The sequence below is a fragment of the Mugil cephalus genome, chromosome 19 (assembly GCF_022458985.1).
Source record: "Mugil cephalus isolate CIBA_MC_2020 chromosome 19, CIBA_Mcephalus_1.1, whole genome shotgun sequence".
Taxonomy (NCBI): domain Eukaryota; kingdom Metazoa; phylum Chordata; class Actinopteri; order Mugiliformes; family Mugilidae; genus Mugil; species Mugil cephalus.
Window position 1 is genome coordinate 1,753,350 of NC_061788.1, and position 60,948 is coordinate 1,814,297.

The 60,948-nt window shown below is 41.9% G+C and overlaps 8 protein-coding genes and 2 non-coding genes across 13 annotated transcripts in view; 2 read left to right on the top strand and 8 right to left on the bottom strand.

Annotated features, from left to right (window-relative positions):
* Positions 1-5,379, bottom strand: part of grk3 (G protein-coupled receptor kinase 3) — a 63,212-nt gene extending 57,833 nt beyond the window's left edge. Inside the window, exons 1-2 of the mRNA XM_047569960.1 lie at positions 3,255-5,379; positions 3,065-3,186 (exon numbers count right to left, since the gene is read on the bottom strand). Of these exons, the coding sequence (XP_047425916.1) occupies positions 3,065-3,177 (113 nt within the window). The 5' untranslated portion in view covers positions 3,178-3,186; positions 3,255-5,379. The remainder of the gene's footprint in view (positions 1-3,064; positions 3,187-3,254) is intronic.
* Positions 5,380-6,909: 1,530 nt separating this feature from the next.
* trnam-cau lies at positions 6,910-6,981 on the bottom strand. The gene has a single exon. It is a non-coding gene; the product is annotated as a tRNA-Met (tRNA).
* A 6-nt stretch (positions 6,982-6,987) lies between these two features.
* On the bottom strand, positions 6,988-7,060 carry trnar-ccu. The gene has a single exon. It is a non-coding gene; the product is annotated as a tRNA-Arg (tRNA).
* A 1,408-nt stretch (positions 7,061-8,468) lies between these two features.
* Positions 8,469-10,372, bottom strand: cryba4 (crystallin, beta A4). The gene is made up of 6 exons (XM_047568933.1): positions 10,259-10,372; positions 9,600-9,643; positions 9,331-9,449; positions 9,089-9,230; positions 8,848-8,990; positions 8,469-8,708 (listed from the first exon to the last, which is right to left on the bottom strand). Exons 2-6 carry the CDS (start codon positions 9,636-9,638, stop codon positions 8,561-8,563), a joined length of 591 nt encoding a protein of 196 aa, XP_047424889.1. The 5' UTR covers positions 9,639-9,643; positions 10,259-10,372; the 3' UTR covers positions 8,469-8,560.
* A 5,816-nt stretch (positions 10,373-16,188) lies between these two features.
* crybb1 (crystallin, beta B1) lies at positions 16,189-19,953 on the top strand. The gene is made up of 6 exons (XM_047568930.1): positions 16,189-16,335; positions 16,533-16,676; positions 17,162-17,280; positions 17,558-17,690; positions 18,402-18,544; positions 19,558-19,953. Exons 2-6 carry the CDS (start codon positions 16,554-16,556, stop codon positions 19,733-19,735), a joined length of 696 nt encoding a protein of 231 aa, XP_047424886.1. The 5' UTR covers positions 16,189-16,335; positions 16,533-16,553; the 3' UTR covers positions 19,736-19,953.
* A 676-nt stretch (positions 19,954-20,629) lies between these two features.
* On the top strand, positions 20,630-28,046 carry acads (acyl-CoA dehydrogenase short chain). 2 transcript variants are annotated; one of them, XM_047568929.1, is made up of 11 exons: positions 20,630-20,788; positions 22,440-22,600; positions 22,728-22,877; positions 22,976-23,087; positions 23,751-23,902; positions 23,987-24,157; positions 24,473-24,610; positions 25,890-25,985; positions 26,062-26,118; positions 26,215-26,397; positions 27,717-28,046. In XM_047568929.1, exons 1-10 carry the CDS (start codon positions 20,761-20,763, stop codon positions 26,365-26,367), a joined length of 1,218 nt encoding a protein of 405 aa, XP_047424885.1. In that variant the 5' UTR covers positions 20,630-20,760; the 3' UTR covers positions 26,368-26,397; positions 27,717-28,046. The 2 variants fall into 2 exon arrangements, with proteins under 2 accessions (XP_047424885.1, XP_047424884.1); XM_047568928.1 differs by lacking the exon at positions 27,717-28,046 and having other exon boundaries at positions 26,215-26,610.
* Positions 28,047-29,749: 1,703 nt separating this feature from the next.
* On the bottom strand, positions 29,750-31,003 carry cldn5b (claudin 5b). Its single transcript, XM_047568932.1, has one exon. It carries the CDS (start codon positions 30,900-30,902, stop codon positions 30,255-30,257), a length of 648 nt encoding a protein of 215 aa, XP_047424888.1. The 5' UTR covers positions 30,903-31,003; the 3' UTR covers positions 29,750-30,254.
* Positions 31,004-33,907: 2,904 nt separating this feature from the next.
* LOC124996993 lies at positions 33,908-36,988 on the bottom strand. Its single transcript, XM_047570450.1, has one exon. The coding sequence runs from the start codon at positions 36,986-36,988 to the stop codon at positions 35,345-35,347; it is 1,644 nt and encodes a 547-aa protein (XP_047426406.1). The 3' UTR covers positions 33,908-35,344.
* A 7,566-nt stretch (positions 36,989-44,554) lies between these two features.
* On the bottom strand, positions 44,555-50,242 carry LOC124996160. Its single transcript, XM_047568926.1, has 4 exons — positions 48,463-50,242; positions 48,153-48,235; positions 47,906-47,962; positions 44,555-46,644 (listed from the first exon to the last, which is right to left on the bottom strand). Exons 3-4 carry the CDS (start codon positions 47,911-47,913, stop codon positions 45,015-45,017), a joined length of 1,638 nt encoding a protein of 545 aa, XP_047424882.1. The 5' UTR covers positions 47,914-47,962; positions 48,153-48,235; positions 48,463-50,242; the 3' UTR covers positions 44,555-45,014.
* Positions 50,243-52,849: 2,607 nt separating this feature from the next.
* Positions 52,850-60,745, bottom strand: LOC124996159. Of its 3 annotated transcripts, none has more exons than XM_047568925.1 (4): positions 60,644-60,745; positions 60,399-60,446; positions 58,083-58,955; positions 52,850-54,068 (listed from the first exon to the last, which is right to left on the bottom strand). In XM_047568925.1, exons 2-4 carry the CDS (start codon positions 60,404-60,406, stop codon positions 53,315-53,317), a joined length of 1,635 nt encoding a protein of 544 aa, XP_047424881.1. In that variant the 5' UTR covers positions 60,407-60,446; positions 60,644-60,745; the 3' UTR covers positions 52,850-53,314. The 3 variants fall into 3 exon arrangements, with proteins under 3 accessions (XP_047424881.1, XP_047424880.1, XP_047424879.1); XM_047568924.1 differs by lacking the exons at positions 58,083-58,955; positions 60,399-60,446; positions 60,644-60,745 and adding exons at positions 55,757-55,815; positions 56,276-56,331; positions 57,165-58,068 and having other exon boundaries at positions 52,850-54,947; XM_047568923.1 differs by lacking the exons at positions 60,399-60,446; positions 60,644-60,745 and having other exon boundaries at positions 58,083-59,204.
* Positions 60,746-60,948: the final 203 nt, after the last annotated feature.

Sequence of the window (60,948 nt, forward strand, 5' to 3'; positions counted from 1 at the left end):
GGTAGTTGTTGGTCGAAGCCCATTATTTGATGCGACGCTCATAATTTAGCTTCGTTATTTGCCCTTTTAGGTTCCTTTAGCCATGGGCGAATCCCATGCCTCTGGTGTGGATGGTTTCCCTTTGGGGGGTTTACCAGGAAGGAGAAGGTGCCATGATAGGCCCAGAATTTACTGGAGGGGTCATATACATGAACTAACTAAAGAACCTTGGATTAAATAATCAAGGGGAACTGGAACTGACCACAACACACTGTTGGACAGGTGGACGAAAACGAATGAATGGGTGAATGGAGGCATTTTGAACGTTGTTATTCTGTTAAATGATTCACTTGAGTCACTTTCAAATTTGCCTACGCCAACTGTCTTTATGTTTCCGCTCCTGAAGAGTCCGTTTTTGTATTTTGGACGCCATTCATTAACCGAGCGGTCGCGGGTCATTAACACACAGCCGACGGTCGACGTAGGAAGTTGTTTCGTCGTGTGTTCCCACGACGGGATGAAGCAGCACAATCTACAAAAGGGCTTGAGGTTGGTTCACTCAAATTACAAGTCATTTGTCTTTCCACTGGTTTCCACAAAAACAAGCGAAAGAACCGGTTTATTCACGTCTCACCCCGTTCTCCCCACAGAGATACAGAACACTGTCCAATCAGAGACCAAACCCATCCTGACCCAAAGCAATCACAACTCGTTCCTTTGTATTTAAGGCAAATACGTTTTGGGCTTTTAAGTCTTGTTCATTAGACTTGGAAAACTGTCAGATTTGACTGTAATGGGGTTGTGAATCCAGAACCTTTACACTTGTGAGTGGATTCCCCCCAGGACGGATGTAAACGCTGAACCGATATACTTTTAGTTTCTTTACTGTGACCTGGCTTGGAGATCGTTTTGGCCCATGTGGCCTTTCCTGGCGTTTCCATTTCATTATGGTGTGTTTCAACTGACTGGGCATCTAGAACCGGTTCAGAATTCAGATTTTTAAAGAGTGACTGATAGATTTTTAATTCCTGAACCATATAACGCACACAAACTACTAATGAGAGGGCTGCACCGCATTTTAACGGAGGCCGACGACGTGTTTTAATCGTGAAAGATTGATCTCTGGCAGCTTTAATACAGTTTATTCCCCGTTTAACCCCAATAAAAATGACAAAATGTCACGCATAAACTTTAAAAACACACTTTTGGTGCATAAGGGCTGTTTATGTAGATTCGTATAAACATGTAAAAAATGCTGCTAAATAAACAGTTTCTTGCAGCCAACGCATGCTAGCAGAGCCGAGAGCGTTTTACGACACATTATTTTAGTCTGCGATGAGCGTTTGATGTCCAAACGTTGCATTTTCGCCGTAGTGTTGCTTTAAAATAAAAAAAAAAGGCCTGTTGAGTTTTCAAACTAAAGTCTGTCGTAGCAGAGTTCACTGAGATGATCCAGCTGGTCCCTTTAGCCTGAACCGAGCCAGTTACTGTGGACGAAGGAGGCCAGGGACAGATACTTTTACAACTGTTAGACTCAGGTTTTAAGCTTATTAGCATTTAACTGTTTTTTCTTGCACCGTGTTTTTTATATTTCTTTCTTGTTGTCAGTAAAGGAGACTTTCCTCGTGTGACCCGCGTCCTGTGACGTGCAAAGATTGAGACGTTTGACAGAAACGCAGCTTGATGCCGTGAATAAATTAGCAGGTTTATTTTAGAACCAAACTGACACAAACTGAAACCAACTGCAGCCTACTATTACGAAGCCAGGCAGCCTACAAACTTTCACAAAGGCCTGAGCATCCGACGCAAACCGGGTCCTGGTCCCGGCTGAGCAGCGCTGGCTGCAGGCAGATATGCATCAGTTGTAAAATAATCAGCTTATGTAGAGGAGCACTTTGATGTTGACCTGGCGTCAGATACTATTGACAGTTGTCATTTAAGGAAGCTAATCAGCTGCTCTCAGCTGCTGCTGTCAAGAACTGCCAGAGGTGAGATTTCATTAGAATCCCCAGAGAGCCTTTGTCTGAGCGCTGGAAGGTTTCTCAGAACATTTCTGCCTTTTCTTTTCCTTTTCTACGACAGATCAATAGTTAGAGGCCGTGAAGGACGGTGTTACACCCTCCTAAACTCTTAATATCGACGACACTTTATCTGGGGAAGCGCATTTAATTAGATATCGCAAGAAAGTCCGTTTTAATCGAATCATTTCAGTCGGAAAAGTCGTCAGGCTGCGTATTCATTAACCGTGTGTGATGAAGCGCCCGGGTCTCTGCCTCCTGACAACGAGTCAGCGAGCGTCTCCGAGGGCCGACCTCCTCATCCACGGCGGCTCGGCTCGAACGCCGTTCGTTTAACCCACATGTCGGCGACGGTTTGCGATTAAGAAACGCACAAGGAGGTGCAGGCGGACGTGGCCGACGGGGATCGGATGGGACGACGCCGCCGTCATTTGTCTAAACCCAAATGGCTTCTGTGAAGAAGAAGAAGAAAAAAACAAACGCACAACCCTCACAGGAGAGCAGCTATATCTCAATAACCAAATTTTTAACCACATCCTCTTCGATTCAAGCTGTGCGCTGCACCTCTGAAACCTACAGACTTTCCCAGCCCCCTGAACAAAAAGGACGTGCAGTTATTAAGAGTAGAGGGCGAGGAGACGTGCAGATGGGTGGCGTTTTATTTCGATCTGACTGGAGCTCGCTGGGTTTTATGGCCTGATCGCGCTGGTGCATGAGGAGGTACCAGCATTGCCCCGATGTATGCAAAAAAAAAAAAAAGCAACACACAGCTGCATTTGTGAAAGTTCTTGTTAAGTTCCAGGTGTGACAAAGAATGTATGAAAAGAAAAAGAAGAGGGGGTTGGATGGAAAGCTGCAGCTAGAGTCAGGTTGGAGAGGAAGCACTGCCTCCATCTCCCTATGTGGCCGCGTACGCACAAAAAATAAGAAGAAATGAAAGACCCCCCCACTCCTCCTGCTCCCCACTATGCACCAGACGTGCAAAACACAACACATGCTCCAGGGAGCGGAGGAGGAGGTGGAGGAGGAGGTGGAGGTGAGGGGGGGACACTAAAAGATGCGCTTACCTGGGCTCGGGGAGGATGATTTTCTTGCTCGCCCGGGCCGCTGGAGTCGACTTGCTCTTCTCCATCGCCATCAAATAGCTCACATCAGCGAGCACCGCTTCGAGGTCCGCCATCTTCCGACCCTGGGACGACCCAAAAATGTAAAAAAAAAAATAAAATAAAATAAAATAAAAAAAAAAAATGGAATAACCTATCAGATAACCGGGGCTGGCGGGGTTCTGTTTTCAGTCAAAAAGCAGCAGTGTCCTCCTCCTCCGCCGGGGGACGAGCAGCATGAAGGGCCGAGCTGAGCCGAGCCGAGCCGAGCCGAGCTGACCATGGACCGGGACCGGGATCGGGACCGGGACCGCGGCGCTGTCTGCAGGCTGCCTCACCTCACACCACCATGGGGACAGAAAGGGGGGAATTGACGGGGGGAGACATCTGGGTGACGGGTTACTGGAGGAAGATGCAGTCAGCGGGTCTGTGTAATCCCATTTAGTGCACGAATAATAAGAAGAAGAAGAAAAAAAACTGCAGCTTTCTTCTTTCTCCCTCCTTCTGAGGCGTGTTGAGAGGAGAAAGGTGGAAAAAAGGGAGATAGATAAATGAGATGTGAGGCCAGCACTTCCTTCCTTCCTTCCTGCCTCTACGCGATATGTCTCGCACAGATAAATAGGATGATGCAGGATCCGAGGACAGCTGCTGTCAAACCCTTACAACAGGTCCTCCGGGGACTCCCCTGGTCCTCTCCGAGCCGCTGGTCCTTCTCCACAGCCCCGCATGGGTTTCACAAGACACGAAGAGTGGGGAGGGGGGGGGGGTTAGATGGGTGGTAAGATTCCTTAAAAATGTAAACAGCCGAGGAGAAAAAAATCTAATTTTAGTGGCTGCAGAGTCAGAGCCAACAAAAAAATGCTAGAAGTCAGAGGACACGTGTGTATGTTTTTATATTTATGGGCCTATATCCTCCCCAGTGGGAACAACAATCAATAAGGAGAAATGGGGGAGGAGGCGGCTTTCATCCTTGGTGTTTCCAACTGGTGCACCATAAAATTACAAGGTGTTGGCACAGATAGAAAACCCGGGTTAAAGGTGAGGCAGGGCTCCATAAAATCCACCCTGGTCCTGGTCCTCCTGCTTCTTCTTCTACTGTTTATGTAGCTTCCTGTGCCGTTAACGTTCAATTTATCGGCACGAAAACAACACAAACAAAACAAAAATAAAAATAAAATGCTAGTTCAAACACTTCTTCTTTTTTTTTTCTTTCTTTTTTTTTTTTTTACTTTTTTGAGAAGAGTTTAGCACCAAAACCCAGAATCAACCCCGGGAGCTAAGTTTGTTTTAGCCTCCTGCCAATATCGATATTTGGGTTCGGCTGCTAGTTAGCTCCCAAGCTAACGAGCCAGCAAAAAGAATGAGAAGAAGAAAAAAAATGATAGCATGAATGCTAACAGTTAAAAAATATACATTTAAAAATATTAATAATAAACTGTTTTCGCTCGGTTTAGTCTACGTAAATGCAGCTTCGCGGGCTACTAAACGCTGGTTTTCAGGCTGATAAGACCGGAGAGAGACACAGGGAGACCCGTGTTGGAGGTGGGGGAGAGAGAAGCGGGGAGGGAGGGGGGAGAGTCTGGCTCCGGTTCCCAGAAACAGCCTCTTCGATGGCGGCTTAAAAACAGAGGCGAAACACGGGGAAATAATCCATATCTCCTGGTCGGGGGGTTAGCCCGGGTGCGTTGAGGGGCTGCGCGTCCTCGCTCGGAAGCTACCGACGGCGGGTCTTGACGGTGACGCCGCTGATGGTGGAGGAGGGGTGGGGGAGATGGAGCTCGGTGGTCCGCCTGTTTCAAACGGCAACTTTCCCCCCTGCGTCCAGCAGCAGCACCGCCGCCACCTCCACGGCTCCGTAAACCGCTTCTAAACCGACGACCCGGAAGGCGGAAGAATGCAATGTCGCCAGCTTTTTTTTTTTTTGTGCGGCGTGGAAATGACACAAAAAAAAGAAAGAAAAAAAAAAGAAAAAGAAAGAAGCTGAAGCGACTCCTGCTTGCTCAGGCTATCCGAGCCGAGAGAGCCCGTGCTCGGCGTCAGGAAGCGTCCTCTCTCCGCTGCTGCCGCCCCGAAGCACCGATGTCTGTCGGTGGGGTTTTTTTCTAAGCTGCTCCTCGCTCTCCTGCTCCAATATGGCACATGTTGGGTTGAGGATGTATTTTTCAGTGTGTGTGTGTATGTGTGTGTGTGTGTGTTTTTTCTGCTAGCAGCACAGTGGCACTGCTTGCTTTGTGGTTCGACTTCCTCCCACTGCGGCGCGGGGGGGAGAGGCTCGGAAAACCCGGAGCGGCTCCAGGCTGGAGCCGGAGCACATCATCATCATCATCATCCTCACCATCATTATTATTATTATTATTACTGTTATTATAAGACATAGATAACGACGGAGACAGGAGGGGACATGCATTCAGAAATATGCATTTTAATAATCGAGGTGCAGGTTTAGATAAAACGCGGGATGATTTCCCCAGCTTCAAATATTCTTTTTATGAGGATGACGTGCACCGCAGGAAATTTCCCAGACAGGAGAAATAATATGATATTTAAATTGGATAGAAAAGCTTTTAACCTCCCCCTGCAGCACATTGCACATACAGTCTCCCGCTATTGATTTACATATTAAATCTGAGGAGTCACGAAGCAGCAGCAGCAGCAGCAGCTTCTGACAATTAATATTACAACACACTGCGCTTTCTGGGAGGACGTCTCCCCCCGTGGGATGGAGGCCATGATTCGGTGGAAACGCAGTGCCGTTTCCTGGTCGCTGCTGGTAATGCTCCCGATGCACTGCATCGGTGCAGGTCTGCAGGCTGCACTAAGGCCTGCTGCACACTGGGCTGCATGCAACGCCGGGCAAAATATGGAGCCATTCCCCAGCGGTTATTTATCTATTCAAAGATAAATATGCAAAAAGAATCTCCACTCTAACATGACAAGACAGGATCAGATCAGATAAAATAAAACAGGATCAGATCAGATCAGATCAGATAAAACAGGATCAGATCAGATCAGATGAAATAGGATCAGATCAGATCAGCGTTGCAGCCTCAGACAGTTTAAGGACAAAAGCGAGGATAATAGGAGGCAAACATAAGCTAAGCACAAAAAAAAAAAATAGAAAATTAAACACAGCTACAGTTATAAGAGCAAGTTAACTAAACAAACTAAAATTAGCCTCAAAGCAGGGATGGGAGAGGCTGCTACAGACGCCATCTTGAAAATAAAAAAAAAAAAATGCTCCTTTTCTTCATCAGAAATGAAAGTAAACTGAATAGAGTTGGGTCAAAAAGTCCGACAGCACCAGTGGAAATAATTCATATTTCATTCAAATTTCTTGCAAGATACTGGAAAAAATAATAGTTTGCTTCGTCAGAATCAGGATGTTTATTGTAAGTTTCTACAGCAGCTCAACGGATGTAATAAAAACCATAAAACTAAAAACCATTTAGACTTAAACTTTAATGATCCACAAGGGAAATGACTTGGTCACAGTAACTTAGTTGCACATCAGTTCAGTGCCACTTAAAAAGTTTTTATGCACCGTTCTACATAAAAATGTCTCAATGCATCAGCTGATTATTATACATTTACAGGTAGTGAGCCCATGTTTTCAGTCCCTGCTGTGACCTCCTCCTGCAGCACGTTTCTGGTAACTGCTGATCTGTCCTCTGCAGGGACACACTGATCAGCTGTTACCACAAACATGAGTAAAGGAGGTTTTAGGTTCTCACTGAGGGATGGATTCAAAGCATCATCTGAAGAGTTTGAAGCCATTTACTCATCCAGCCCAACGGGAAAAAGGAGGGAGTTAGCAGAGGATGGTTTCGATCCATCGACCTCTGGGTTATGGGCCCAGCACGCTTCCGCTGCGCCACTCTGCTATCAAACACCCCAGATGGGACTCGAACCCACAATCCCTGGCTTAGGAGGCCAGTGCCTTATCCATTAGGCCACTGGGGCTCCTGCAAACCAGCAAAGTTCACATGTTCTGAGATCGTGTTTGTTATTATTGGTTAATGTGAAATTAATAATCACTACCTCTCACCTATTTGATTAAAATTCAAAATGTATGTGAGGATATGAGTGAGCACAGGCTAATGATTGTCAGCATATTTATCAGATATTTTATTGTGAAAAGATAAGTGTTGTTCTTGTCTTTGTTGCATTTGCTCCAGAAACCTGTTTGGTTTGTGTTGAGTAAATGAATTTAAGGAAAACATGTCTCACATTTATATAGTAAAGAACTACATTTATAAAATGTTGTTTTTAGCAACAGGTTCTTCATTTAACTCCTGAACCAAACGTTGTTTTCGTAACGAAGGTTCCATTAAGAACTGAATAAATAAATAGATTCTGTGTTTGTCTGGATTGGAATTTGGACTGAACAGGTGCTTTGATCGTAGGCGGAGGAGATGTGAGCTTTAACACATCGTCATGTAAACATTTGTGTCTTTGCTCTGCATGTATGAGCTTGTTCCAAATGATCATTTTAAAGCATGTTAAATAATACAATATTGACTCTACATGTTGAAGTTCCTGAAGCCGTGTAGCAAATATTTACCGAAGCAAACACACAGAAGCTGTTTAACCAGCAGCTCCATGTCACATTTTAGGTGTTCAGAGGCTTTTCCATTATTTTTACAGGATTATCTGATCACATATAAAACTCCACACGATAAATTATTAAAGACGTGAGCGTGTGTTGAGGAGATGTAGAGAAAAGAAACGTAAAGGGACATTTTTGGGGCTGTGTATTTAGTGTAAAGAGACTTTAAATAGAGATCTTTGAAATATTTGTGAATTTATTTGCAATTATTTCTGCTGCTACCAACAGTTCGTTATAGAGTAAATCAGGTTCTGCTAAATAGGTTTAGAAGATTTTTTTACATTTTTGCATAAAAACGACCCATTTTCACATGAGTCCTGAAATTAGACCAAGAGAACCCGGAAATATTAGACTTTTGTATTAGTTTATTTGGCAAAAACGAGCCAATATTACATATCTGTGAGTTGCTAAAGTTTGCGGAGCTTTGTTTTCTGGTAACTTTTGATCAAAACCAGTTGAGTTGTGAGATGTTGGTGGTTTCCTCTCATCAACTGATGCTAAAACATTTCTACTGGATGAAGGTCAGGACTTTGACTCGGCCTAATTTATTTATAACTAATAATCAGACTGAGATCTGCTCTATTTCTTTTGCTTTTACATAAAATATAAAGTCCGATTCGAGCCGCAACTGTTTCCAGCTGAACCTTTATTGGGAGGAAAGCCTCCGTGCACCATCGTATAAAGTGTGTGGATGTGACAGTTATTGAGGAACTCTGTTCTCCGGTCTACTAGAAAAGCAGAAACATTCGGTGGAAGTCGGAATGGTTTAAGAAAAACAGTTTATTCAGCAGTGGGAAGCAGCGGGGGTCGGGGGTGAGGGGTCACATGGGAGAAAGGGGCTTCGGTGTGAGTCGCTACTGCTGAATGCGGCGGATGGACTGGATCTGAGGGGTCTGGCAGTGGGAGCCAAACTCCCTGAAGTGTTTGTACTCCCCACAGTGACGATCACACTCCATGATATACTGGTATCCACGGTAACCAGGGTACTGGTAGCACACGAATCTGTTGGGACATCGCAGAGAGGGAAGCACACATGAAATAATGTCGCAAGAGGCGCCTGTTGTGAAAGCCTGAGCTGGATTACATTTTTAGTATTGGGCTTAAAATAGAAAGTGGAAGGAAAGCAGCTGTGGACACTCACGCTCCAGACTGGATCCTGAAGGAACCAACTTCGTTGTTGCACCATCCCATGGCCTGGAGGGAGGGGTAGTCGTCGCTAAGCTCACCCTTGCGGCCCAGGAAGTTCTCACGCTCATAGATAGTCATACGACACTCTCTGTGGTTCTGGAGCAAACAAAAGAGCAAACCGGTTCCTCCAGATTCATGTCCCATCCAAACGCTCAAACGCAACGTTTTCCGAAGCAAAACAAGACACGACTTACGGCACAGGCGATAGGTCTGAAGGAGGTCATTCTCTCGATGTGGTAGGCGTTGCTGCCCCCGTAGGCGTCACACTGGGGGTACTCTCCCCTCTCCAGGACAAACTGCTGACCCTGGTAGGAGGCGTGCTCGTAGCCCACCCAGCTGAGGGCCAAGAAAGAAAAGATTAAACTCTTCAACCGTCCCACACGTTGATCAGCACCTGGTTGTGCCCTCGCCGTTGTGCAGAGACGAGTTTACTCACGCTCCACTCTCCACCCTCAGGGAGCGCACGCTCTCGAAGCCGAACTCCATCACGTTGCAGCACTCGGAGGTGAACTCATGGCGGCGGCCCTGGAAGCACTCCTCATCGTAGACAATGATCTGGTGCAAAAAGACAAAGGTGTTCACGCACAAAAAAACAAAAAACACCACAAACAACCAGCGCTAATCAGGGTGCTAGCCGTTAGCTGGCCCCAAAACTGAGGGACTTTTAGCAAATGTTTCGTTTTTTGTTTTTTCCTGCAGACTCACCTTCCAGTGGCCGGAGAACTTGGTGCAATGGTGAGTCATCTTGTCTGGGAGAAGGAAACACGGGACATATCGTGGGAGAGGTTAGCAAAGTGTACAATTGCTAGCAGAAATAGTTTACAGCACTAAACGGCACAAAGAGCTTCAAGTGTCTCTTAGCTTCTGCTCTCAGATCCTGTTTGTAAAAAATGTTGAAATGTTGGAGAAGCACCAGCCACATCACGTCCCGAGGCCTCGGCGTTTCTATTTATAGCTGCTTCTGAGAAGATCAAGGGGGTCACGGAGCCGTCGCTTTGGCTCTTTCTGTCTCTTTATCTTGATTTTCTGACCATTTCCTCCTCTTTAACCCCCCCCCCCCCCCCACCTCCACTACCCACCCCCACCTCCACCCCCACTACCCACCCCGGCTGCTGAAGTTACTCAGACTTTCCACCATCACCACGGTTTATCTCGCCCACTGGGAGCAGCCATGGAGCAGAGATGGAGCCCGGGTGGCTCCTGTTATGGGGGAGATTAGGAGGAGGTGGAGGAGGTGGAGGAGGAGGAGGAGGAGGAGGAGGAGGAGGGCGGGGGGGTCTGTCTGTAGGGTGAAGGTGTGTGCATGTAAGGGGCTGCCTCACCCGGCTCACCGGGGCCGGCTGTTGGGGGGGTCGGGGACTCACCTTGCTTTGATGCCCTTGGGTTGTCCTGCCGTGAGAGTGAGAGGAGCCACGCGCCCCCACCCTTTTAAAGCCTCCCCTGGCAAGGGGCCATGCCGAAAGCCCCGGCTCAGCAGCATGGGAGGGGCCTTCTCTTTGTCCCCCCGACAAAAGCGGGGCTAATCTGTGGAGGGGCAGAACTGCAGACGAAACATTATCACCCCCCCGATGCGGAGGAACAGTGCGCATATAGGTTTTAGTATAAAATGGTTCATGAATTCAAGTTTCTTCAGATGAAAACTAAAAACAATATTGAATTAAATTTGATTTAGAGACAAGAAAATAAAACATAAATGACTAAAAACTGTAAAAGTTCTCTGCCCCTTTATTTCTAGTCTCACCTGCTCAGGTATCTGACCACAAACCAGCTCCATGAAAAGCAATAAACTCACCTTTATCTTATTTATTTAACCGTTATTTAATTAAAAGATTTTCTTTATATGTGACCGAAAAATAAAAATGTTGACTTTATTAAAACAAATAAAAAATGTGCAACTTTTTAAATCTAGTTAAAAAGTTATAATTATTGTGGCTGATTGTCTTTATGCACGTTTAAATATTTGTCCTCTGAGTCTTTATGTCTTTTTATTGATTTGTGTCTCTGTTCAGGGACAGTTTGTCCGTCTGGTCTTTAATTCTCGGCTCCGCAGCATTTTAAGGGTTAAATATTGGGACATGTTCCTAGAAGACGTTTGATCCAGGTCTTCAGTTCTGACAGACTAGTGGGAGGGTTGAGGTTTCATCAGGAACATCTGGGGGTGGTGTCCACCTGTCCATGCGTCCATTAACCTCCCATCATTCCAGCCTGTTTAGGATAAAATAAAGTGAACGCTGTTCATGAACATGTTGGAGCTCATTCATGGTCTTTGTCTCTTTTTAAAGACAAGACTCTGAAGTTTCTGTCACAAGTCAGAATCTCTCTAAGTGGTTTAGTTTTTCAGGAATCAGAGTTAAAAAAACACAGTTAAAAAAGTTGTTGGGTTCGTCTGAATTTTGATGAACCCAGAAATGAAACCAGAAGAAAATGATTTATTGCATCCTGCAGCATTTACTCAAACACAGCTAGTGTCCAGAGCTCTGATTGGTTCATGAAGCTGCTGCTGTCCCATAAACCACCAGAGGAACGATGGAGGGTTAAAGACCAGATACTATAACTCCTGTTTTCTTCCCTTAACTAAACTAAACTAAACTAAACTAAAGTTCTGAGTCCATGTCGTCCTCACTGAGGGTTAAAATGTCCCTCATCAACCATGCAGCTTCTGTTTGACTCATTATGAAGCTTAAAATAAAACGTGTCTTTACATCAAAATAATGTGACATCGAAACTTGATCTGGAGCTGATTCTGTTCCTGCAAAGATCTTCTGGACCAATCAGCTGGTTTTCTTAACGTGGCGATGGACATGAGAGTAACCGGAGTCACACACATTATCTGAGGAGATGTGGAGTTGAATTAGTTTAAAACTAAATGTCTCTGACTAATATTTAGTTATCGTCCTCTAAAGCTAAACCAGGTAGCTTTTCATGAACGTTCTAGCTCTCAGTGGGCGTTAGCAACCTTTAGCAACGGTTAGCATCGCACCAAGTCAATGGCCCTGATTGGCTGAAGGACCACAAGGCAAGTCTAACACAAAATAAGGCACAGAAATAAGTGTGTGATGATGCAGAGGTATGTTTACTTCTACTTTGTTCTAAAAGGTACATTTATTTTAGGGTTAGAGGCTGAAGAATTAGAGGTTAGAGGTTAGGTTCTAGGGGTTAGAGGTTAGAGGTTAGAGGTTAGGGGTTAGAGGTTAGAGAATAGGGGTTAGGGGTTAGGTTCTAGGGGTTAGAGGTTAGAGGATGGGGTTAGGGGTTAGGTTCTAGGGGTTAGAGGTTAGAGGTTAGAGGTTAGGTTCTAGGGGTTAGAGGTTAGAGGTTAGAGGTTAGGGGTTAGAGGTTAGAGAATAGGGGTTAGGGGTTAGGTTCTAGGGGTTAGAGGTTAGAGGTTAGAGGATAGGGGTTAGGGGTTAGGCTCTAGGGGTTAGAGGTTAGAGGTTAGAGGTTAGGGGTTAGAGGTTAGAGGATAGGGGTTAGGGGTTAGGTTCTAGGGGTTAGAGGTTAGAGGTTAGAGGTTATGGGTTAGAGGATAGGGGTTAGAGGTTATGTTCTAGGGTTTAGGAGTTAGATTCTAGGGTTAGGGGTTAGGGTTCAGGTTCTAGGGTTTATGTGTTAGGGCTTAGGGGTTAGGGATTAGGGGTTAGAGGTTAGGGGTTAGGGGTTAGAGATTAGGGGTTAGAGGATAGGGGTTAGAGGTTAGGGTTTAAGGGTTATGTTCTAGGGTTTAGGAGTTAGATTCTAGGGTTAGGGGTTAGGGGTTAGAGGTTAGGGGTAAGAGGTTATGGGTAAGAGGTTAGGGGTTAGGGGTTAGGGGTTAGGGCTTAGGGGTTAGAGGTTAGGGGTTAGGGGTTAGGGGTTAGAGGTTAGGGTTTAAGGGTTATGTTCTAGGGTTTAGGAGCTAGATTCTAGCATTAGGGGTTAGGGGTTAGAGGTTAGGGGTTAGAGGTTAGAGGATAGGGGTCAGGGGTTAGAGGTTAGGGGTTAGATGTTAGGGGTTAGGGGTTAGAGGTTAGGGGTTAGGGGTTAGGGGTTAGGGTTTAAGGGTTAGAGGTTAGGGGTTAGGGGTTAGGGGTTAGGGGTTAGAGGTTAGGGGTTAGGGTTATGTTCTAGGGTTTAGGAGCTAGATTCTAGGGTTAGGGGTTAGGGGTTAGGGGTTAGGGGTTAGGGTTCAGGTTCTAGGGAATGCATTATGTGAATGAGGTCCTCACAGAGACAGAAACTCTGGCCGGTGTGTGTCGCTGCATAATGAGCCTCTTGTAAACAGCAGAGCTGATCCACTTGTAGCAGCACACATCTCTAAACAGATTCATTTCCTCTGAGCACGAGGGAATGTCAGCAAACAATCATCCACTTCCAGATAAAACTCACCAGCTGAAACTCTGAAGCAGCAGAAACAGAGACGACCCATTAATTTATATCTGGCTCTGAGTGGCTGTGTCCTCGTTGGCCGACTGACAGCAGACAGAGGCAAAGGTCAGAGGACGGGGAGGACGGTGGCTGATAATGCTGCATCGTCATCATCTGAGAACTGGAGACAGAGTCTCTGGCTGTGAAAAATCTTTAAAGACCTTCGACGAGGAGGGGGAGGACTAATGTGCCCCCTAGGTTTGGATCCAACAGGCCACAGAGGTCAATAGATTTAGAAGTCCTCATCTTGAATGTGCACAGAAGAGATGCTGCATCATTCCAGGGTTAAACATAGACTGTATATAAATATGGACACCATGTTTCCATTTCCTCTTATTGGCCAAACTGGTGCTATTTTCCCACGGATGCGGGCGGCGCCATCAGAGTCTGATCAGAATCGTCCACATAATTAATACTGCGCTCTGCTCTACCTGCACCAGTTCCATTATTCACTGAACTTATTTTTGCACTGCTTTACGGAACGGTTGGCATGGCAACTGGTGGTCGCCATTATGTCACATCCTGTTTTGTTCCGAGCATCAAATAAAGCAAATGAAACTATAACTATATTAACTACCTAAAATGACTGAAACCATCCTTGGAAAAAAAAAAAAAAATGTGATGAATATTTTAGTATTTTAGTTTGGCACAAGCCCCGCCCACTTACATGGACGGGGGTGGAGCTTATGACCTGTACTGCAGCCTCCAGCCACCAGGGGGAGCTCTACTAGCTTTGGCTTCACTTTAGAGTTCCTCCGTCCGTCCATCTTTTTATATTATATTACATTATATTATATTATATTATATTATATTATATTACATATAGATGTTTTTCAGGTCTTTGTAATCACTCTGCATCACTTTCCATCCTCTTCTATTTGCGTCACTTTTTCTTCAAGAATCTCTAATAGTCCAGTTGTTTCAGCTTCTGTTAAATTCTAAATGAATCTGTGGAAATATTTAAGGTAAGTCACCACCACAACATCCTGCTGCAACAAATACTCCCCAGCAGCTTCTTTTCCCGTATCCTGGATGGAGCAGACTGAGGCATCGTAGAGGTTTGTCTTTTAAAGATGAAATGATATGTGCTGTATATCTGATATTGAGCCATGGCCTCTGTGGCCGGATTACACAGCAGGATTAGTTCAAACCTAATCTACATGTATCACACACTTTAATCCTGCTGCTTCCATCACAGCGGAGGTGATATAATCCAGATGTAATCCAGCCGCATTAATCCCAGATTCCCCAGCGGCAGCAGCCGCAGCCTTTCAGCTCTAATGATAAGATGCAAACTTTAACCTGGATGTAGAGATTTAGTCCATGAGTGGATCTACTCTCTCTTTAGCCTCTTATCCTCTTCTAGGAGTCACTTTAATGACGTTAATGTAAAGTATCGCGCACAGAGTCACTAGATCCTGAACATAATTAACTTTGTCCACATCTGTGGACTAGATCTGTGTCTACGCGTTGTTCAAATGAAAAGTGACAGAAATAATGACACAGCCCTTTAATAACTTATACGAAAGTGGAAAAAACTTTATACAAAATATTAAATACCGGTTACTCACATTCTCTATGTGTCTTTATTTATTTATTTATTTGTGTCTCTTCAAAATGAGACCAGAGTCAAACAATGTGTCTGTTTGTTCCTGTGTAGGTAACAGAGGCAGTAGATTAATGTATTATAATTAATATTCAAGAGGGTTTTTATCAATTATGATCATTAACAAAAAGGTTTACACCAATTCAAATCAATAATTATTATTATCAATTTTAATTATTATTTAATTATCTGATGAAGAAAAACAACTTTTCAACACTTTTTAGTTTAAACCAGACAAACTTTGACATTTATTCTTCAGAAAGAGCTGAAATATTATTAATATTTAACTAAGTGTTAAAGTAAAGTTAACTTCCTTAGACTTTAATGATGCACGAAGGAAATGACTTTGTCGCTGTAGCTCCATTAAACATAAAAACACATGAAAGATAAAATAAAATATGATTAGATTAAAATAAAAATAAAAATAATTATTATCTAGTGAAATAAACAGTGTAATCAAGAAAATGTACAAAATTAGCATCATAAACAAATTGCGTCCTCGTATGGGGACATTTCAGAGGATTCATTCTGCAGACAAAACCTCATTTAAATCCACGTTCTAATTAGCTCGTTAGCTAAAGTACTCGTTTGAGGGCGTTGGGACTTGGACTCAGGTAAAAATTTTCTATTTTGTCACACATGGTGACTTTATTAATATAAACAATGAAATAATCCCCATGGTTTGTGTTTTTGTTTTTTTTTTTTTAAATGTATTCCTGTTCAAAGATGACAGTTAGTTTGTATATGTCTTATAGGTCCCACTGATGCCAGATACTTATAGAAATTAAAAATGACTAAAGTTTGGGTCTGAGGAGGTTAAATAAAGTCACTGTTTCATGTCTCTGAGGGAAAAAATATTAAGTCAGGTCTGTTTTTACCTGAAATATTAGAGCGTAATTCATCGTTAGCACACATGTAGCATCAGAGCTCTTTAGGAACGTTAGCAGAGGTTCATTTGGTCCCGTCGTTCTTCCTTTTTAATCAGAACACCAGTCGTTCCTTCATTTATTTATTCATTTAAAACCTGTTGTCAGGTCCAGAGCTGCAGACTGTTTCTCTGTCCGTCCCCGTAGGTGAGAGGACAGAGGAGTGGATTATGTCTTTGTCTCCCGTGGCCCGTTACATTCCTGCTCTCTACATCCAGCTCCAGCTTTCAGGCCGAGGGCTGCAGCTCACGGGAAAGTGCCTCGCTCAGGACTTTCCTTTGACACCGAAATGCTTACGGGCAGCCAGAGGGGCCAGCGGCGTTTCCAGGCTATGCGATGACCCGGTGGCTTTGCCGCGGCCCAACAGTGATGACGGGGGGGTTTCTATTGTCCCGTGAGCCTCTACGTTCGGCCTTTGCCAGGGTATAAAAGCTGGGGTCGGCTGTTGAAGGCACCAGCACGAGCCAGCCTCCCTCACACGGCACCGCAAGCTAATCTAACGCAGGTAAGGGCACCAGACATGCACCAGAACACCAGCCAGGCCCAGGGCCATCCCCTGGCCTCCACGCCCAGCCAAAGCACCCCCGTCCTGGGGGGAGAGTCCAGCGCCCCAATGAGCCTCAAACCCCAAAACTCCCCAAACCCCCAGGCCTCTCCTCTCCCACAGTGTTAACACCTCCAACCTCTATTTGTGTTCCCCAGACTCTCCTGAAGCCCCTCACCATGTCTCAGACCGCCAAGTCCGCCTCCAACCAGGGCACCGACGCCAAGGACAAGGGAGCTCCAGCCCCAGCTGCCACCAGCAAGGCCACCAAGACCGGCGAGCCCGGCATGGGATCCTACAGAGTGAGTCACGTTTGTTCTGGACGCGGAGCGGCCAACGCACTTAATTAATACTCCTCCCCTCTAATTTACCGATGACATTTAAAGGCCGATACTCGATGCAGGCTGCAGCTTCACAGTCCTGAGCTTTGGTTTGTTCTTATTAAAGATCATCAGGATGATTATAATAATGATTGAAAGGAGGTAAATGTGCATGAAAATACTGGGAGGTTAATGTTGTTCAGTGTGAGGTGGAGCTCATAGGAGTCATTCATCAACAGCATAAGTAAAAATGTCTTTCAAATAAATTAAATTAGATTAAATGTAAAATATTTCCCTCTGAGCCTGAGTTTACAGAAGCATAATTTAGAAAAGTTTTAGTAAAATATATTTAAACTGCTCATTGTTCAGATCTGATACTAATACGTGGAGATTTGGTGTGTAGCTAATGCTTTCGTTTGATTCACGCTGTGCCACCGTCTGTTTGCTGCGTTCGCTCCCGGGTGCAGATCATGCTGTTCGACCAGGAGAACTTCCAGGGCAGGATGATGGAGGTCCAGAACGAGTGTATGAACGTGTGTGACCGCGGCATGGACAGAGTGCGTAGTATCATCGTGGAGTGTGGCCCGTAAGTGACACCAGCACGACTCAGGCCGCGCACACACTAACAAACACACACACACACACACACACATACTAACACACACACACACACACACTCAGCCTCACTCTGGGTTTAAACACATTATCTTTCCTCTAATTCTTCTAATTCCTCTTCCCTTCCTGTCCTCACCCCTCGTGCATCCCACTCTGCCCTGTCCTACATACTCCCCTCCCTTACCCTCCCTCACCCTCCTCACCCAACCAACCCCCCCCCCCCCCCCCCCACCTCCCCACCTCTCCAGCTTTGTTGCCTTTGAGCAGACTAACTTCCGTGGGGAGATGTTCATCCTGGAGAAGGGAGAGTATCCTCGCTGGGATACCTGGAGCAACTCCTACCGCAGCGACTGCCTCATGTCCCTCAGGCCCATCCGCATGGTGCGTTCAGGTTCACCACAGACTGACCACAGACTGACCACAGGTTAACAGGATCAGACGGGAACATTTAACACTCCTTCAAAAACTGAGCTCAAATGCTCATTAAACAGCAGAAATCTAAACTCAGGCCTCTAGACCTGACAGTTGTTTCTATTATAATGAATTCAAACCTGTAATCAATGGGTTTGTATCAGTTACAATCAATTATTCCTATAAACTATACTCAATAATCAGGTGTTTTTATATATATTTATGTGACTGGAGAGAATAGGGTGTTAATTTGAGTCCAAACTCACCTCTTCACACATCTGGCTTTAACAAACCTGAAGACTGTAACTCAGTTTATTACCTTAAATTAATTTTAGAAGCTGAAACCAGACAGAGTTTGACATGCACGCTTGAAAAAGAGCAGAAATATTTACCCGACTGTTCATATTATGTTAAATACTGTTGTTTGATAAGTCCTCAGTACGGAGGCCTCTTTAGGACATTATGAAACCGCTTTATTATTTAACCTGACATGCTATCATTAGCATGTTAGCAGTGGCTGGTGCTTTTAAAGGCGTCTCCTCATGAGCTGAAGTCTGCGGTGAATTTCACAACACAGCTCAACACCGCCCCCGCTGGACAAGCGGTGTAATTACAACAACAAACAACTCAAACTGAGGCATGTTTTTAACTCCTTCCTCCCCGTCTTTTCTCCTGCTACAGGACAGCATGGAGCACAAGATCTGCCTGTACGAGCTCTCCGACTTCAAGGGCAACAAGATGGAGATCCAGGAGGACGACGTGCCCACCCTCTGGGCGCACGGCTTCTGTGACAGAGTGGGCAGCGTGAGGGTCCCTGGAGGAGCGTGAGTCCAAACACCTTCATTATCTTATAATAATATAACAACTGCAGGGTCGGTTCTGTGGGAATAGAGTGGAGGCTCTGTTCTGCACATGTTGTTTTAGCTCCAGAGGAGGCTGCAGGCCTCCACGGTCCTACGCCACAGAGACGCTGTTCATGTTGTCACAAGGCAGAACGCTGACTGTGTCCTCAGGGATCAGTTTTATTGATGGAACCTTAGACTTCCTCAGAAAACAACACTAGAGAACCCCAACAACCTCTTCAAAGAACGACAACCTTACAGACAGGACCTCTAGGACGTCCTCAGTGACAACTAAAAACATAGAAATGGACCTTTAGTTCTTACGAGAACTTTATACCTTCTACATTTAACCCCCTGGAGGCTGGAGCAACTAGAGCCGTGTACAGTCTACAGTTAGAACGTCCTTAATGATTAAACACCTCTAGAACCTCCTCAATGCCAAACAACCATCCTCTAGAAGTCATTTCAGAACAAACAGAACCACCTCAGTGTCCACTAGACCCTTTGGAAATGATTCATTCAGCTCTTTGGTTATAACTAGAACCCTTTAGTTAACCCTAGAACTTCCTAAAGGGTCTGAGGAACCTCCTTAATCACCACCACATTCTCAGACAACCCATGGGTCCTACTAAAGGACCCCCAGAACCTCCTCATTTACTATTAGAACGTTTTAAGAAGCATGTAAATGATTCCTAAACCTAAAGGACCTCTTTGGTGATAGCTAGAACCTCCTTAATGTCACCTATAAACCATTAAAACACCATAAAGTGAACAACAGACCTCATAAATGACATGTCCAAGCTCCTCAGAGACCTCTAGAACATCCTCCAGAACCACAAGAACCCTTCACTAACCACTAGAACCACTGCAATCACCAATAAAGCTTCTAGTATACGTCTAGAAACAATAATAATCAAACAAATGTTATTAGTGGCTGCGTAAAGATGACGGGTGTTAACTGTCCTCCCCCTCTCCTCCCTCCATGCCGGTCTCAGTTGGGTGGGGTACCAGTACCCCGGATACAGAGGCTACCAGTACCTGTTCGAGTGCGGTGACTACAGACACTACAACGACTTCTGCGCCTTCCAGCCCCAGATCCAGTCCATGCGCCGCATCAGGGACATGCAGTTCCACCAGAGAGGCTGCTTCACCTTCACCTCCGCCAGCAAGTGAGCGGCGCTATCACAGCCCCCTCAGCTTTTTATCTCCCCCCCATCTCTCTCTTCTCTCTCTCTGGGCTCCAATCCTTTCCTCCGCCACCACCACCACCACCACCACCTCCACCATCATCATCCCGAAGGAAAGGCAGAATGAGAGCAGACGACACTTTGGACGACCTTAAGTGACTTTTTATGGTGCTAAGAAAATAAAGATGTTGTGAAAAACATGAACCCTCCCTGGCTGGAGCACATTTATTCATTTTAATCAGGACAATATCTGGCTCTCAAGGGCATATTTATCTTTGCCCATTAGAGGTACAAATACAAAAAGGAGGAAATATGATAAATTATATGAGATGTAGGGAAAATACAAGAGACTTTTTACATTTAGTGTAGAATGACAAAAAAAAAATATTATTATTATATCTTATTTTGAAGAAGTACATTTTTAACTGAAGTAAATGCAAAAGTAGTAAAATTCAGAAGTGAAACAAACCAATTAACTCCACATACAACAAAAAAAGTGTACAATATATTACTGTGATGGCATTATTTTGCAAGGTTAACATGGCGTATAATATTTAATAATAATAAATAATCAAAACTTATATATAATCGTTTTTATTGTAATATTAGATCCAGTTTTATTTATTTATTAATTATCGTTTGTTTTTGTTTTTATATCGATATCTGGAGATATCGTTTTTTCCGGGGTTCCCTGAACACGCCGTGCCCAGTTTCTACTACAGTTGCCTTCATGTTCCTTGAAATTATCGACATCCGTGCTCGGAAGTTGTATAACAATTTAGCATAGCGTTCGTGTACATCCGTAGAGTAGCATAAAATCCGAGTCGTTAACAATAGATCTCCATAATAAAGATTTTTAACTTATTTATTTGTTTAATATTTTAAAATTTCAAGTGTTTGATGTTTATTTTGCGCGTGCCGCCTTGTAGTTGGAAAAATTCCGATAGCGCGTAAAGGCAGCAGGACGCCGCTGCTGTTGAGGTTGTGTAAAGAGGAGGAGGTGAACGCACCATGGCTGCTCTTTTTAAAGCAAGGAAAGGTGAGTAAATTAAAAAACTAAAGATATAACAACTAAATATTATCATGACAAGCTTCACTGACCAGTAGAAGACGTGGTAGCTTCTTATTAGCTGTGCGTAGATGGAAATACCACTCATAACAAACACAGTTAGCTTTAAATGCTACATGGCTCTGGGTCCTGGAGCTAAATATCCCGATTAAAATAACACATGTCATTGTCTCATTTAAAGATATAACTAATATAAAGTCAGGAACGTTAAATACCTAATATTTGGTCAAATGCCATTTAAGTAGCGTAGTAGTTAGCTTAATGCTAACGTTTAATTGCACTAAACTCCCCGGCTAAGTAAGGTTACAAGCTAGCTGTGATAATAAAAGATAAATAAAAGTCACCAGTATCAGAGAGGTAGTCAGGCCGCTTCGTTCCCATGTGTGTATGTTATATTTAAAGCTTTTGAAGGTGTTAAATGAGGTTAAGGTGAAGCCTGGTGGAGACGACGACCTTTCACCCAGATAAGCCTTCAGCCCGCGGTGCGTTCAAAGACAGTTTAACAGAGCAATGTGACTCAATGACTCTACAACTAATAATAAATAGGATAAAACCTCTGCATGGTGTAGTCAGAGGGCAGCAGTTATCTTATCTACGTCATAATAATAATAATAAAAGATAAGACGGATAATCTGAAAATATCAAAGTCTCATATCATAAAACAATCTCCATCTGCTTAATTTTTAATTTCCCCTTTTTTAAGTCTTAAAAACTAAGCATCAGCTCTGAACGGGAGGTCCTCATATGTGGACACTGGGGATTATTTACACTGTATATTATAATAACGTCACCGATATGTGACAAAATATAAAACCTGAACATGACTGAGCAAAGGCAGCATAGCAAACAATAAAATCCCAACGTCCTCAAACGAGTACTCGCTCATTAGTGGTGTAGGAGCTTGTTGCTGTTGACGGACTTTGGTAAATTTGCATGACCTGTCAAACTAGAAACATTGATAAACTTAAATAAACACGTTAGAACTGTAAAATTTGATGAGGTTTTGTACCTTGAACACTTTTAACCTGTGATAGATAGATAGATAGATAGATAGATAGATAGATAGATAGATAGATAGATAGATAGATACGACGTTTCCTCGTCACTGTAGCACAGAATTAGACCAGAATATAAAGAATATACAAGAAATAACAACATTCTGAATATATCTATAGAGGAAAATGGAAATATAGAGACATTCGTAAATACAGTGTGGGATTGTAGTTAACATCGGTAAATTTGATATAAATTTATAAAATGTAGACAGTAAAAATTTGTCTTCCCCCTTCTTCTTCTTCTTCTTCTTCTTCTTCTTCCTCCTCTTTCTGGGGGGGATGAGGATCTGCTGTAATCACCAGATCAGATCAGGTCGTGTGTCCCTCCTGGTTTTGCCGTAGGCGTTTCTAAACTCGTTATTCACTAATTAATCAGAGTCTCATCACAGGAGACGATCAGAGTCTGAATCTGTTACTGAGTCGATGCTGGAACGATCTGATCACAGGAGGAGGAGGAGGATGATATGTCCTCCTTCATAAACTCCTCATTCATTCATCCATTCATTGGGAGGTGTGTGGTAGAGGTTGCCGTGGTTACCTGGTTGTGTTGCCTCCCCTCCTCTCAGCTCTCAGCTTGTGTCTGGCCGGATGTCGGAGTCTGTCTCAGCTGGCTGAGCTTCCAGAGACTCATCAGATCCTGAGACAGACCTGCAGAGACTACGCCGACCGGGAGCTGAGCCCCATCGCGTCCCAGCTGGACAAAGACCACACCTACCCCAGGAAACAGGTACAGAGTTAGGATGTTTCAGTTTTAAATGGAACCGTAATCATTGTGTTATGGCTCATATTAATCTGGGCAAACTGAGTAGAAGGAGAAGACGCTAACAGGTGTTGTCTCGTCGTTGTCCGTCCAGATCCAGGAGCTGGGGGCGATGGGCGTCATGGCGATGGAGGTCCCGGAGGAGCTGGGGGGGGCGGGGATGGACTACCTGGCCTACAGTCTGGCTATGGAGGAGATCAGCAGAGGCTGCGCCAGCACCGGGGTGGTGGTGTCTGTCAACAACGTGGGTTCAGAGTCCTCCTCAGGTCCTCGTGGTGTCTTCTTCATGTCCTCTTCATGTCCTCATCATGTCCCCTCCCTGTCTGTCTCCTCCGTCCTCAGTCTCTGTACATCGGGCCGATCCTGAAGTTCGGGTCGGAGCAGCAGAAGGAGCAGTGGATCAGTCCGTTCACCACCGGGGAGAAAGTCGGCTGCTTCGCCCTCAGTGAACCAGGTCAGACACAAACTTTGGCTTTTAATTAAAACGGTTCATGTTCAACAAGGAGACGATCACATGACTCAACATTCACCAACATTCACCTCCTCCTCCTCCCTCTTTTTCTCCTCAATTTCTTCCTCCTCTTTCACCATCTCTTACTCCTCCTCCTTACTCCTCCTTACTCCTTATCCTCCTCCTTGTCCTCTTCCTTCATCTTTCTCCTCATCTTTCTTCCCCTTCCTCCTCCTCTTCCTTTCTTCTTCTTGCTCCTCCTCATCTTTCTTTCTTTTCTGCTTCCTTCCCTTCCTCTCTCTCCTCCTCTTTATGTCATAAGCTCCTCCCCCTCCTCCTTTCCATCCATCTCTATTAACCCTTTAAACCCGAACATTCGTCTGTACATTAAGAAAAGTTCACAGTATCTGAATTACCGTAATTCACCATTACATTATGCTGTGAAGAAGCTGCCATTACGGTAATGATGATGCATCGCTGCTGTCGGCTGCAGGTCGGGGAGATGTTGGTAAAAACAAAGTTAGTTAAACTCTTGAGATGTCACGAAGGTCTTCAGACAAAAGCACAACTCCTCAGTGTTCAGACACACTTTGAATATGTGCTGCTTAAACGTATCACCAGCGTTACATTCAGGCTTTTATATATTTTTTCTCTTCGTGGTTCCAGGTAACGGCAGCGATGCGGGAGCCGCCTCCACGGTGGCTCGACAGGACGGAGACGAGTGGGTCCTGAACGGGACCAAAGCCTGGATCACCAACAGCTGGGACGCCTCGGCCACCGTCGTCTTCGCCACCACCGACAAGTCGCTCAAACACAAGGCAGGAGGCGCCGCTGCACCTCAGTAAGAAGGAGGAGGAGGAGGAGAAGGAGGAGGTGATAACTGTGAGCTCTCTGTCCTCCAGGGTATCAGCGCCTTCATCATCCCGATGCCACATCCAGGACTCTCTCTGGGGAAGAAGGAGGACAAGCTGGGCATCAGAGCCTCGTCCACCGCCAACATCATCCTGGAGGACTGCAGGATTCCTCTGGGGAACATGCTGGGTCCTCGGGGAGCGGGCTTCAAAATCGCCATGGTGTGTTTTTCAAAATAAAAGCACGATCCACGTGAAAACGTGCTGCAGAAGTTTTAGCTCAGGGGCCACAAGAGGCACAACATTAATACATTTAAATAAAAACAGCCTTAACGTAAAAAATGTGTACAAGAAAATGTACGATCGCCACCATGAGTCAGACCTTTAGACCCTGTGACGGGACGTTTTTGACCCACGGGTCGTACGTTTGACAGCTGAGCATCAGATAACGTCTGAGCACGGCGCTTAGACTGGGACGTGTCCTGGTCTGGTTCTGACGTGTCTCTCGTTTAACTGGAGCGTCTGTGTGTCTCTTAGCAAACCCTGGACAGCGGGAGGATCGGCATCGCGGCTCAGGCCCTCGGCATCGCTCAGGCTGCGCTGGACTGTGCGGCCGACTACGCCCATAAAAGGACTGCGTTTGGAGCCCCCATCGGGAAACTGCAGGCCATACAGGTAGAGGGGGGACCCCCCGGGTCTGGGTCTGGACCCCCAGGTCTGGATCCCCCGGGTCTGGACCCCCGGGTCTGGACCCCCGGGTCTGGGCGGTCAAACTCATTTTAGTTCTCAAGTGGTCTGCACCAGAAACAGAATAATAACCTATAAACAACAACAACTCCAGACTATTTCTGTTTGATTTAGTCCAAAGAAGAACAAGTAACTTAGGAGAATGTTACATTTCATAAATTATCCTTTAAAAGAAATAATTTCTTAAGTTAAATAAGTATAATTTTCTCTCCTTGTTGTCTGGTCCTGGGTCTCAGTGTCGTGATCTTTGTGACTAGAAGTTGTTTTTATTGATAATCTTCTGTCATCGTGTGTGAGTTCATGCTGAGGACCAGATTAGACCCTGTTGTTTGGCCATTTTTGGTCCACGCGCCGTATGTTTGACCCCTGTTACATAGAGTCTGTGACTGAACCCACGTCTCTCAGGCTCCATTAGTTACGTGACGTCTTAGAACCAGACTGAGCTTGTTTAGTATCAGGTGGTTTATGGAGCCTCCTCCATCTTCTCCCTCGAGTTTCTCGTCTCTTTTCTTTCATCCACATTTTTTAAATCCAGTCAGTTAAAGCTCCTGTCGCCATATTTTTAATAAGAAGGTGCAGGAAGTAGTAGAGCTGGGTGGTTCAGGTTCATAGTGAATCCAGACGGTACTTTTAGTCTGTTATGATATGAGTTTTGGTGTATTTGATTATATTTTTTTAGAGTGACTAGACGTCCCAGATTTCTGGGGACAGTCCCCGTCCTGTCCCCCAGCTTGACCTGTCCCCAATTTTATCTTTTCATGAACGAGAAAAAAAATGTTGCACACAGACTACAGTTATTACGGTAGCTGGTTGTGCTGCTATTGACATTAGAGACATAGTTTAAATATGAATAAATACGTTAATCAATAAATGGGGACATTTACATTGAAACTTGATAACATTTCATTTATTTATTTTATCTCTAAGCTGTAAATGTCTCTTGATTTCCATATCAGCGCTAACACGGCGCTACGCTAACCTGTTTTACTACTAGTGTGGGATTATTCTACAATATTCACTCATCGTCTCAGTAAAATAGTTCATCCTTAGTAAATCTACTGCATTAATTCCTCTCAACCTGTAGAAAATGATGTGAACACGTGATTGTACATGAGAAAAAAATCAGTGAAACCATCAGAATTATAGCTCTAGTAATGAATCTGATTGTTTCAGGACTAACTGAGTGTTTTTTATTTGTTTTGTTCAGTTCAAACTGGCCGACATGTCCGTGGCCGTAGAAAGCGCTCGTCTGCTCACCTGGAAGGCTGCTCTCCTCAAAGACTCAAAGAAACCCTTCACGAAGGTACTTCCCACTTTCTTGTGCCGTACATTTGATTTCCTGCAGAACAACAGACCTTGAACTCATCTCATGTGCACAGGAAGCAGCCATGGCCAAACTGGCAGCGTCTGAAGCCGCCACCTTCTGCTCTCATCAGGTAACGAAGCAACAACCAAAAATAAAAATAAAAGAAAAGACGAGCTAACTGTGGACACCACCTCTAACCTGTTCCTCTGTGTGCGCCTCACTCCAGGCCATCCAGGTTCTGGGTGGGATGGGCTACGTGACAGACATGCCGGCGGAGAGACACTACCGGGACGCTCGCATCACCGAGATCTACGAGGGCACCAGTGAGATCCAGAGACTAGTCATAGCCGGCCAGCTGCTGAAGGAATACCAGATATAAGCTCATGTGACTCAGTGGCTCCGCCCTCAGGTGCACATTTTAATACCTTTTGTTTGGGAGGTGACAGGACTTTAGGAACAGATTCATGTCCGCTGCCTCGTGTGTCAAAGAAATCCAGGAATACGTTTTACTACACTGTTGAGTTCTGCCAGATTAAAGGGTCACTTCAACCTGTGTGTAATAAATCAGACTCACTGTACATGTTTGAGACGGGAAATATCAATAAAACATCCAGAGCTGCTTTAAAAAAAGGTTCCTTCACAGTTTTAGACATTTCTGCATAAAAAAAAAGACCTAAAGAACCCAACAAACACATGAAACAGGAATATTAATCCATCCTTCCTTCATGACCCAGTTTCTCTTCACATTCAGCTCATGGACTCATGTCCTGACATTTTCTTTCAGAGTTCACTGGTAGAATTCACAGTTCATTGGTCCATCAATGATGAGCAGATGCAGCAGAACAGGCCCAAACCAGGACATTAGCGCCCCCATGTGTCATGGAGGGATGAGGTTCTGATGCTGGAATGCAGTGTTGGTTCATCTCCAAACATTTAAACCAAACTATTCTACTCTGGTCTCATCTGTCCACTAAACATTGTCCCACATGTTCTTTGTGGACAGAGAGCAGTGTCTTTGGTTGTTGAGTGGATTCATCAACATGAACATCAGCCAATGTGAGAGAGGCCTTTAGCTGCTTAGAAGTTCCCCTGGGTTCCTCTGGTTCCTCTCCCACTATGATGGAGTGATGTTTGTTGGTGGACCACTCCTGTGGAGGGGAACAGTCGTCTTCAATCTGTCTGACTCTCTGTGGATTATTTGTGGCTTCCAGACTCTTTACAGATGGTTGTGGAACCTTTTCCAGCCTGATGAGCAACAACAACTCTTTTTCTGAGCTCCTCACAAAGCTCCTTTGATCTGTTGTCATCACACACTTCAACACAAACATGAGACAAATCCCTGATTTATAGAAACTAAACCAGGACTTGAATCCTAGAGGTCGTCCTCTCTGATGTGTAATATTGTCTCCATTTCCAGGTCTAATATTTCTGTTTCATTAGATTCCCTTCATCCACTTTCAGGACTTCTCTGAAACTTTTCTGTTTTCTATCATTTGTGTGTAGAAATGTAGAAAGTTGTGAAGGATGTAAAAACCAGAACAAAGATGAAGAAGTGAACAACTTAGAGTAACAATAATTAAATAAAATGAAAGTGTAGTTTGGTTCCAGATGAACTAAAGACTCTGATAAAGTTGTATTTGTTGATTCTGGTGAAATGACCCTTTTAGATCATCTTCATCATAACCAGGTTGATTTTGTCCTGACGCCGTCTCTCACGTTTAACACCAGGAGAAACGGTTTCTCATGTCCAGCCACCAGAGGGCGACAGAGTTCCTTCATGTGCATTGACCCACATCTGATTCCTCCCCTCTGTCGGTACTGACTCTGTCCTCTGAGTGTTCGTCAGATACTTGAATAATGGAAATAAAGATAGTTTGAAGCAGGTTAAATAATATGAGGAGGTTTCTGGAACGTGTCCGCCTCTCGTGCCTCAACAGTTTGTACATATTTTTATTGTAATTTATTGTGTCCAGATGATCACGAGAAAAAATACAGTCGTTTGTGATTTGTCAATGGATTTTATTGCAACAATAAAAATGATCTATGAGGAACTCTAAACTGTGTTGTGGAGACGTGTCTGTTTAAAGATGGCTCATCCTCCTATGAAAGTGAAGCCAAAGTGTGACGGAGCCGAGCGCCGCCATCTTGTTCAGGATGTTGCCCAAATACGGTAAGATAACATTTAATTTACTCCACAGTGAGTTTCCTTCGTGTAGTTAACAGGTCGTTAAATGACAATATTTATTTCCTGATGAGCATCATCAAGAGGCTGGAAACTTCAGAGCCAAATTCAAGTGTTTTGTTTTAGTAATTTGACGCTATAGAAGCAAGATGTGACATGTCACAAGTTGCCATGCCAACTGCCCTGTAAAGATGTCCCATTGGACCATGAGAGTTGTAAAAACTATTTACTTTAAAAAAAAATTTGGTGTATAATCCAACATGTCCTTGTAGCTGATGGAGGTGGGGCAGAGTGTAGGATTAATTAAACCAAAACAAGAGTAGGTCTGGAGGAAGTGTGGGCGGGGCTTTGATATCATGGCTCCGCCCTCGGATTGTACTAATCAGAGTTTGGCTCTAAAGTCACAAGTTGGCGCCACACGTTCTCACTGGGAAATAACATCAGTTTGGACCAATGAGAGGAAGTGGACATGGTGTCCACATTTATATACAGTCTATGGAGGGGACATGTTTAGTCCATATTTATATACAGTCTATGGAGGGGACATGTTTAGTCCATATTTATATACAGTCTATGGAGGGGACATGGTGTCCATACCATATTTATATACAGTCTATGGAGGGGACATGTTTAGTCCATATTTATATACAGTCTATGCTTCAGAAGTGCTGATAATGTGGCCCCAGAAGCTGCAGGTTTTCTCTTTAGATCAGTGGTTCCTCAGTGTGTGCGCTGCTCTGTTGTGTTGTTGTTGTGTTTGTGTGCATGCTCTACTTTTTTTTGTGCGTGTCCAGGCCACTGATTGCTCCACATCTCCAGAACTAGGCCACGCTTCCTGACGCTGGAGTTGCACCCCCCCCGCTGATTGTGTCCACAGGGTGCATTGTTCGGAGCGGCCTCACATGATCTCTCCGGGCCACGCTGCTCATTTACTGCCCCACTGGGGTGTGTGAACCAGGACCCTGGTTATCTGATTCATTTGACGTCACTTTTTGGCTCTTATTTGCTTCCTTCATTTCATGAGCACAAGTTGGATCTTTATCTGCGGCAGCCTCCTTTCTGAGCACGTGAACCCTGACCTGGTTTGAGGAGCAGCATCTTCACAGATCTGACCGTGATCCAGCTTCTTTTAAGAGTTTCAGACTCATCATGAACCAAACAGACGAACCTGCCTCCACTTCCATCCATAAGGTTCAAGTCAAACATCTTCTGGGTCGTTTGAACATATTCCAACTAAAAGTCTTAAGTTTTTTCTGTCATCTTTCCTTCCTCTTCATGCACTTTTTATTTTTTATTTAATTTTGCATCTGCAGCAACTTAAAGATGCATTTATATGTTTAATTCTCATTTTTAGGGACAATTGAGGTTTCAAAATGAAAAAACAACCTAATTAGACTTCATTTATTTATACAATTTGCAGAATTAAAGTGAATTATTTTAATTTCTTCTGCAAAACTAACTTTTAATTTTCAGACTTTTTTTCATCTCAAGGAGCGAATTTGTAATGATCAAATGAATATTTCCCTGTTTAAATATGAAACATGTGCAGATATAAATGAGGAGCACAGGAGACATCCGGTACATGTTTTGTTCTTTATTAGAAAAAGTAAGTCTGTAAAAAAAAAAAAAAAAAAAAAAAACAAAGACAAGAAAATAATGAGAGGAAGTACAAAAACACTGTACACGCATTCAAATGCTAATTCCCTGCCTTGATCACCACATGAGTGCACATCGGTCTGAGTGGGTCTGGCCGCGTGGCCGCGTGTCCGCGTGTCCACGGTGGGAACCAGAAACTCGAGCATCAGAAGGAGAAGAGAGAATGAAATCTGCTGCCTCAGCAGCCTGCAGCGCTGCAGCCTCCACAACTATCATTTAATGAATCTGCTCAGTTTTAATCAAACCAGGCTAAAATAAACTTGCGCAGCCTGGCGCGTGAACACATTCACTTCAGTTGCACATATTTGACGCTGCTGATGTGTCGTTTGCGCCGCTTCAGTTCCACACAAGTCTGAACAGATCTTTGGCACAAATGTGCCCAAATAATAAAAAAAAAAAAAACAAGTCCCCCGCTATAAACCCGAGCTTTAAACGTAGTGCTTCTTGTCGAAGTCCCCGTTGACTGAGATCGTCTTGGTGGGCGCGTATTTGATGGGGTAGGAGCCCCGGACCAGCTGGGAGAAGGAGCAGCACAGCAGGGTCCCTCCGAGCAGCAGCAGCGCGGTGGCCGCCCAGCCCACGTAGATGGCGGCCCCGATCTCCCTCTTCTGGGAGGACGACATCCGCGGGTTGTGGAAGTCCACGATGATGTTGTTGGCCATCCAGCAGAGCGGCACCAGCACCAGCAAGCCGCTGATGATGTAGATCACCCCTCCGGCGTTCACCACCCGCGCCTTCACCGTCTCATCCTTGATGCAGTTGGTGCACTGCGCCCCCGCCACGGTCACGGTCAGAGCCACGACCCCCAGCACGGCGGAGATGATGGTCAGGGCCCGGGCCGTCTGCAGGTCCTGCGCCAGGGCCAGCACCGAGTCGTGGACTTTGCACTGCATCTGGCCGGTGCTCTGCACCACGCAGGACATCCACAGCCCGTCCCAGATGGTCTGAGCCACCACGATGTTGGAGTCGATGAAGGCGCTCACCTTCCACATGGGCAGCCCGCAGGCGACCATCACCAGCAGCGAGCCCAGGACGCACTGCGCCAGCCCCAGGAACTCCAAACAGGCAGCGAGCATCTTAAAGCCGGTCTGATCCACGTCTGAGGCTGAGCTCTGGTCTTCTCGGGTCCTCCGTGGTCTCTGAGGTTCTGAGCTCTGAGGGGTTCTCGTTTATCTCACGGACTCTGCTGCTGCTGCTGCGCCTCCGTCCAAACAAACCAAACAAACTTTGGGCCAATCAGCAGCGAATGCGTCTCCGTCTCCGCCAATCAGGAGCGCGCAGGAGCTGCAGCCTGCAGGATACGCGTGCCCATGAGCGCACCGGTGCGTGTGAGTGGTTTTTGGAGTTTTCCTGTGATTCACACTGGTGCAGATTAACAGGGTTCGTGGTAAAGACGAAACAGACACATGATAATGAAATAAAAGTTTATTTAACACAACTAGATGCGTTTACGGTGCATAAAATAACCGGTAAAGTCTGTAAAGGTTCAGTCATCCAGGTTTATTTTTATTTTTTGAAGCATTTTCCTTTGTACTGATCGTCTGGTGGTGAGTTCAGGTTTTAACTAGGGTCCCATCAGAGGGTCTAATCTGACCCACAGCAGCATGAATTTACAAAGTGCAAAACTGCTAGTCCTAATTTATCCAGTGTTTTAGTCAGAGGAGTTAACAGCAGACAACAATGGGCACAAATTAAACTTATTTTTCTTAAGAAATTTAATTGTTTCAAATGATAGTTTATTAAATTTGAACATTCTCCTTGTACTTGTTGAACTAATAGAAAATGTCTGGAGTTGCTGTTACATACATCTTATTATTCTGTTATGTTAGTGTTGCAGGCCACTTAAAATCAAACTGGACTGAATGTGGCTGAATAAATAAATAAATAAACTGGTGTTCAGGTTGTTGCTCCTCTGTCCGTCATCACATTAAGCCCCGCCCCCACACGATCTGATTGGTCCAACATGTCTTTGATGCTGATTTTCAAATCTTGGTATCCAGATGACGTCATTTCCGCTCAGAGCCACGCAGGATGTGGTCAGAGCAGAGGACATGGCTCCATTGTCTCCCCCCCGGTGGTGGCAGTGACTCACCCCACGTGCACATCAACACATCCATCACATCTACACATCCATCACATCCATCACATCTACACATCCATCACATCTACACATCCATAACATCCATCACATGCTGCACAGTCAGATGCACCATGGTAGAAACTTGCAGCCCAGGAGGAAAAGCATCCTCGGATGTTACACATATACTATATTGCCAAAAGTATTTGCTCACTTTCACACACATGTGAACTTCATTCAGTGACGTCCAGTTCTTAATCCACAGGCTTTAATAGGACGTGTCTAACTCTTCTGGGAAGGATTTTCACATGTTTAGGACTGTGTTTATGGGAATGTTTGTGAATTCTTCCAGACACTGATGTTGGAGGAGAAGACCTGGCTCACAGTCCGCATCTAATTCATCTAAATGGTGTTCAGATTTCCTGATGGAGAAGGCTGATTGGTCTGGTGGTGCTGCTTCATACCACTGCATCTCACGCTCTGCATGATTACAGTATGTTCTCTTCTTTCTATTTCTATAATGTTCTCAGTGGAGTTGGGGGGTCTTTGAGGGATGGGGCCTCTTGTGGATCATTCCATAGATCCTTGATCAGTTTGGGATCTAGTGAATTTGGAGGTCAGGTCAACAGCTTGTGCTGTTCTTCGTGTTTTTTTTGTTTTGTTTTTTTATTTGTTTGTTTTTTTGAGTTGTCCCTAAAGTGTTTGTGTGCATCCTGCTGTCATCAAGGAGTGACATTGCTATGGGGTGGGGGTGCCTGGTCTGGTCTAAAGTAACATCCAGACGAATGAATGCCAGGTCCAAAGGTTTCCAGAAGTGAGGGCATAAAGTGAGCATAAAGTTAACATTCAAAGGCTCATCCACAACCCGGGTAACGGGTAAACGCAGTACCCTGAAACTAGTTTTACACCTTTTACGCCACCTACTCAAATAATTATGAATAATTTCCCTTTGAGCTCCTTATTTTCCTCAGAGAGAAAAGTGTCCATCCCGTCTCTCTTTCTGACTCGTCTTTAAAGACAATAAGAGGGGGACTTATTGATGAATTATTTCAGCTTTCTCCTATTTCGGACATACCCAAAGTAACTGAATGCTGTTGATGAACATGTTTGAGCATATTTATGGTCTTGGTCTCTTTTTTAAGCTAAGACTTTGAAGTTTCTATCAAAAAAGTCAGAATCCCTCTAAGTGGTTTTGTTCTGGACGAATCAAAGTTGACACATAGTTAAAAATATGTTGAGTTCGCCTGAATTTTTTTATGTATGTATGATATAAAAAGAGTCTGAAAATACCTTCCTGAATGTAGGTTAAGTTTCGCCTTTGTGTGTGTGTGTTGTTGCTTTTTAATGTTTATGGCAGAGACAGTGAAACGTGCTGATAAACACTGGACCACACCTACTGCAATTAATGTTTCGGTTTTAGACACAGGGTTAGAGCACAGACTGATGGGGAGGACGACTCACCCATTTAAATGTGATGCCAAGATAAAGTTTTTTTTTTTTTTTTTTGCTTTGTACTCCTATGACTAACACAGCATTAGTCCAAATTAGGAGAAAACGTGATTTTAACTGCTGCCATGTATAAAGTACTAGAGACCCAATCCAACGGGTGACGTCACAGTGGGTTTGTCCATATTATACACAGTCAATGAAATCCATGCTATGGGATTCAATGGGACATTTTTGTCTGCTAAGGTCACAGGAACATTTAGTTTTATGGAAAACAGTAAATTTTTCATATTTGTTTTTGTAAAAACAAGTAATCAAACTGGTGTTTAAATGGTTAAAATTCTTAAAATTATTAAATTTTTGGTAGTTTTGTAAAGTTTTTATTGTCATGTTTGTGGGTTTTATGGGAGGATCCAGATGCAGGATGCAGATAAAGGATGAGGCAGGGGATCAAGGAAAAATGTATTTAATAATAAACAAAAAACCTGGCAGGATGGCAAAAACACAAGAGAAAGACAGGGCTTTAAATACACACAAGGACAGAGGTATGATGAGACACAGGTGAAACTAATGAGGGCAATCACACCAGGAGAAACCAATAATCAATCAAAGTAAAACACAAGGACAAAATAAAACTAGACTTTTTAGACTTTTACAATCAAAATATTTGAGAACGTGTTGTTACAGATGAATCCTTTAAACAAAGAAACTTGAAATAATTCATCAACTCATTATTATGACTTATAGACTATTATAAAAGTAGCTAAATCAGTCCCACAAGGATCAGTTTTAGTCATGAATGCAAAGTGTTGCTCCCAAAGCATACGAGATTCCTATACAACTGACCAAACAACCACATCAGACACTGTTTTTGCCAACTATTTTTGTATATTTTTTCATAATGCTAATCCTGTAATCCTGTGATTACTTTTTATTTTTATTTTACTTTAATCTAATTTTATTTTATCTTTATTGTGTTTACTTTTATGTGCAACAAAGCTACAGCAACAAAGTAATTTCCCCCATGGATCATTAAAGTCTGTCTAAGTCTAAGTCAAAGTGAAATTACTCATAATAGAGGTGATGTAAAAGTGTATAAAAGGTGTTTTAGGGTACTGCAGTTACCCGTAATTTTAATTTGAATGTTAACTTTATGTCCATTGTCCATAATTGTCTTCCTATACTTCTATGCTCCTGACTCAAATACAACTTGAAGCAAAGAAACATGAGCGATAACATATGTTCGCAAACTACTGTTTATTTATTTTGTCAGAACTTGACAGAAATCTGAGGTTTAAATCACCGACAGGTTGGTTCAACAATCATGAAACATTTCTTCACCTTCATTCTCATCGGCTCAGTGACAGAAATGAATCAACCTGATGAAAGATAATCAGGAATGCACAAGTTATTTACAAAATGTTGGAAGTTGAATTAATAGTAACAATAAACTATTGATCTGTAACATTATTGTAAAATCAGTGGTTCTGTCCAATCAGAAACCAGAAGTGTTGCCCCCACCCTTTCCATAATCTTAGATGTCCATGTGTTTTGACTTTCAGGGCCACTGTAGACAATCAGACAGAACCCAACACTGAGACTCAGGACTTATCTTTTTAAACAAAATTTCATTTTTTTTTGTTTTCAAGAAATACCAACAGAAATTGGTCAACTTGATGAAGGATAATCAATAATGCACAAGGTATTTACAAAATGTTGGAAGCTTAATTAATAGGAACAATAAACTATTGATCTGTAACTTATTGTAAAACCAGTGGAAAAATGATTTTCATTCAGTGAAGACAGAAACATCCACCTGCTCGTTTCAAATGATTCATGAAACAAAACTTTGAATATATTAACAAAAACATGCAAAATGATTATGTTCATTGAGGGTTAACACATTTAATCTGAACCAACACTTAACGTTGTCTGTAGTTTCAAACTAGTATAATCCTATAATGATCTGAATGGTTAGTGCAGATTAGTCTGAGTCTAGACTTCAGCGTCTCTCATTTCATCATTGCTTCTTGTCAACTTTTTCCACATTCTTGCAGCGTACTGGATCCCACTCTGGAGGTGTTTGTTGGCTTGTTGAGCCATTTCTTTCATCTTCTGAACCTTCTCTGTGTCTCCTTTGTTTTTCATCTTCTCAATGAGGAAGTCCAAGTGGACATGAGTGGACACTGAATCAACATTCAGGGCGATGAGCTTAAGCCTTTCAACATGTCGGTAGGCCTCCTCCAGCCACTGCTCTTTATCTTTTTCAAGATTTTCTATTTCTTGTTGAAGTTTTTCCAGAAGACTGGTTTTCTTTGCAGCTTCTGCTTTATTGCTTTCATACGTCTTTTTCATGTCTGTCAGTGTTTTCTTGACCTTCCGTGTCTTTTCCACATAGACCCATTTGTCTTTGACATGAGCTGATGCCAGACACTTACTGCTGCAAACGGTACAGCGGCCGTTCTTCATCACCTCACAGTATTCAGGTGTCCAGGCCACTGTGCATCCAGGATAGTGACAGTTCTCCTTACAATGTCTGCAACGGACGACTCCTTCAAAGAAGAACAGTCCCCACATCCTGCCACCAGTAGCTTCTTTTACTTTGTAGGGCTCATCAACTTCTACAGTGAACTCTTCGTTCATTTTCATTTCTTGTTCATGTTTCTTCAGAGCTTCTTTGGTCTGTCTGAGCTCTTCCTGCTTCAGTTCAGTCAAGTGAATTCTGTCGTTCAGGTTTTGGATGGAGGCCGTCAGTCTTATGCGTTCTTTCAGAACAGACAAAGTTTCCTCCAGTTTCTGAGGAGCAGTTTTTTCCATGAAAGCAATGAGTCCCTTCATTCCTTCAATCGATATTTGATGTGCTTCTTCTAGTTTCTGTGTTTGCTGTGATCGGTCTTGACGCTGGCGGTTGTTGAACAGGAAGTGAACGGGCTGTCCCTCCTCATTTTTGGCACATTTAATCTTTGCGACTTTAAGGGCTTCAAGGGCATCTGTAGATGTTAACCCGTCTGAATGTGTCATGAGAGCTACGATGTTTTTCTCCAGGTCTTTTCCAAACAGAGACATCACTGAATTAAAGACGTATGACAGTCGGTCACTGAGTCGATTCTCTGTGGCCTTCATCACCAGACCCACAACATCCACTTCATGAACTCCGTCCTCCACCCGAAACCAGTCAAACAATCTTTGACTCACAACGACATCATGTTCTATTGTTTCGGTGCTTCCATATCCAGGAGTATCGATGATGGTCAGAGAGTAGGGCAGAGTTTGACCCTCAAAACCAAAGATCTTGTACACGATCACATCTGATGTCTGACTTTCTGATTGACTTTTTTCCTTCTCCTCTAGGATATCGAACCAGACGTCATCCTCAAACTTCACTCCCATGGTGTAGTTGACCAGAAAGTTGACCAGAGAAGATTTTCCTGCTCCTGTTTCACCAACAAGTAAGATGGTTTTATTGGGCCAGTCCACATTTCTTCTACCAAAGGTCACTCTTCTTAAATTCCCAACAGGCTCTGTCTTTGTTGTCAGCTTGAAGCAGGAAGGAGATCCTTCTTGGATCACTTCACATTTTGAGATGATGCTTCTGAATTTTGACGACGTGTTAGTATCCCTGTAGTGGAGAAAACACATCCCAAAAAAGTTACAAAACCATCTGTAAAGAGTCTGGAAGCCACAAATAATCCACAGAGAGTCAGACAGATTGAAGACGACTGTTCCCCTCCACAGGAGTGGTCCACCAACAAACATCACTCCATCATAGTGGGAGAGGAACCAGAGGAACCCAGGGGAACTTCTAAGCAGCTAAAGGCCTCTCTCACATTGGCTGATGTTCATGTTGATGAATCCACTCAACAACCAAAGACACTGCTCTCTGTCCACAAAGAACATTTGGGACAATGTTTAGTGGACAGATGAGACTAGGGGCGGGCGATATGACGATATTAAATCGTGAACGATTACAACGTGAAGACGATCTGTCAAACTGCAGAGATCATGGGATCGTCTAGGGCACATTCTATAAATTGCAGTTCTATGCTGATGCACTGACGCACCAGACATATTACGTCGTCAACCTGACCGACCAATCATAGCGAATTACGGGCAGTGACGGGCTTTCTTACCCGCCTCCTTGTTGTGTGTGTAGAGGTAGCCACATGGAGCCATGGCTGAAAGTCAAATGGAGTTGGTCACTAAAACAAATTCTACTTCCATTATATGGAATTGGTTTGGATTTTCCTCAACTGCTGAAGCGCAGGAAAATGTTCTGTGCACAGAATAGGTTCGCACGTCGAACCTGTTCTGTGCATAAAACATTTCCCAAACAGCGAGGGGCCCGGTGGCACCGGCACCGCAGGCGGAGGCTGCAGCTAGTGTAAGACCAAAACAGTCAACATTAACACAGGCATTTAACAAAGGCACTCCATATGACAAGTCAAGCAAGTGATGGAAAGAGGTAATAGAAGCAGTTACCTTTTATCTTGCAAAAGATATGGTACCGTTCAAGATGGTAGAAAACTTTCTGTTACTACTTTTGCAAGATTGCACTTTATTAGAATGTTGTTGTTGTTTACCTTAAACTTGATTGTTTGCACATGCAGGCAAAACTGCAACTACTTAAAATAGAATCTATTAAGAAAGGTTCTTTGAAGTAAATTGTCTGTTTTTCATTTTTCAATTTAAGATCGTGATAAAATCGAAATCGTGATTTTATTTTTAAAAAATCGTGATATGATATTTTTGCCATATCGCCCATCCCTAGATGACACCAGAGTAAAATAGTTTGGTTTAAAGTTTTGGGTATCGTCATGTTTGGAGATGAACCAACACTGCATTCCAGCATCAGAACCTCATCCGAACAAGCCCAAGAACACAAGTGGTTTTCCAAAAGAACGGTAAAGGGTCCCAATACTTTTAATTAAGCCTGCACATTCAGTCAGAGTGAAGAGTTTTAAAGTTTGTTAACAGCCAGAGAAATCTAAACATCCCTACCCAAGTAGAGTCTTAATTAATCTTTTCTTGGATTTTATGGCAACAAATATAATTTTACTTCAAGTGCATGAAATGTGCATCTTCTGTAACTGTTGTAAATCGATGATCAAACAACATTATCTCACTTTCTGTTGTTGCAGAACATGAAGACATGCCTTTAAGTTCACACAGTATCTGGCAAACCAAATCTAGAAAGTTCTATGCTAATCTACAGTATATATTATCATTTTGTTTTTTTAATACATCAAAATGTTAATGTTACTCACATTGCCATGGTGATTGTTGGACTGAGGTTTTCACAATGATGAAGGGGTGAGTGAATCAAGTCTGTGGATAAGAGAAAAAAAAGTGATAATGGATCAATGATTTATTGCTAAATTAGAGGTTCCTGTCTAGTGCAAAAAACTCTTGGTAATCTTAAAGAGACATTTGAAGTCATTTCATGGTTCATTCTGGAAGATGCTCTTTCCTGTGTCACTGGCTCATTGAATTGCAGCAAAGAGGAAGTCACATTATTGGTAGCATAGCATAGGGATGCCTTTGCAATTTGACAACGATGTAACATTTATCACCATATTCCATTTCCTTAGTTTTCTTGTGTTTAGGGTTAGGACTGATTAATAAAACATGTCACAGACATACTTTATCCAGTGGTGGCTGGTGAAAAATATTCTTGGTGGGGCTGATGTGACAGTACATTTCTCTGCCCAGTCCATCACATAAGAACTGAATCAACAGTCAGACAATGGCTGCAATTCAACAATGATTTAATCTCCTTTTCAAAATCACCAGTTGAACAGAAATAGTAAATTAACTATTTACAATTTTATAAGACTCCAGTCCTGCTTTATCAAGGGTATCAAACACAATGCAATATTGTAGTTCTTGAAAGAACTTTACAGCAAGGCTATGAACAGCTGAATCTATACAAATCAACAGTGAGTGAGTGAGTGGTGAGAGAGAGAAAGAGAGGTATGCTTGTGTTTCTACGGTGAGTGTAATATGAGTGAGTGGATGGATAGTTCTCTTTTTATAAAGAGCTTTGCTTGTCTGTCTTTCTGAGTGGCAAATTTCTCAATGACCCTGTGTTCTTATCAACCTCTTCATTGTGTTGTGTCCATCATCTAGCTGCATTGCTATGCTTTAAGTTGGTTTGTCCTGACTGTGTCCGTGTTAAGTACTTTTCATTTTAAAAAAGAATACAGGAAAAACAGAAAAATGCATTGGCTATTCCACAGCCTGTCGGCCACGACTTCTGCTCCAACCAACTCCAGACAAAACTCCTTTTGTAGGCTTTATTTTTCTCCGTGGTCTGCTGGCTGATGATAAGATCGGCCTTGTAGGGTCTCAGCTCCATTGTCGTTTTCACAAACGGGCAGATAAGTAAGGATCTTACCGAATTTGGTGGAAGCTGCTGATTGCTTGTTAAGTTCTTCATCACTCTCTGACTGTCTTTTTTTTTTTAAACCAAGACTTTCGTGGCATTTTCTGTTGCTGGGGCGATATTTTCAACACCCTAAGGCCAACGCCAAGATTCTTTGCCACTGATTGGCCATTTATTTATTAATTTGCCTTGGCAACTGTACATGATTGGCTATTTTGCAGCACTTCTGGGGCACCCTGACCAGTGCCCCATGACGGAAACTATACGAATCTGTCTGCGAACATTCACTGGTGAATAAATGTCAATTGATGGAAATGTAATTTATATAAATCATACTGCATCTAGGCACACACACGGGTAAAACTGACATTTAAAACTGAATATATAAAAATATATTTTTATATGTATCCCCCTCCTATCAGGGAGGGCGGCGCCCCAGCACACAACATTATTTTTGGCAGCTATTTTACATGTCAACATATTTTCTGAAACTTCAGATCAAACAATAAACACAGACGTTCAGAAGCAGAACTAGGTCTGAACACATACTCCTGAGAAAACTTGTCCGCCAGTTCATTCTAGAGGACAGCACTCATAACTACTGTTGTGGTAATTCAATTACAAATGTAATGATGTAAAAATATTAAAAGTGAAGCAAAGATAACATTTTAAATCTTGCACAATAAATTGCAGGCTTGTAACTTGAATGGTTTTCTGTTTTACTTTGTATTTGGACATATAGATGAGGATTCAGTCGAGGAACTACATTCATGGACAATTTCAGTTATATACTAAATACTAATCCATTATCCACTCTATGGTCACTGTTTAAGTGTGAGTCAATAAAAGATCAGAATGCAATAATGTAGCGCAAAATATCAACTAGTAAAGCACTTAGATGAGACTTACCTATTGGACTGGTTCACTTGTACAGCTTCAAGCTTTCTGAGATCTGTGCTGCATTATATTATTTCTTGTAGTGAATCCAGGTGGCGCACAGGTTGGTCTTTCTGGTTTTTCCAGTCTTTCACTTTCGGGTAACTGCTTGACAGAGCAGGAATTCCACTCTCAATTTGGCCTTGTGCCCTTGAAAAAAATATCTGCTGTTAGGCAACAGTGGCCTTGATGTCCTGCGGTTTTGGGGTTTTGTAGGCTTTAACACCACAAGCATCTACTGAGAGAAAAAAATATGTCTGTTGATGATGCTCTCTATTCTTATTGGTCAACTCATCAGTGGTGGATCTGATTGGAGCCTGGCATGAACCTCTCGGATGGGCAATATTAGCAATTGACACCAATCAATCAGCAGGAGACTTTATCAAACGCACTGTGATGTTGAATTTTCACTGAAGAGAGAGAAAAAGTTGACTGAGGTCAGACTGTGTGATGAATTAACGGACGAATAAGCCTGAGTTTGTTACCATTAGATAAGCATTGCTTGTACCGTAACGTTATGTCGTTTCAACGTTGACCCACTTTTAACGTGCCGAGTACCGACTATAGCCTAGAGCAAACGCTAATTAGCTTGCTGTCAAGTTTTTCCTTTGTGGAGCTTTAACAGGGTTCCCACGGATCCTTGAAAAGTCTTGAAAGACATTGAATTCATTCATGGAAAAACAAGGCCTTAATTGGCATTAAAATGTCTTGAATGTTTCAACAAATGCTAAGTAGGATGTTATGATTTTGTGGATCATTCCATAGATCCTTGATCAGTTTGGGATCTCATGAATTTGGAGGTCAGGTCAACAGCTTGTGCTGTTCTTCATGTTTTTATTTTTTATTTATTTATTTTTTTGTTTTTTGAGTTGTCCCTAAAGTGTTTGTGTGCATCCTGCTGTCATCAAGGAGTGACATTGCTATGGGGTGGGGATCCCTGGTCTGGTCTAAAGTAACATCCAGACGAATGAATGCCAGGTCCAAAAGTTTCCAGAAGAACACTGAATTATCAGATGATGTTTTAAATGTTATTTCTTTTCCTGTCAGTTGTCATAATGTCGTGGCTGATCAGTGTATAACAGTGATTGTACAATAGTATTATGGATTATTCAGACCTTCTCATGGAGACTGCAGTGACATTGTCAGAATTGCACACCATCTAACATAATGGTAAAAAAATATATATTTAGTGCATCCTTCTACATTTTATTTAGTGTGCTCCCCTTTGTCCTATGAGTTTTCTCAGACAAATTTATTATTATACGTCCGTTACTCTTATTTGTCTGGCCCTTGAGAGTTTATGAAAGCCATAAACATGAGTTATTTACAAACACCTCTGGCTTAACTTCCCTAGTGAGTATAAAGTTAACATTCAAAGGCTCATCCACAACCCGGGTCACGGGTAAACGCAGTACCCTGAAACTATTTTACACACTTTTATGCCACCTACTCAAATAATTACGAATAATTTCCCTTTGAGCTCCTTATTTTCCTCAGAGAAAAAAGTGTCCATCCCGTGTCTCTTTCTGACTCGTCTTTAAAGACAATAAGAGGGGGACTTATTGATGAATTATTTCAGCTTTCTCCTATTTAGGACATACCCAAAGTAACTGAATGCTGTTGATGAACATGTTGGAGCTCATTTATGGTCTTGGTCTCTTTTTAAAGCTAAGACTTCAAAAAAAGTCAGAATCTCTCTAAGTGGTTTTGTTCTGGAGGAATCAAAGTTGACACATAGTTAAAAATAAGAAGTAAAAGTAGTTTTTGGACTGAAAATACGACTGAAATGAACCGTTTGGACCCTTATCGATACAAAAAGAGCATTTTGACCTGGATAATATTGATTGTTGGATCGATATGAGGCTTTTTTGGTGAATTTATGCTGTTGGTTCTGGTAAATTACAAATGGTTCAGGAGTGATCCACATTAGGATTCAGATTTAATGTATAAACTACCAATTACAAGTTTGGATAAGCCTTGTCATTGAACCCTTGAGCTCAGTATCTCCGGGAACTCCTTCAAGATTGCTGGAAAACCATTTCAGGTGACGACCTCATGAAGCTCATGGAGAGAATGTGTAAAGCAGTAATCAAAGCAGAGGGTGACTTTAGAAGAATCTAAAATATAAAATATGTTTTGAGCTATTTCACACTTTTTTGTCTACTACATAATTCCACATATTGGTTCATAGTTTTGATGCCTTCAGTGAGAATCTACAATGTAAATAGTCATGAAAATAAAAACCATTAAGAAGTCATGTCCAAACATTTGACTGGTAGTGTGTGTAAAACTTTTTGTAATTCCACAAGATTGTTGCAAGTGTTATGAGAGACTAAAGCCTTTTGTCTGAATGCACAACTGAAAAATCACTGACTCACATTTATAGTTTAGTCCTAAACTTCCCTATAAGTCAGATAAATATGTCATTCACTACAAAGATATAAAAAGAGTCTGAAAATACCTTCCTGAATGTAGGTTAAGTTTCGCCTTTGTGTGTGTGTTGTTGCTTTTTAATGTTTATGGCAGAGACAGTGAAACGTGCTGATAAACATTGGACCACACCTACTGCAATTAGTGTTTCGGTTTTAGACACAGGGTTACAGCACAGACTGATGGGGAGGACGACTCACCCATTTAAATTCTGTGATGCCAAGATAAAGTTTTTTTTTTTTTTTTTTGCTTTGTACTCCTATGACTAACACAGCATTAGTCCAAATTAGGAGAAAACGTGATTTTAACTGCTGCCATGTATAAAGTACTAGAGACCCAATCCAACGGGTGACGTCACAGTGGGTTTGTCCATATTATACACAGTCAATGGAATCCACTCTATGGGATTCAATGGGACATTTTTGTCTGCTAAGGTCACAGGAACATTTAGTTTTATGGAAAACAGTAAATTTTTCATATTTGTTTTTGTAAAAACAAGTAATCAAACTGGTGTTTAAAGGGTTAAAATTCTTAAAATTATTAAATTTTTGGTAGTTTTGTAAAGTTTTTATTGTCACGTTTGTAGGTTTTATGGGAGGATCCAGATGTAGGATGCAGATAAAGGATGAGGCAGGGGATCAAGGAAAAATGTATTTAATAATAAACAAAAAAACTGGCAGGATGGCAAAAACACAAGAGAAAGACAGGGGCTATATATACACACAAGGGCAGAGGTATGACGAGACACAGGTGAAACTAATGAGGGCAATCACACCAGGAGAAACCAATAATCAATCAAAGTAAAACACAAGCAGACAGAACAGACAGGAAACAAGAAACTTAACAAAATAAAACTAGACTTTTTAGACTTTTACAATCAAAATATTTGAGAACGTGTTGTTACAGATGAATCCTTTAAACAAAGAAACCTGAAATAATTCATCAACTCATTATGACTTACAGACTATTATTAAAGTAGCTAAATCAGTCTCACAAGGATCAGTTTTAGTCCTGAATGCAAAGTGTTGCTCCCAAAGCATGCGAGATTGATTACAACTGACCAAACAACCACATCAGACACTGTTTTTGCCAACTATTTTTGTATATTTGTTCATAATGCTAATCCTGTAATCCTGTGATTACTTTTTATTTTAATTTTACTTTAATCTAATTTTATTTTATTTTATATTTCTTATGTTTACTTTTATGTGCAACAAAGCTATAGTAACAAAGTAGTTTCCCTCATGGATCATTAAAGTCTGTCTAAGTCTAAGTCAAAGTGAAATTACTCATAATAGAGGTGATGTAAAAGTGTATAAAAAGTGTTTTAGGGTACTGCAGTTACCCGTAATTTTAATTTGAATGCTTTATGTCCATTGTCCATAATTGTCTTCCTATACTTCTATGCTCCTGACTCAAATACAACTTGAAAGCAAGAAAACATGAGAGATAACATATGTTCACAAACTACTGTTAATTTATTTTGTCAGAACTTGACAGAAATCTGAGGTTTTAAATCAAAGACAGGTCGGTTCAACAATCATGAAACACTTCTTAAGCTTCATTCTCATCTGCTCAGTAACAAAAATTAATCAACTTGATGAAAGATAATCAGGAATGCACAAGTTATTTACAAAATGTTTGAAGCTGAATTAATAGTAACAATAAACTATTGATCTGTAACGTTATTGTAAAACAAATTACAGATGATTTTCATTCAGTGAAGACAGAAACATCAACCTGCTCATTTCAAATGATTCATGAAACAAAACTTTGAACATATTTACAAAAACATGCGAAATGATTATGTTCATTGAGGGTTAACACATTTAATCTGAACCAACACTTAACATTGTCTGTAGGTTCAAACTAGTATAATCCTATAACAAACTGAATAAACTGCAGATTAATCTGAGTCTAGACTTCAGTGCCCCTCATTTCAACCTCGCTTTTTGTCAACTTTTTCCACATTCTTGCAGCGTACTGGATCCCACTCTGGAGGTGTTTGTTGGTTTGTTGAGCCATTTCTTTCAACCTCTGAAACTTCTCTGTGTCTCCTTTTATTTTCATCCTCTCCATGAGGAAGTCATAGTGGACATAAGTGGACACTGAATCAACATTCAGGGCGATGAGTTTAAGTCTTTCAACGTGTCGGTAGGCCTCCTCCAGCCACTTCTCTTTATCTTTTTCAAGATTTTCTATTTCTTGTTGAAGTCCTTCCAAAATACTGGTTTTCTTTGCAGCTTCTGCTTTGTTGCTTTCATACCTCATTTTCACTTCTTCCACTGTTTTTGTGACCTTCCGTGTCTTTTTCACATAGACCCATTTGTCTTTGACGTGAGCTGATGCCAGACAGTTCCTGCTACAAACCGTACAGCGGTCGTTCTTCATCACCTCACAGTATTCAGGTTTCCAGGCCACTGTGCATCCAGGATAGTGACAGTTCTCCTCACAATGTGTGCAACGGACAGCTCCTTCAAAGAAGAACAGTCCCCACATCCTGCCACCAGTAGCTTCTTTTTCTGTGTAGGGCTCATCAACTTCTATAGTGAACTCTTCATTCATCTTCATTTCTCGTTCATGTTTCTTCAGAGCTTCTTCGGTCTGTCTGAGCTCTCTCTGCTTCAGTTCAGTCATGTGAATTCTGTCGTTCAGGTTTTGGATGGAGGCCGTCAGTCTTATGCGTTCTTTCAGAACAGACAAAGTTTCCTCCAGTTTCTGAGGAGCAGTTTTTTCCATGAAAGCAATGAGTCCCTCCATTCCTTCAACCGATATTTGATGTGCATCTTCTAGTTTCTGTGTTTGCTGTGATCGGTCTTGATGCTGGCGGTTGTTGAACAGGAAGTGAACGAGGTGTCCCTCCTCATTTTTGGCACATTTAATATTTGCGACTCTAAGGGCTTCAAGGGTATCTATAGGTGTTATCCCGTCTGAATGTGTCATAAGAGCTACGATGTTTTTCTCCAGGTCTTTTCCAAACAGAGACATCACTGAATCAAAGACGTATGACAGTCGGTCACTGAGTCGATTCTCGCTGGCCTTCATCACCACACCCACAACATCCACTTCATGAACTCCATCCTCCGACCGAAACCAGTCAAACAATCTTTGACTAACAACGACATCATGTTCGATTGTTTCGGTGCTTCCATATCCAGGAGTATCGATGATGGTCAGAGAGTAGGGCAGAGTTTGACCCTCAAAACCAAAGATCTTGTACACAATCACATCTGTTGTCTGACTTTCTGACTGATTTTTTTTCTCCTCCTCCTCCTCCAGGATGTGGAACCAGACGTCATCCTCAAACTTCACTCCCATGGTGTAGTTCACCAGAAAGTTGACCAGAGTAGATTTTCCTGCTCCTGTTTCACCAACAAGTAAGATGGTTTTATTGGGCAAGTCCACATTTCTTCTACCAAAGGTCACTCTTCTTAAAGTCCCAACAGTCTCTGTCTTTGTTGTCAGCTTGAAGCAGGAAGGAGATCCTTCTTGGATCACGTCACATTTTGGGATGATGCTTCTGAATTTTGATGACGTGTTAGTATCCCTGTAGTGGAGAAAACACATGCAAAAAAAGTTACAAAACCATCTGTAAAGAATTTGGAAGCCACAAATAATCCATAGAGAGTCAGACAGATTGAAGACGACTGTTCCCCTCCACAGGAGTGGTCCACAAACAAACATCACTCCATCATAGTGGGAGAGGAACCAGAGGAACCCAGGGGAACTTCTAAGCAGCTAAAGGCCTCTCTCACATTGGCTGATGTTAATGTTGATGAATCCACTCAACAACCAAAGACACTGCTCTCTGTCCACAAAGAACATTTGGGACAATGTTTAGTGGACAGATGAGACCAGAGTAGAATAGTTTGGTTTAAATGTTTGGGCATCGTCATGTTTGGAGATGAACCAACACTGCATTCCAGCATCAGAACCTCATCCCTCCATGAAACATGGGGGCGCTAATGTCCTGGTTTGGGCCTGTTCTGCTGCATCTGCTCATCATTGATGGACCAATGAACTGTGAATTCTACCAGTGAACTCTGAAAGAAAATGGAATGAAGGATGAATGTTTAGGTATGGCCAATCAAAGTCCTGACCTTAATCCAACTGTTGCAGCATCAGTTCATGAGAGGGAACTACCAACATCTCAGAACGGAAGTGGTTCTGTTTTGAGGAATGAAGTCAAATTCCTCCAAGCTTCTGCAGACACTAATCAGCTGTTACCACAAACATTTAGTTACAAGGTACAAATTGATATTGTAACGACTTGCCTGTCATTCAAAAGTCGTGTGAGAGGATGAGATAAGGTCCTGTATATTTTGTGTGACGTGTTGCTGCTGGTTCATGTAAGCACGCTGAGTCCAGGTGAGTTTCAAGCATTTAATAAACCTTTCAGATTACACATGCCTAAAGATGGAGAACGTGTACACTGGTGGCGAATATATAACAAAGCAATAAACTGAACAAAAGCGGTCAACAAAAATTGCGGCTACATGAGTCAACCCTCAAATTAGACAACAATTCAAAATGAAAAGTAGTTTCAAAAGAAAGGGGGAAGAAGAGAAACGTGGTGGCAGACAGTGGTGAGTGAAGCACTTCACGAGTGTTAGCTGAGGAACTACGGAGGAGAGACAATAGAATAAAGTTCCACTTCTACTCTTCTTTCTTTGATGTTAGCATTAGTTAGCCTAGCTAGCAGAGTAGCGTGTCCAGGTCTAGTGTCTCATTAACCTGTTCAGATGTACTTATCTGAGTTATAGATAGTAATATATACATAGATGGTTAATTATTTTAATGTTACTCACATTGCCATGGCGATTGTTGGTGATTCGCACAGTGATGAAGGAGCGAGTGAATGAAGTCTTTGAAAAAGAGAAAAAAATAGTTTCTGTTGAATATGACAGTGATAACGGATCAATGATTTACTATTAAACTAGAGGTTCCTGCCTTGTGCAACAAAACTCTTACATTGGTGAATTTAGGTCTAACACTTAACATTCATATTCAGACATTTTAAGTAATTTCATGGTTCATCCTGGATGTTGCTCTTACCTGCTCGTTGTTGCTTGTTGAATGGCAGCAGAGAGGAAGTCAACCTGGTTTCACATAAACACCCACACTATTCCAAACTTCCCCTGGAGTACAGCAGCATGACATTATTTAACCAGAAAATTAAAGTCACTCACATTAAATCACATCAATCAACAACAAGTTGCAATTTGACAATGATTTAATATTTATTTGAAACCTTATATATTTTCCTTATTAGAGCACACAGCTTAAATAGAAATACATGCATCTATGTCATCTGAATAAAGTTAAAGTTCTATAAAAAAACAAACAAACAAAAAAAAATACTTACTTTATCACTAAACGATCATTCAGGTGTTTCTGCAGATGATTTAGAACTTCAGGTTACTGCACAGACCAGAGACACACAAGGAGACGACACAACCAAACATCTATTACCAGCAGAGTCTAGTCACACACAGAAACTCATCTTACGGCTTTATTGAACTTTCTTTTTTAGAAATAAGGAACTAAGAAAGAGAGAACTAGATTAAAGAAGACAACCGCAACAAATAGAAGCAGTTGGTGGTTCACTGTTTGAATAGTACAACAGTCCTTCACAAATGCAATGTAAGCAGCCAGTACATGTTACTGGCAGAGACGAAGACGTCATCAGGTGGTCGAACCACTTCTTTTTCAGACAGACAACAAACTGCACACATCATCTTTTTTCCTGCTTCTCCTTTTGTCGCTTCCTTATTTATGATTGTTTCATAAATTCAAATTTGACAAGACGAGCTTGTGATTGTAGAGTAAACAAAGAATATTAAAACTTATCTCAGCAGCCTCAGTACTTGTAGTTGTCTCCTACACATCTCGTTATCATCTGAACACATTTATCCAATCCGAATGTCTCTCGCTTAGACCAACTGTAACTAACTACACTATTTAATGCAGATATTTTTAGCCGTTTTTTTTTCTGAAACTTCAAATTAAAGTTCAACAAGATCTATGCATGAACACATACTCCTGAGGTAACGTGAGGACAGGACTCCTAACTATTGTTGTGCTAATTAAAATACAAATATAATGAGAAAGAACATTTCAAAAAGTCTCACTGCAGCCACCAACACCATATGTTAAATCCAGCCGAAGCATCAATGTTGACCCAAGAAAATGGTAAAAAATATACATAAAAGATGTAAATATTAATCATTTTACTCACCTGAGCTTAAGAAACTATTCAGAGTCCTCATATTGCCCATATTGATGATCTGAATGTTTCCCAGGCTGGGTCAGGTTAGCTAGGACCAGGAATACCCCACAATATCCAGCTTTTCCAAGTCCACCATGAAAATGTCTTTTTAAGAAGATCTACAACCAAATCAATGGCCTCTCCTCTTGCCTCCATCGTAGCTTCAACAAATATCAAAATGTTAATGGGGATGATTTGCTTGTGCAGCTCTCAACAAATGAACATGTCCTGCTAGCTTGGTTTAAACACACCGGTTCTCTGACGTCCAATGACGTCCGTAGATCACAGAGAAGGAATAAAAATACCAACTGGAAATATGACTGGTTAAAGGAACAACGATGTGTTTTAGGTTCAGTCATTAAGGTCCAGGCAGATACCTTTGACTTTGGCTGAAATATGACGATGGATAAATGTAAGTCAGCGATTTTGATGAGGTTTAGGCCGGCAGAGAAGGCAGAGACACTGAAGTGTGCTGATAAATGTTGAACCACACCAACTGCAATTACTTCCACAATCTCAATGTTTCGGTTTCAAGTACTCCATCAAAAAAGTGACTTGGGTAGAAGTTTCTTAAGCACCACACTGATGATATAGTTTTTGATCAATCACTGTTCAATGACCCTGATCATTTGGAGAAGTTATGAGATTATAATGGGTGTGTATTGCGCGGAATGTTTGTGCCAGAGTGGTGACATCATCACTTAGAGTGGGGGAAGTTGTCTGAAATTGTCTGAAACTTTTCTTTTTTCACGCTCAACCCGGCTACAATTTATACTCTACACACATGATTTTTTCCACACTTGTAGACAAACTTGCTCTCTCTCTCACATTGTGCTCGTCAAAGCAGTGAGACGTACAGAATTTAAACTGTGAGCCTCTGAGCATGGTCACATCCACCTCTGCTCACCATTGACTGTAAAGATTTTGTCAGAAAAGCAGAAGGGACCCGTGTTTTAAACTCGCACTTGTCTCCAATATATTTAATCTAGAAAGACAAAAAACATATCAAAGTCTTGAGGAAGGTCTTAAGACGCCCATGGTCTGCATGTTTTTCTTATAGGAGCTAACATTTTGTCACAGTAAGCCCAAATGTGAGACCAGCGCATAGGAAGAGAAAAAATTGCCCCTTTTCTTCACATTTTAGTCTCTGCCCAGCACGCCTCTGTCGTCATTGTCAACCACCTCAAGTTGCAGCTGATCACTGTCTCCCATACATTTCTGTTACAACAGTACACACCAACACACACTCCTCTCCCACACACACACATAAACACACAGGTAACTTTATGTTATTACACCTATAGTTATATATTAGCATTAGCATTTCTATCATAGGCTCTAATAGCGTCTAAATTGAAAAACTAATTTAAAAATGTTGAAGAGCTGTTGTGTTACTGACTGAACCAACAGATTTGAAAAGCAGTCAGAGATATATTTTTACATATATCTGCCAAAGAAAAGAGAAGTAAATGGGTCGTTGCATTAGAAGAAACAACTGGAATCCACCAGGTGTCAACCTCCAGGTCTGAGCCACGAAGCCCATGCGGAAGTGCTCTTATGAACTTACAATTCATCGAGTGGCTACTTGTGCCTGCAAAAAGGAGCAAATCCCCATAGACCCCCATGTTAAAAAGCACAACTTTACAGCATTATTAAACATGTTTACAGCCTGGTACAAAAAAGGTGGGTTTGGAGGAAAGGTAGAGTTGGGTGTCGTCGGCATGTGTTTTCTGATGTTGTGGCCAAGGGAAAGGATGTAGATAAAGGAGGGTTCCCAGGACAGAGCCTTGGGGAATACCGGATGTGACAAGGGAGGGTTGGGAGCAGTGGGAGCTGACCTTGATGTAGTGGGTGCTGCTGGAGAGGTAGGACTTTAACCAGAGAAGCGGTGTGTCAGTGATGCCAATGGAGGAGAGTCTGTTGATGAGAACTGAGTGTGATTGTATTGCAGGCCCAGTTAGGTCGAGGAGGATGAGGATAGATAGGAAACCGGAATCTGCAGCAGTCAGGAGGTTGGTGATGATTTTGAGTACAGACGTTTTGATGCTCTGGCGGGGGCGGAAACCTGACAGAAATTCTTCATAGATGTTATTATGGGATAAGTGGGGGTGAAGCTGAGTGGCGATTGTTTTTTCTATGATTTTGAATGAGAAGGGGAGATTTGAGATGGGCCAGAGGTTGTTGAGATTGGGGTCTGAGCTAGGTTTTTTGAGAATGGGGGTTATGGCAGCTGTTTTGAGTGATAAAAGTATGCCGGAGGAGAGCGAGGAGTGGATGATGGTGGTGATTACTGGTGCTAGGTCAGGGGGGACAGACTTTAACTAGGGATGTGGGAAGGGGATCCAGGTGGCAGGTGGAGGGCTTTGATTTCTGAATAAAGGAAGTGACTTCTGTCACGGTGGGGAATGTGAAGCAAGTCAAAGGGTGGCCGAAGTCAAAGGGCAGCCCTGGACTCCCAGTGTGGAGCACTCTTGAATCATCTGTACTTTAACAACTGATTAACCCTTGTAATGTGATAGAAAGTTACCCGCATCTTTTGTGTTAGGAGATCAAAATTGTCCCACAACTTAATCCGGCTCAAAATTGTCAAAAACATTTCTCATCCAGTTTTGTCCACTTTATATCTGACTTGTTATTCATTAATATTCATAACCACAGTATTATATGGCATTTTCTGGGCCAATAGACCTTTTATCTTTGAAACTAAAACATTGTCTATGAGCCAGTATTCTTGGCAGGTCATATCTGACTCATAACACCACATATGTCACTTTCTTGTTAAAGACTTTCAGAATTTACTAAGATGGTGAAAAAATATTTAGTTGTGTTTAAATATCTGTTCTTGGGGATAGTATGAAGCTCATCCTCATAAAAGCAAGGAAAATGTACTTTTTGAACTTGGTCAAATTTGACCCTAACACAATATAAGGGTTAAAGAACCTGCAGCAACATTTACTCTTGTGTTGAGGCACTTGTACTTTACTTAAATATTTTCATTTTATTAAAGTATTCTTAGACTTTTTAGACTTCTACAACCAAAATATTTGAGAACTTGTTTTTACAGATGAAACCTTTAAACAAAGAAAGCTGAAATAATTCATCAACTCATTATTATGACGTATAGACTATTATAAAAATAGCTAAATCAGTCCCACAAGGATCAGTTTTAGTCCTGAATGCAAGGAGTTGCTCCCAAAGTATATGAATTTGAGTGAATTTACTCATAGAAGTGATTTAAGTAAAGTTAAGTGACGTAAAAGTGTATAAAATGTGTTTCAGGGTACTGCAGTTACCCGTAATTTTAATTTGAACATTAACTTTCTATTCACTAGGGAATGTATCCCCAGAAAAATAATGCTCTTTGGCCAATGAGACGAAGTAGAGACACATTGTCCATATTTATACTCGGGTAATTCTATTCCCCTAAGTCATACCCAAGAAAATACAACTTGAAAGCAGGAAAACATCAGAGATAACATATGTTCACAAACTATTCTTAATTTATTTTGTCAGAACTTGACAGAAATCTGAGGTTTTAAATCACAGACAGGTTGTTTCAACAATCATGAAATAATTCTTCAGCTTCATTCTCATCGGCTTAATGACAGAAATGAATCAACTTGATGAAAGATAATCAGGAATGCACAAGTTATTTACAAGATGTTGGAAGCGGAATTAATAGTAACAATAAACTATTGATCTGTAACATTATTGTAAAATCGGTGAAAAAAATTACAGATTATTTTCATTCATTGAAAACAGAAATATCTACCTGCTCATTTCAAATGATTCATGAAACAAACCTTTGACCATATTTACAAAAACATCCAAAATGATTATGTTCATTGAGAGTTAACACATTTCATCTGAATCAACACTTAAACTTGTCTGTAGGTTCGAACTAGTATAATCTTAAAATAAACTGAATAAACTGCAGATTATTCTGAGTCTAGACCTCAGTGTCTCTCATTTCATCATCGCTTCTGGTCAACCTGCTCCACATTCTTGCAGCGTACTGGATCCCACTCTGGAGGTGTTTGTTGACTTGTTGAGCCATTTCTTTCAACCTCTGAAACTTCTCTGTGTATCCTTTGATTTTCATCCTCTCGATGAAGAAGCCCAAATGGACATGAGTGGACACTGAATCAACATGCAGGGCAATTAGCTCTAGTCTTTCAACGTGTTGGTAGGCTTCCTCCAGCCACTTCTCTTTATCTTTTTCAAGATTTTCTATTTCTTGTTGAAGTTTTTTCAGAAGACTGGTTTTCTTTGCAGCTTCTGCTTTATTGCTTTCATACCTATTTTTCATGTCTGTCAGTGTTTTCTTGACCCTCCGTGTTTTTTCCACATAGACCCATTTGTCTTTGACATGAGCTGATGCCAGACAGTTCCTGCTACAAACGGTACAGCGGCCTTTCTTCATCACCTCACAGTGTTCAGGTTTCCAGGCCACTGTGCATCCAGGATAGTGACAGTTCTCCTCACAATGTGTGCAACAGACAGCTCCTTCAAAGAAGAACAGTCCCCACATCCTCCCATCAGTAGCTTCTAGTTCTTTGTAGGCCTCATCAACTTCAATAGTGAACTGTTTATTCATCTTCATTTCTTGTTCATGTTTCTTCAGAGCTTCTTTGGTCTGTCTGAGCTCTCTCTGTTTCATTTCAGTCATGTGAATTCTGTCGTTCAGGTTTTGGATGCAGGCCGTCAGTCTGATGCGTTCATTCAGAACATCCGCGGTTTCCTTCAGTTCCCGAGCAGCAGTTTTTTCCATGAAAGCAACGAGTCCCTTCATTCCTTCAACAGATATTTGATGTGCTTCTTCTAGTTTCTTTCTTTGTCTTTGCTGCGATCGGTCTTGATGCTGGCGGTTGTTAAACACGAAGTGAACGAGCTGTCCTTTATTATTTTTGGCACATTTAATCGTTGCGACTTTAAGGGCTTCAACGGCATCTGTAGGTGTTAGCCCGTCTGAATGTGTCATGAGAGCTACGATGTTTTTCTCCAGGTCTTTTCCAAACAGAGACATCACTGAATTAAAGACGTATGACAGTCGGTCACTGAGTCGATTGTCTGTGGCCTTCATCACCACACCCACAACATCCACTTCATGAACTCCATCCTCCGACCGAAACCAGTCAAACAATCTTTGATTGACGACGACATCATGTTCGATTGCTTCAGTGCTTCCATATCCAGGAGTATCGATGATGGTCAGAGAGTAGGGCAGAGTTTGACCCTCAAAACCAAAGATCTTGTACACGATCACATCTGTTGTCTGACTTTCTGATTGACTTTTTTTCTCCTCCCCCTCTAGGATATCGAACCAGACATCATCCTCAAACTTCACTCCCATGCTGTAGTTGACCAGAAAGTTGACCAGAGTAGATTTTCCTGCTCCTGTTTCACCAACGAGTAAGATGGTCTTATTGGGCATGTCCACATTTCTTCTACCAAATGTCACTCTTCTTAAAGTCCCAACAGGCTCTGTCTTTGTTGTCAGCTTGAAGCAGGAAGGAGATCCTTCTTGGATCACTTCACATTTTGGGATGATGCTTCTGAATTTTGACAATGTGTTAGTATCCCTGTAGTGGAGAAAACACATCCAAAAAAGTTATCAGACTATCTGTAAAGAGTTTGAAGCCACAAATAATCCACAGAGAGTCAGACAGATTGAAGACGACTGTTCCCCTCCACAAGAGTGGTCCACCAACAAACATCACTCCATCATAGTGGGAGAGGAACCAGAGGAACCCAGGGGAACTTCTAAGCAGCTAAAGGCCTCTCTCACATTGGCTGATGTTCATGTTGATGAATCCACTCAACAACCAAAGACACTGCTCTCTGTCCACAAAGAACATTTGGGACAATGTTCAGTGGACAGATGAGACCAGAGTAGAATAAAATTAGTTGACTAGACTCAGTCTGTGGTAGTAATAGATGTTTGGTTGTGTTGTGTCCTGGTGTCTCTGGTCAGTGTAGTTAATCTAATCTGAATCTCTGCTACTCCGAATCATCTGCAGAAACACCTGTACGATCATTTGGTGATAAAGTATGACTGTTTTTTGTTTGTTTGTTTTTTAGAACTTTAACAGTTATTCAGGTGACATAGATGAATGTATTTCTATTTTAAGCTGTGCACTCCAATAAGGAAAATATATAAGATTTCAAATAAATGTTAAATCACAGTCAAATTGCAAAGGCGTCCTCTCCTCTTCTTCTTGGTTTGATTCTTCAAAATCTGATTTCTAATGTAAGTGAGACTTTAATTTTCTGGTTAAACAATGTTAGGCTGCCATACTCTAATACTCTAGTGTCTCATTAACCTGTTCAGATTTACTTATCTGAGTAATAGATATATACATGGATGGTTAATTATTTTAATGTTACTCACGTTGCCATGGCCATTGTTGGACTGATTTGCACGATGAAGAAGGAGCAAGTGAATCAAGTCTGAGGACAAGAGAAAAAAATAGTTTCTGTCAAATACAACACTGATAACGGATCAATGGTTTACTACTAAAATAGAGGTTCTTGTCTCATGCAACAAAACTGTTACGTTGGTTAATTTAGGTCTACCACTTGACATTCATATTCAATAACAAACATTTGAAGTCATTTCATGGTTCATTCCATTCCAAACTTCCCCTAGAGTACAGCAGCATAACCTTATTTAACCACAAAATAACAGTCTCACTTAGATTAAAAATCTGTTTCTAAAGTATCAAACCAAGAAAAAGAAGAGAGGATGCCTTTGCAATTTGAAAATGATTTAACTTTTTCAAAAAAACCTTATTTGTTTTCCTTATTAGAGTGCACAGCTTAAAATGGAAATGCATGCATCCATGTCATCTGAATAAAGTAAAGTTCTATGAAAAAAAAAGAAAAAAACCCACAAAAGTCACAGACTTACTTTATCACCAAATGATCATTCAGGTGTTTCTGCAGATGATTTAGAGCTTCAGGTCACTGCACAGACCAGAGACACACAAGGAGACAACACAACCAAAGGGCTATTACTACCAGGGTCTAGTCACACTCAGAAACTCATCTTACGGCTTTATTGAACTTTCTTTTTTAGAAATAAGGAACTAAGAAAGAGAGAACTAGATTAAAGAAGACAACCGCACCAAATAGAAGCAGTTGGTGGTTCACTGTATGAACAGTACAACAGTCCTTCACAAATGCAATGTAAGCAGCCAGTACATGTGACTGGCAGAGACGAAGACGTCATCAGGTGGTCGAACCACTTCTTTTTCAGACAGACAACAAACTGCAAACAGCATCTTTTTTCCTGCTTCTCCTTTTGTCGCTTCCTTATTTCTGATGATTTCTTTCATAAATTCAAATTTGACAGGACAAGCTTGTGATTATAGAGTATACAAAGAATATTAAAACTTATCTCAGCAGCCTCAGTACTTGTAGTTGTCTCCTAAAAATCTCGTTATCATCTGAACACATTTATTCAATCCGAATGACACTCCCTTAGACCAACTGTAACTAACTACATGATTTCATGCAGATATTTTGAGACATTGTTGTTTTTTCTGAAACTTCAAATTAAAGTTCAACAAGATCTATGCATGAACACTACTCCTACATACTCCTGATGTAACGTGAGGACAGGACTCCTAATTATTGTTGTGCTAATTCAAGTGCAAATATAATGAGAAAGAACATTTCAAAAAGTCTCACTGCAGCCACCAGCACCATACATTACATCCAGCAAGAGCATCAATGTTGACCCAAGAAAATGGTAAAAAATATACATAAAAGATGTAAATATTAATCATTTTACTCACCTGAACTTAAGAAACTATTCAGAGTCCTCGTATTGCCCATATTGATGATCTGAATGTTTCCCAGGTTGGGTCAGGTTAACTAGAACCAGGAATATATCCAGCTTTTCCAAGTCCACCATGAAAATGTCTTTTTAAGAAGATCTGCAACCAAATCAATGGCCTCTCCTCCTTCCTCCATTGTGAGTTTAACAAATATGAAAATGTTAATGGGGATGATTTGCTTGTGCAGCTCTCAACAAATGAACATGTCCTGCTAGCTTGGTTTAAACACACCGGTTCTCTGACGTCCAATGACGTCCGTAGATCACAGAGAAGGAATAAAAATACCAACTGGAAATATGACTGGTTAAAGGAACAACGTTATTATGATGTGTTTCAGGTTCAGTCGTTAAGGTCCAGGCAGATACCTTTGACTTTGGCTGAAATATGACGATGGATAAATGTAAGTCAGCGATTTTGATGAGTGTTTTCATAGATGATATAGTTTTTGATCAATCACTGTTCAATGACCCTGATCATTTGGAGAACTTCTGAGATTATAATGGGTGTGTATTGCGACTTTGTAACTTGCTCTGTCTTTCACTTTCTGCTCGTCAAAGCATCGAGACGTACAGAATTTAAACTGTGAGCCTCTGAGCATGGTCACATCCACCTCTGCTCACCATTGACTGTAAAGATTTTGTCAGAAAAGCAGAAGGGACCCGTGTTTTAAACTCGCATGTGTCTCCAATATATTTAATCTAGAAAGACAAAAAACATATCAAAGTCTTCAGGAAGGTCTTACGACGCCCATGGTCTGCATGTTTTTCTTATAGGAGCTAACGTTTTGTCACAGCAAGCCCAAATGTGAGACCAGTGCAGAGGAAGAGGAAAAATTGCCCTTTTTCTTCACATTTCAGTCTCTGCCCAGCACGCAGAGTCAGTCTGATGCGTTCATTCAGAACATCCACGGTTTCCTTCAGTTTTTGAGGAGCAGTTTTTTCCATGAAAGCAACGAGTCCCTCCATTCCTTCAACCGATATTTGATGTGCATCTTCTAGTCTTTGTCTTTGTCTTTGCTGCGATCGGTCTTGATGCTGGCGGTTGTTGAACAGGAAGTGAACGGGCTGTCCCTCCTCATTTTTGGCACATTTAATATTTGCGTCTTTAAGGGCTTCAACGGCATCTGTAGGTGTTAGCCCGTCTGAATGTGTCATAAGAGCTACGATGTTTTTCTCCAGGTCTTTTCCAAACAGAGACATCACTGAATCAAAGACGTATGACAGTCGGTTACTGAGTCGATTCTCGCTGGCCTTCATCACCAGACCCACAACATCCACCTCATGAACTCCATCCTCTGACCGAAACCAGTCAAACAATCTTTGACTAACAACGACATCATGTTCGATTGCTTCAGTGCTTCCGTATCCAGGAGTATCGATGATGGTCAGAGAGTAGGGCAGAGTTTCATCCTCATAACCAAAGATCTTGTACACGATCACATCTGATGTCTGACTTTCTGACTGACTTTTTTTCTCCTCCTCCTCCTCTAGGATATTGAACCAGACGTCATCCTCAAACTTCACTCCCATGCTGTAGTTGACCAGAAAGTTGACCAGAGTAGATTTTCCTGTTCCTGTTTCACCAACGAGTAAAATTGTTTTATTGGGCCTGTCCACATTTCTTCTACCAAAGGTCACTCTTCTTAAAGTCCCAACAGTCTCTGTCTTTGTTGTCAGCTTGAAGCAGGAAGGAGATCCTTCATTTTCTTCACATTTTGAGATTCTGAATTTTGATGATGTGTTAGTATTTCTGTAGTGGAGAAAACACATCATAAGAGTCATTATAAATAATGGAAATCATTGTATGTGACCAGTACTCTCCACTCATTGGTAATTGCACTTATAAACAGTTTATAACTCAAAGTACCAGCCCTGCTCTGTTCGCCTAACTAACCATTATTACATTTCAGCGAGGCGTACAGGTTAATCTGTTTCCATCAATGTAATAAAACTCAGGTGTGGTTCAGTTCCTGGTTTAGTTTCTATGAATCAGGGACTTGTCTCATGTTTGTGCTGAAGTGTGTGATGAAAACGGACAAAGGAGCTTTGTGAGGAGCTCAGAAAAAGAGTTGTTGTTGCTCATCAGTCTGGAAGCCACAAATAATCCACAGAGAGTCAGACAGATTGAAGACGACTGTTCCCCTCCACAGGAGTGGTCCACCAACAAACATCACTCCACCATAGTGCATAGAGCTCACAGCAGATACAGATTGCAGAAGTATTACATAAAACTCAAACAACACTGTCAACAGGTCAGTAGGAGGCCTCTGAGGGATGACAAACTTCAGACTACAGCGAAGGCAATGTGTGTTTTCAAGTTTTCAGTGACAGTAGGAGAACTCCCTAAGGGACACCGGACTGACACAAGTCAATCCTCAAATTAGACAACAATTCAAAATGAAAAGTAGTTTCAGGAAAAGAAAAGTTGAAGAGGAAAAATTAAAAAGCAGACAGGTACTTTGATCTCCTGGTTTTCCTACCAATGTATTAAGCCATACACCAACACATCTTATCAGGTATTCTTCCATGACGTACATAGGAGTGTCCCTAATGAACTGGCCAGTGTATGTTTATTACAACATATTCTTGGGAAACATGTGTCTGTCATTTTCGTCCATATTTGTACTATAGGTGACACTGTGACTGAGTCTTTAGATTATCGTCCATGTTTGGAACCAACAACCAACCAAGTCGTGAGGTTCGGCTTGTTCCTGTAACCGTGCAACACTGCAGTGAGTTCTTCTTTTTAAATGTACATTTTAAATAACTAGTACAGATCATTACTTTTCTGCAACATTTTTCACCTAGGCCTTCAATGAAGTCCAACCTCATTCAAAACACGTCTTAATCCGATCGTTATGACGCCACTGCTAGAGAAACATTCAACATCATATGGACATGCAATAAAACATGTTTTGTCTCATGCACAGAGGTGAATGCCAGTAGGAGACCTCCCTAAGGGACGCCAGACTGACAAGGGTCAACCCTAAGGGATTAACTGAGGAACTACGGAGGAGAGACATTTAAATAAAATTCCACTTCTGCTCTTCCTTCTTTGATGTTAGCATCAATTAGCTTAGCTAGCAGAGCAGCGTGTCCAGGTCTACTGTCTCATTAACCTGCTCAGATGTACTTATCTGAGTAATAGATAGTAATATATACATGGCTGGTTAATTATTTTAATGTTACTCACGTTGCCATGGGGATTGTTAGCCTGAGATTTGCAGTGAGTGAATCTAGTCTGTGGACAAGAGAAAAAAATAGTTTCTGTCAAATACAACACTGATAACGGAGTAATGATTTACTTCTAATTTAGAGGTTCCTGTCTCGTGCAACAAAACTCTTACATTGGTGAATTTAGGTGTACTGAGATTCATATTCTTCTAAAAACAAGGCACTTGAGGTAATTTCATGGTTCATTCAGGAAGTTGCTCTTACCTGCGTCGCTGGCTCGTTGAATGGCAGCAGAGAGCAAGTCATCCTGGTTTTAGAGAAACACCCACACCCTTCCAAAGTTCAGCTTACAGTACAGCAGCATGACACTTAGATTAAAAATCTGATTCTAAAGGATCAAACCAAGAAGAAGAGGAGAGGACGCTTTTGCAATTTGACAATGATTTAATATTTATTTGAAATCTTATTTATCTTCCTTAGTTAAGTTAGTAAAACATGTCACATATTTATCGCCAAATGACCTTACAGGTGTTTCTGAAGATGATTCAGAGCAGCAGAGCTTCACTGCA

Coding starts and splice junctions, on each gene's coding strand:
- cryba4 (XM_047568933.1), bottom strand. CDS start 9,638: ATGACTCACCATTGCACCAAGTTCTCCGGCCACTGGAAG. Junction 9,231..9,330: donor CTGAGGGTGGAGAGTGGAGC/GTGAGTAAACTC, acceptor CTTGGCCCTCAG/CTGGGTGGGCTACGAGCACG. Junction 8,991..9,088: donor TCAGACCTATCGCCTGTGCC/GTAAGTCGTGTC, acceptor TGTTTGCTCCAG/AACCACAGAGAGTGTCGTAT.
- crybb1 (XM_047568930.1), top strand. CDS start 16,554: ATGTCTCAGACCGCCAAGTCCGCCTCCAACCAGGGCACCGACGCCAAG. Junction 16,677..17,161: donor CCGGCATGGGATCCTACAGA/GTGAGTCACGTT, acceptor TCCCGGGTGCAG/ATCATGCTGTTCGACCAGGA. Junction 17,281..17,557: donor ATCATCGTGGAGTGTGGCCC/GTAAGTGACACC, acceptor CCACCTCTCCAG/CTTTGTTGCCTTTGAGCAGA.
- acads (XM_047568929.1), top strand. CDS start 20,761: ATGGCTGCTCTTTTTAAAGCAAGGAAAG. Junction 20,789..22,439: donor TCTTTTTAAAGCAAGGAAAG/GTGAGTAAATTA, acceptor CCCTCCTCTCAG/CTCTCAGCTTGTGTCTGGCC. Junction 25,986..26,061: donor CAAAGAAACCCTTCACGAAG/GTACTTCCCACT, acceptor TCATGTGCACAG/GAAGCAGCCATGGCCAAACT.
- cldn5b (XM_047568932.1), bottom strand. CDS start 30,902: ATGCTCGCTGCCTGTTTGGAGTTCCTGGGGCTGGCGCAGTGCGTCCTG.
- LOC124996993 (XM_047570450.1), bottom strand. CDS start 36,988: ATGTGTTTTCTCCACTACAGGGATACTAACACGTCGTCAAAATTCAGA.
- LOC124996159 (XM_047568923.1), bottom strand. CDS start 58,987: ATGACTCTTATGATGTGTTTTCTCCACTACAGAAATACTAACACATCA. Junction 54,069..58,082: donor AATGAACGCATCAGACTGAC/TCTGCGTGCTGG, acceptor CATCAGACTGAC/GGCCTGCATCCAAAACCTGA.